A 71018-nucleotide genomic window follows, 5' to 3' on the forward strand; every position below is an offset into this window, starting at 1 on the left:
CATCATAAGTCTAGAATCTGTTTTTTTTTGTAATTTGACACCAAGAAAGTGGCTACCAATGTTTGTGTTTGGGTGGACTGAAAGAACAATTGTAAAACTCAAGGTGGAGTTTCTCTCTAGACGATGGCTATCTTGCTAGAGCAAAGTGGCTCTGAGATGTGCAAACTTGGTCATAATTTGGGCTAGCCCGTGTTCATGCCAGGCCTTAAATAGAATCCAACCTGCTTTTATCTATTTAAATACATCCATTTAATCATTAAAACTGGAATGCATTATTGCTCCTTTTTTTTTAATAAAACACTACATTTTAGGTATCTTGGGCATTTTGGTTGGGCACACGGTGAGAAACTAGAGCCCAAGCTTGGCCCAACTTTCATTTTCTGGGATTGGGTTCCAAGGCCTAGGTTTAGAGACATGTGCTCTGATACGTCTCCAACGTATCTATAATTTTTTATTATTCCATGCTATTAAAGTATTAATCTTGGATGTTTTATACTCATTTGCTAGCAACTTTATATCATTTTTTGGGACTAACATATTGATATAGTGCCCAGTGCCAGTTGCTGTTTTCTGCTTGTTTTTTTACTTTGCAAATATCAATACCAAACGAAGTCCAAATGCCACGAAAGTTTTTGGAGATTTTTTTCTGGATAGAAGACACCCAGGGAGCCAAAGGAGCACACAAGAGGAGGCCCGTGGAGCCCATTAGGCACCTGGGTGCGCCAGAGGCCCCAGGCACGCCCTGGTGGGTAGTGGAGCCCAAGGGAACCTTCTGGAGCCACATCCAACTCTATAAATACTCTAAATCCCCAAAACCCTAGGGGAGTGGATGAAACACTTTTCCAGCCACCGCAAGTTCTAGAACTACGAGATCCATTCTAGAGGCCTTTTCCGGCACTTTGCCGGAGGGGGCAACGATCACGGAGGGGTTCTTCATCATACTTGTTGCCTCTCCAATGATGCGTGAGTAGTTTACCACAGACCTATGGGTCCGTAGGCAGCAGCTAGATGACTAATTCTCTATTTTTGATCTTCAATACAATGTTCTCCTCGATGTTCTTGGAGATCTATTTGATTTGGTTTGGCCAATTGTATTGATTTTTCTTTCTATTGGAAGAGGTGCTTTGTGATGGGTTCGATCTTGCGGTGCTCAATCTCAGAGACAGAAATAGATATGACACACATGCATCGTTGCTATTAAGGATAACAAGATGGTGTTTATTCTTACATGAATTAATTTTGTCTACATCATGTCATCGTTCTTATTGCGTTACTTCATTTTTGCAAGAACTTAATACACTAGATGCATGCGGATAGCGTTTGATGTGTGGAGTAATAGTAGTAGATGCAGACAGGAGTCGGTCACTAATCTACGACGTGATGCCTATATACATGAGCATTGCCTTGGATATCATCATAATTATTTACTTTTCTGTCAAGTGCCCAACAGTAATTTGTTTACCCACCGTATGCTATTTTTTTCAGAGAGGTCTTGTGAAATCTACGGCCCCCGGATCTATTTCCTATCATATTTATTCAAAAATTACATTGCTGCACTTTTTCTTTATTTATTTTATTTTGTGTTTTAGTTAGATCTATTTATCAAATCTCATACAATTTAATCTATCACAATACAGAGGAGGGATTGACAACGCCTCTTACGCGTTGGGTTGCAAGTTTTTGTTGTTTGTGTGCAGGTGCTGTTTAGATAGTGTTTCTTGGTTCTCCTACTGGATTCATAACCTTGGTTTCATAACTGGGGGAAATACTTACCGTTGTCGTGCTGCATCATCCCCTCCTCTTCGGGGAATTACCAATGCAGATACAAGCAATCATACTCGCAGAGCATAGCTGATCCGGGAAGAAAAAAAGTTGTATGTGCTCAATATTCATCCCCAGATATTCACTAACCTAAGCACGATCGAAACATTAAATAATTGTGCATGCCATGGTATCTCACCAGGGAGGGAACTAATAATTATCCATGGTCATGGTTGGGTCTTCCCATCTAAATTCCCCACATGATTTCATCACATATCAGATTAGTTTTCAACATTTCTAAAGATGATAGTATATTTTGGGGCCAGGATATTGGGTTACAACCTAGATTTTCCAGGCTGTAGCTTCTCCCCTAAACCCTACCAATGTATGAACTTATGTTATCATGAAGAGTTGTCTTACGCCACTCACCGCCTTGCCAATCTCGTCTTATTGTACTTTTAAATTTTGGCTTATGAACCTTTCTTTACGTGTATAGGTGGTAATTTGTGCAAAATATAATACAATATAAATATGGTAGAGCTACTGTGTATCGAACATGACTACTCAATTAAAGGAAGGCGGTCCACCATTCATAGGCAATGTCACACTTCCGAGTGTTAGCCATATTTTGTACCATCATATAGTGTTGCACTTTGCGGAAACCCTATCATGTATCCCCCTCTCCGTGCGACCACCCTCATCCCATGCATTGCCTCATGGAAGCCCGCCTATAAAAGGTCACGACAACCACCCCATACCACATATCAAATGCACGGGCTGACAAAATGAAAAAAGTTTATGCTTTATCTGTCACCATTACATACACACATCATTCCTCCTAGCTCAACCATGATTTGCATATGCACTGTGTATCATCCCTGTCATGCCTTCTATGCATTGTCCATCTACCAGCATGTCCTATTGGAGAACGTAGTAATTTCAAAAAAATTCCTACGCACACGCAAGATCATGGTGATGCATACCAACGAGAGGGGAGAGTGTTGCCCACGTACCCTCGTAGACCGAAAGCGCAAGCGTTAGCACAACGCGGTTGATGTAGTCGTACGTCTTCACGATCCGACCGATCCAAGTACCAAACGTACGACACCTCCGAGTTCAGCACATGTTCAGCTCGATGACGTCCCTCGAACTCCGATCCAGCCGACTATTGAGGGAGAGTATCGTCAGCACGACGGCGTGGTGACGATGATGATGTTCTACCGACGCAGGGCTTCGCCTAAGAACCGCTACAATATTATCGAGATGTAATATGGTGGAGGGGGCACCGCACACGGCTAAGAGATCAATAGATCAATTGTTGTGTCTATGGGGTGCCCCCTACCCCGTATATAAAGGAGCAAAGGGGGAGAGGTGCGGCCAGCCTTGGGGCGCGCCAGGAGGAGTCCTACTCCCACCGGGAGTAGGACTCCCCCCTTTTCCTAGTTGGATTAGGACTTGGGAGGGGGGAAAGAGGAGAGGGAGAAGAAGGAAGGGGGGCGCCGCCCCCTTCTCCTTGTCCTATTCGGACTAGGGGGGAGGGTGTTGGGGAACGTAGCAGAAATTCAAAATTTTCTACGCATCACCAAGATCAATCTATGGAGTAATCTAGCAATGAGGGGAAGGGGAGTGCATCTACATACCATTGTAGATCGCGATGCGGAAGCGTTGCAAGAATGCGGATGAAGGAGTCGTACTCGTAGCGATTCAGATCGCGGTTGGTTCCGATCTAAGCGCCGAACCACGGCGCCTCCGCGTTCAACACACGTGCAGCCCGATGACGTCTCCCACGCCTTGATCCAGCAAGGAGAGAGGGAGAGGTTGGGGAAGACTCCGTCCAGCAGCAGCACAACGGCATGGTGGTGATGGAGGAGCGTGGCACTACAGCAGGGCTTCGCCAAGCACTGCGAGAGACGAGGAGGGAGAGGGGTAGGGCTGCGCCAAAGAGAGAGGAAGTCTCATGTGTTTGGCAGCCCCAAAAACCCCCACTATATATAGGGGAGGGGGAGGGGCTGCGCCCCCATCTAGGGTTCCCCCCCCCAAGGGGTGCGGCCAGCCCTAGATGGGACTTGGAGGGGCGGCCAAGGGGGGAGAGAGGGGGGCGCACCACTAGGTGGGCCTTAGGCCCATCTGAGCCTAGGGTTTCCCCCTTCCCCCCTTTCCTGCGCCCTGGGCCCCTTGTGGGAGGCGCACCAGCCCACCTAGCGGCTGGTCCCTTCCCACACTTGGCCCACGCAGCCCTCTGGGGCCGGTGGCCCCACCTGGTGGACCCCCGGGACCCTCCCGGTGGTCCAGGTACGTTACCGATAGCACCCGAAACTTTTCCGGTGACCAAAACAGGACTTCCCATATATAAATCTTTACCTGCGGACCATTCCGGAACTCCTCGTGACGTCCGGAATCTCATCCGGGACTCCAAAAACATTCGGTAACCACGTATATCTATTCCCTATAACCCTAGCGTCATCGAACCTTAAGTGTGTAGACCCTACGGGTTCGGGAACCATGCAGACATGACCGAGACGTTCTCCGGCCAATAACCAACAACGGGATCTGGATACCCATGTTGGCTCCCACATGTTCCACGATGATCTCATCGGATGAACCACGATGTCGGGGATTCAATCAATCCCGTATACAATTCCCTTTGTCAATCGGTATGTTACTTCCGCGAGATTCAATCGTCGGTATCCCGATACCTTGTTCAATCTCGTTACCGGCAAGTCTCTTTACTCGTTCCGTAACACATCATCCCGTGATCATCTCCTTGGTCACATTGTGCACATTATGATGATGTCCTACCGAGTGGGCCCAGAGATACCTCTCCGTTTACACGGAGTGACAAATCCCAGTCTCGATTCGTGCCAACCCAACAGACACTTTCGGAGATACCTGTAGTGCACCTTTATAGCCACCCAGTTACATTGTGACGTTTGGTACACCCAAAGCATTCCTACGGTATCCGGGAGTTGCACAATCTCATGGTCTAAGGAAATGATACTTGACATTAGAAAAGCTCTTAGCAAACGAACTACACGATCTTGTGCTAGGCTTAGGATTGGGTCTTGTCCATCACATCATTCTCCTAATGATGTGATCCCGTTATCAACGACATCCAATGTCTATGGTCAGGAAACCGTAACCATCTATTGATCAATGAGCTAGTCAACTAGAGGCTTACTAGGGACATGGTGTTCTCTATGTATCCACACATGTATCTGAGTTTCCTATCAATACAATTTTAGCATGGATAATAAACGATTATCATGAACAAGGAAATATAATAATAACCAATTTATTATTGCCTCTAGGGCATATTTCCAACAGTCTCCCACTTGCACTAGAGTCAATAATCTAGTTCACATCACCATGTGATTAACAGGTCACATCACCATGTGACCAACATCTAAAGAGTTTACTAGAGTCAACAATCTAGTTCACATCACTATGTGATTAACATTCAATGAGTTCTGGTTTGATCATGTTATGCTTGTGAGAGAGGTTATTAGTCAACGGGTCTGAACCTTTCAGATCCGTGTGTGCTTTACGAATATCTATGTCATCTTGTGGATGCTAGCACGCGCTACTTGGAGCCATTTCAAATAACTGCTCTACTATACGAATCCGGTTTACTACTCAGAGTCATCCAGATTAGTGTCAAAGTTCGCCTCGACGTAACCCTTTACGACGAACTCCTTTTCACCTCCATAATCAAGAAAATTCCTTAGTCCACTAGATACTAAGGGTAAGTTCGACCGCTGTCATGTGATCCACTCCCGGATCACTATTGTACCCCTTGACCAACTCATGGCAAGGCACACTTCATGTGCGGTACACAGCATAGCATACTGTAGAGCCTACGCCTAAAGCATAGGGGACGACCTTCGTCCTTTCTCTCTCTTCTGCTGTGGTCAGGTCTTCAGTCTTACTCAATACTCACACCTTGTAACACAGCCAAGAACTCCTTCTTTTGCTGGTCTATTTTGAACTCCTTCAAAATCTTGTCACGGTATGTATTCTTTGAAAGTATCATCAGGCGTCTTGATCTATCTCTATAGATCTTGATGCCCAATATGTAAGCAGCTTTATCCAGGTCTTCCCTTGAAAAGCTCCTTTCAAACAACCCTTTATGCTTTCCAGAAATTCTACATCATCTCTGATCAACAATATGTCAACAAAATATACTCATCAGAAATTCTATAGTGGTCCCACTCACTTCTTTGGAAATACAAGTTTCTCATAAACTTTGTATAAACCCAAAATCTTTGATCATCTCATCAAAGCGTACATTCCAACTCCGAGATGCTTACTCCAGTCCTTAGAAGGATTGCTGGAGCTCTGCATACTTGTTAGCATCTTTCAGGATTGACAAAAAATCTTCTGGTTGTATCACATACAACCTTTCCTCAAGAAAATCGTCGAGGAAACAATGTTTTGATATCCTATCTGCAAGATTTCATAAATAATGCAGTAACTGCTAATACAATTCCAACAGACTCTTAGCATCGCTATGAGTGAGAAAGTCTCATCGTAGTCAACTCCTTGAACTTGTCGGAAAACATCTTAACGACAAGCCGAGCTTTCTTAATGGTGACACTTACCATCATTGTTTGTCTTCCTTTTAAAATCCATCTGCACCCAACAGCCTTACGACCATCAAGTATTTCTTCCAAAGTCTATACTTTGCTTTTATACATGGATCCTCTCTCGGATTTCATGGCCTCGAGCCATTCGTCGGAATCCGGTCCCACCATCGCTTCTCCATAGCTCGTAGGTTCATTGTTGTCTAGTAACATGACTTCCAAGACAGGATTACGCACCACTCTAGAGTAGTTTGCATCCTTGTCGTCCTACGAGGTTTGGTAGTGACTTGATCCGAAGTTTCATGATCACTATCATAAGCTTCCACTTCAATTGGTGTAGGTGCCACAGGAACAACTTCATGTGCCCTGCTACACACTAGTTGAAGTCATGGTTCAATAACCTCATCAAGTCTCCACCATCCTCCCACTCAATTCCTTCGAGAGAAACTTTTCCTCGAGAAAAGACTCGTTTCTAGAAGCAATTACTTTTGCTTCCAGATCTGAAATAGGAGGTATACCCAACTGTTTTGGGTATTCCATGAAGATGCATTTATCCGCTTTGGGTTTGACTTTATCAGCCTGAAACTTTTTCACATAAGCATCGCAGACCCAAACTTTTAAGAAACGACAACTTAGGTTTCTCTAAACGGTGTCGTCTCAACAGAATTGCGTGGTGCCCCTTTTAAAGTGAATGCGGTTATCTCTAATGCCTAACCCATAAACGATAGTGGTAATTCGATAAGAGACATCATGGTATGCACCATATCCAATAGGGTGCAGTTATGATGTTCGGACACACCATCACACTATGGTGTTCCAGGCGGTATTAATTGTGAAACACTTTCCACAACGTCTTAATTGTGTGCCAAACTCGTAACTCAGATATCTCTATGATCATATCATAGACATTTTATCCTCTTGTCACGACGATCTTCAACTTCACTCTGAAATTACTTGAACCTTTCAATAATTCAGACTTGTGTTTCATCAAGTAAATATTCTCGGCATCTAGTCAAATCATCTGTGAAGTAAGAACATATCGATATCCACTGCGTGCCTCAGCACTCATTGGACTGCACACATCAAATGTATTACTTCCAACAAGTTGCTCTCTTGTTCCATCTTACTGAAACGAGGCCTTTCAGTCATCTTGCCCATGTGGTATGATTTGCATGTCTCAAGTGATTCAAAATCAAGTGAGTCCAAACGATCCATCTACATGGAGTTTCTTCATGCATATATATATATATATATACCAATAGACATGGTTCGCATGTCTCAATCTTTTCAAAAACGAGTGAGTCCAAAGATCCATCTACATGGAGCTTCTTCATGCGTTCTATACCAATATGACTCAAATGGCAGTGCCACAAGTATGTGGTACTATCATTACTATTTTATATCTTTTGGCACGAACATGTGTATCACTGCGATCGAGATTCATTTTAGGTGCAAGACCATTGAAGGTATTATTCAAATAAGCAGAGTAACCATTATTCTCCTTAAATGAATAACCGTATTGCAATAAACATAATCCAATCATGTTTATGCTCAACCAAATAACAATTATTTAGGTTTAACACCAATCTCGATGGTAGAGGGAGCATGCGATGCTTGATCACATCAACCTTGGAAACACTTCCAACACATATCGTCATCTCACCTTTAGCTAGTCTCCGTTTATTCCGTAGCTTTTATTTCGAGTTACTAACACTTAGCAACCGAACCGGTATCTAATACCCTGGTGCTGCTAGGAGTACTAGTAAAGTACACATTCATATACTGTATATCCAATATACTTCTGTCGACCTTGCCTGCCCTCTGAGCTACCAAGTATCTAGGGTAGTTTTGCTTCAGTGACCGTTCCCCTCATTACAGAAGCACTTAGTCTCGGGTTTGGGTTCAACCTTGGGATTCTCCACTAGAGCAGCAAATGATTTGCTGTTTCATGAAGTATCCCTTTTGCCCTTGCCCTTCTGGAAACTAGTGGTTTTACTAACCATCAACAATTGATGCTCCTACTTGATTTCTACTTTTGCGGTGTCAAACATCGCGAGTTGCTCAAGGATCATCATGTTTATCCCTGATATGTTATAGTTCATCACGAAGCTCTAATAGCTTGGTGGCAGTGACTATGGAGAACCATCACTATCTCATCTGGAAGATTAACTCCCACTCGATTCAAGCGATTGTGGTACTCAGACAATCTGAGCACATGCTCAACGATTGAGCTTTTCTCCCTTAGTTTGCAGGCTTAAGAAACTTGTCAGGGGTCTCATACCTCTTGACGTGAGCACTAGTCTGAAATCCCAATTTCAGTCTTCAGAACATCTGATATGTTCTGTGACGTTTCAAAACGTCTTTGGTGCCACAATTCTAAACCGTTAGCATTATGCACTGAACTATCACGTAGTCATCAAAACGTGTATGCCAGATGTTTCGCAACATCTACAGACGACGCTGAGGTTCAGCACACCGAGCGGTGCATTAAGGACATAAGCCTTCTGTGCAGCAATGAGGACAATCCTCAGTTTACGGACCCAGTCCGCATAATTGGTACTATTAACTTTCAACTAAATTTTCTCTAGGAACATATCTTAAACAGTAGAACTAAAGCGTAAGCTATGACATAATTTGCAAAGACCTTTTGACTATGTTCATGATAATTAAGTTCATCTGATTATTTAATGAACTCCCACTCAGATAGACATCCCTCTAGTCATCTAAGTGATACATGATCCGAGTCAAACCAGGCCGCGTCCAATCATCACGTGAGACGGACTAGTCATCATTGGTGAACATCTCCATGTTGATCGTATCTACTATACGACTCATGGTCGACCTTTCGGTCTCTTGTGTTCCGAGGCCATGTCTGTACATGCTAGGCTCGTCAAGTCAACCTAAGTGTTTCGCATGTGTTCCGAGGCCATGTATGTACATGCTAGGCTCGTCAACACCCGTTGTATTCGAACGTTAGAATCTATCACACCCGATCATCACGTGGTGCTTCGAAACAACGAACCTTCGCAACGGTGCACAGTTAGGGGGAACACGTCTCTTGAAATTTTAGTGAGGGATCATCTTATTTATGCTACCGTCGTTCTAAGCAAATAAGATGTAAACATGACAAACATCACATGCAAATCATAAAGTGACGTGATATGGCCAATATCATCTTGCGCCTTTCATCTCCATCTTTGAGGCGCGGCATGATCACCTTCGTCACCGGCATGACACCATGATCTCCATCATCGTGTCTTCATGAAGTTGTCTCGCCAACTATTACTTCTACTACTATGGCTAACGGTTAGCAATAAAGTAAAGTAATTACATGGCGTTTTCATTGACACGCAGGTCATACAATAAATTAAGACAACTCCTATGGCTCCTGCCGGTTGTCATACTCATCGACATGCAAGTCGTGATTCCTATTACAAGAACATGATCAATCTCATACATCACATATATCATTCATCACATCATTTTGACCATATCACATCACATAGCATACCCTGCAAAAACAAGTTAGACGTCCTCTAATTTTTGTTGCATGTTTTACGTGGCTGCTATGGGATTCTAGCAAGAACGTTTCTTACCTACGCAAAAGCCACAATGTGATATGCCAATTTCTATTTACCCTTCATAAGAACCCTTTTCATCGAATCCGATCCGACTAAAGTGGGAGAGACAGACACCCGCTAGCCACCTTATGCAACTAGTGCATGTCAGTCAGTGGAACCTGTCTCACGTAAGTGTACGTGTAAGGTCGGTCCGGGCCGCTTCATCCCACGATGCCGCCGAATCAAGATAAGACTAGTAACGGCAAGTAAATTGACAAAATCGACGCCCACAACTACTTTGTGTTCTACTCGTGCATAGAAACTACGCATAGACCTAGCTCATGATGCCACCGTTGGGGAACGTAGTAGAAATTCAAAATTTTCTACGCATCACCAAGATCAATCTATGGAGTAATCTAGCAACGAGGGGAAGGGGAGTGCATCTACATACCATCGTAGATCGCGATGCGGAAGCGTTGCAAGAACGCGGATGAAGGAGTCGTACTCGTAGTGATTCAGATCGCGGTTGGTTCCGATCTAAGCGCCGAACCACGGCGCCTCCGCGTTCAACACACGTGCAGCCCGGTGACGTCTCCCATGCCTTGATCCAGCAAGGAGAGAGGGAGAGGTTGGGGAAGACTCCGTCCAGCAGCAGCACAACGGCATGGTGGTGATGGAGGAGCGTGGCACTCCAGCAGGGCTTCGCCAAGCACTGCGAGAGACGAGGAGGGAGAGGGGTAGGGCTGTGCCAAAGAGAGAGGAAGTCTCATGTGTCTGGCAGCCCCAAAAACCCCCACTATATATCGGGGAGGGGGAGGGGCTACGCCCCCATCTAGGGTTCCCCCCCAAGGGGTGCGGCCAGCCCTAGATGGGACTTGGAGGGGCGGCCAAGGGGGGAGAGAGGGGGGCGCACCACTAGGTGGGCCTTAGGCCCATCTGAGCCTAGGGTTTCCCCCTTCCCCCCTTTCCTGCGCCCTGGGCCCCTTGTGGGAGGCGCACCAGCCCACCTAGGGGCTGGTACCTTCCCACACTTGGCCCATGCAGCCCTCTGGGGCCGGTGGCCCCACCTGGTGGACCCCCGGGACCCTCCCGGTGGTCCCGGAACGTTACCGATAGCACCCGAAACTTTTCCGGTGACCAAAACAGGACTTCCCATATATAAATCTTTACCTCCGGACCATTCCAGAACTCCTCGTGATGTCCGGGATCTCATCCGGGACTCTGAACAACATTCGGTAACCACGTATATCTATTCCCTATAACCCTAGCGTCATCGAACCTTAAGTGTGTAGACCCTACGGGTTCGGGAACCATGCAGACATGACCGAGACGTTCTCCGGCCAATAACCAACAACGGGATCTGGATACCCATGTTGGCTCCCACATGTTCCACGATGATCTCATCGGATGAACCACGATGTCGGGGATTCAATCAATCCCGTATACAATTCCCTTTGTCAATCAGTATGTTACTTGCCCAAGATTCGATCGTCGGTATCCCGATACCTTGTACAATCTCGTTACCGGCAAGTCTCTTTACTCGTTCCGTAACACATCATCCCGTGATCAACTCCTTGGTCACATTGTGCACATTATGATGATGTCCTACCGAGTGGGCCCAGAGATACCTCTCCGTTTACACGGAGTGACAAATCCCAGTCTCGATTCGTGCCAACCCAATAGACACTTTCGGAGATACCTGTAGTGCACCTTTATAGCCACCCAGTTACGTTGTGACGTTTGGTACACCCAAAGAATTCCTACGGGATCCGGGAGTTACACAATCTCATGGTCTAAGGAAATGATACTTGACATTATAAAAGCTCTTAGCAAACGAACTACACGATCTTGTGCTAGGCTTAGGATTGGGTCTTGTCCATCACATCATTCTCCTAATGATGTGATCCCGTTATCAACGACATCCAATGTCCATGGTCAGGAAACCGTAACCATCTATTGATCAACGAGCTAGTCAACTAGAGGCTTACTAGGGACATGGTGTTGTCTATGTATCCACACATGTATCTGAGTTTCCTATCAATACAATTTTAGCATGGATAATAAACGATTATCATGAACAAGGAAATATAATAATAACCAATTTATTATTGCCTCTAGGGCATATTTCCAACAGAGGGGCACGTGGCCCAGCCCTAGCCGCCTCTCCTCTCTTCCACCTAGGCCCACTAAGGCCCATTATGTTGCCGGGGGGTTCCAGTAACCTCCCGGTACTCCGGTAATATCCCGATTTCACCCGGAACACTTCCGATATCCAAACATAGGCTTCCAATATATCAATCTTTATGTCTCGACCATTTCGAGACTCCTCGTCATGTCCGTGATCACATCCGGGACTCCGAACAACCTTCGGTACATCAAAACATATAAACTCATAATATAACTGTCATCGAAACGTTAAGCGTGCGGACCCTACGGGTTCGAGAACTATCTAGACATGACCGAGACACGTCTCCGGTCAATAACCAATAGCGGAACCTGGATGCTCATATTGGCTCCCACATATTCTACGAAGATCTTTATCGGTCAGACCGCATAACAGTATACGTTGTTCCCTTTGTCATCGGTATGTTACTTGCCCGAGATTCGATCGTCGGTATCTTAATACCTAGTTCAATCTCGTTACCGGCAAGTCTCTTTACTCGTTCCGTAATACATCATCTCACAACAAACTCATTAGTTGCAATGCTTGCAAGGCTTAAGTGATGTGCATCACCGAGAGGGCCCAGAGATACCTCTCCGACAATCGGAGTGACAAATCCTAATCTCGAAATACGCCAACCCAACAACTACCTTCGGAGACACCTGTAGAGCACCTTTATAATCACCCAGTTACGTTGTGACGTTTGGTAGCACACAAAGTGTTCCTCCGGTAAACGGGAGTTGCATAATCTCATAGTCATAGGAACATGTATAAGTCATGAAGAAAGCAATAGCAACATACTAAACGATCGAGTGCTAAGCTAACGGAATGGGTCAAGTCAATCACATCATTCTCCTAATGATGTGATCCCGTTAATCAAATGACAACTCATGTCAATGGCTAGGAAACATAACCATCTTTGATCAACGAGCTAGTCAAGTAGAGGCATACTAGTGACACTTTTTTTTCTATGTATTCACACAAGTATTATGTTTCCAGTTAATACAATTCTAGCATGAATAATAAACATTTATCATGATATAAGGAAATAAATAATAACTTTATTATTGCCTCTAGGGCATATTTCCTTCAGTCTCCCACTTGCACTAGAGTCAATAATCTAGATTACACAGTAATGATTCTTACACCCATGGAGCCTTGGTGCTGATCATGGTTTTGCTCGTGGAAGAGGCTTAGTCAACGGGTCTGCAACATTCAGATCCGTATGTATCTTGCAAATTTCTATGTCTCCCACCTGGACTAAATCCCGGATGGAATTGAAGCGTCTTTTGATGTGCTTGGTTCTCTTGTGAAATCTGGATTCCTTTGCTAAGGCAATTGCACCAGTATTGTCACAAAACATTTTCATTGGACCCGATGCACTAGGTATGACACCTAGATCGGATATGAACTCCTTCATCCAGACTCCTTCATTTGCTGCTTCCGAAGCAGCTATGTACTCCGCTTCACACGTAGATCCCACCACGACGCTTTGTTTAGAACTGCACCAACTGACAGCTCCACCGTTCAATGTAAATACGTATCCGGTTTGCGATTTAGAATCGTCCGAATCAGTGTGAAAGCTTGCATCGATGTAAACATTTACGATGAGCTCTTTGTCACCTCCATAAACAAGAAACATGTCCTTAGTCCTTTTAAGGTTTTTCAGGATGTTCTTGACTGCTGTCCAGTGATCCACTCCTGGATTACTTTGGTACCTTCCTGCTAGACTTATAGCAAGGCATACATCAGGTTTGGTACACAGCATTGCATACATGATAGAGCCTATGCCTGAAGCATAGGGAACATCTTTCATCTTATCTCTATCTTCTGAAGTGGTCAGGCATTGAGTCTTACTCAACTTCACACCTTGTAACACAGGCAAGAACCCTTTCTTTGCTTGATCCATTTTGAACTTCTTCAAAACTTTGTCAAGGTATGTGCTATGTGAAAGTCCAATTAAGCGTCTTGATCTATCTCTATAGATCTTGATGCCCAATATATACGCAGCTTCACCGAGGTCTTTCATTGAAAAACTCTTATTCAAGTATCCCTTTATGCTATCCAGAAATTCTATATCATTTCCAATCAGCAATATGTCATCTACATATAATATCAGAAATGCTACACAGCTCCCACTCACTTTCTTGTAAATACAGGCTTCTCCAAAAGTCTGTACAAAACCAAATGCTTTGATCACACTATCAAAGCGTTTATTCCAACTCCGAGAGGCTTGCACCAGTCCATAAATGGATCGCTGGAGCTTGCACACTTTGTTAGCTCCCTTCGGATCGACAAAACCTTCCGGTTGCATCATATACAATTCTTCTTCCAGAAATCCATTCAGGAATGCAGTTTTGACATCCATTTGCCAAATTTCATAATCATAAAATGCGGCAATTGCTAACATGATTCGGACAGACTTAAGCATCGCTACGGGTGAGAAGGTCTCATCGTAGTGAATCCCTTGAACTTGTCGAAAACCTTTCACAACAAGTCGAGCTTTATAGACAGTAACATTACCATCAGCGTCCGTCTTCTTCTTGAAGATCCATTTATTTTCAATGGCTTGCCGATCATCGGGCAAGTCAACCAAAGTCCATACTTTGTTCTCATACATGGATCCCATCTCGGATTTCATGGCCTCAAGCCATTTTGCGGAATCTGGGCTCACCATCACTTCTTCATAGTTCGTAGGTTCGTCATGATCTAGTAACATAACCTCCAGAACAGGATTACCGTACCACTCGAGTGCGGATCTTACTCTGGTTGACCTACGAGGTTCAGTAATAACTTGATCTGAAGTTTCATGATCATCATCATCAACTTCCTCACTAATTGGTGTAGGTGTCGCAGAAACCGGTTTCTGTGATGAACTACTTTCCAATAAGGGAGCAGGTACAGTTAGCTCATCAAGTTCTACTTTCCTCCTACTCACTTCTTTCGAGAGAAACTCCTTCTCCAGAAAAATTCTGAATTTAGCAACAAAAGTTTTGCCTTCGGATCTGTGATAGAAGGTGTACCCAACAGTCTCCTTTGGGTATCCTATGAAGACACATTTCTCCGATTTGGGTTCGAGCTTATCAGGTTGAAGTTTTTTTACATAAGCATCGCAGCCCCAAACTTTACGAAACGACAACTTTGGTTTCTTGCCAAACCACAGTTCATAAGGCGTCGTCTCAACGGATTTTGATGGTTCCCTATTTAACATGAATGCAGCCGTCTCTAAAGCATAACCCCAAAAACGATAGCGGTAAATCAGTAAGAGACATCATAGATCGCACCATATCTAGTAAAGTACGATTACGACGTTCGGACACACCATTACGCTGTGGTGTTCCGGGTGGCGTGAGTTGCGAAACTATTCCGCATTGTTTTAAATGAAGACCAAACTCATAACTCAAATATTCTCCTCCACGATCAGATCGTAGAAATTTTATTTTCTTGTTATGATGATTTTCAACTTCACTCTGAAATTCTTTGAACTTTTCAAATGTTACAGACTTATGTTTCATTAAGTAGATATACCCATATCTGCTCAAATCATCTGTGAAGGTGAGAAAATAACGATATCCACCACGAGCCTCAATATTCATCGGACCACATACATCTGTATGTATGATTTCCAACAAATCCGTTGCTCTCTCCATAGTTCCGGAGAACTGTGTTTTAGTCATCTTGCCCATGAGGCACGGTTCGCAAGTACCAAGTGATTCATAATCAAGTGGTTCCAAAATTCCATCAGTATGGAGTTTCTTCATGCGCTTTACACCGATATGACCTAAACGGCAGTGCCACAAATAAGTTGCACTATCATTATCAACTCTGCATCTTTTGGCTTCAATATTATGAATATGTGTATCACTACTATCGAGATTCAACAAAAATAGACCACTCTTCAAGGGTGCATGACCATAAAAGATATTACTCATATAAATAGAACAACCATTATTCTCTGATTTAAATGAATAACCATCTCGCATCAAACAAGATCCAGATATAATGTTCATGCTTAACGCTGGCACCAAATAACAATTATTTAGGTCTAAAACTAATCCCGAAGGTAGATGTAGAGGTAGCGTGCCGACCGCGATCACATCGACTTTGGAACCATTTCCCACGCGCATCGTCACCTCGTCCTTAGCCAATCTTCGCTTAATCCATAGCCCCTTTTTCGAGTTGCAAATATTAGCAACAGAACCAGTGTCAAATACCCAGGTGCTACTGCGAGCATTAGTAAGGTACACATCAATAACATGTATATCACATATACCTTTGTTCACGTTGCCATCCTTTTTATCCGCCAAATACTTGGGGCAGTTCCGCTTCCAGTGACCAGTCTGCTTGCAGTAGAAGCACTTAGTCTCAGGCTTAGGTCCAGACTTGGGTTTCTTCCCCTGAACAGCAACTTGCTTGCTGTTTTTCTTGAAGTTCCCCTTCTTCTTCCCTTTGCCCTTTTTCTTGAAACTAGTGGTCTTATTGACCATCAACACTTGATGCTCCTTTTTTGATTTCTACCTCCGCAGCCTTTAGCATTGCGAAGAGCTCGGAAATCGTCTTATTCATCCCTTGCATGTTATAGTTCATCACAAAGCTCTTGTAGCTTGGTGGCAGTGATTGAAGAATTCTGTCAATGACGCTATCATCCGGAAAATTAACTCCCAGTTGAATTAAGTGATTGTTATACCCAGACATTTTGAGTATATGCTCACTGACAGAACTATTCTCTTCCATCTTGCAGCTATAGAACTTATTGGAGACTTCATATCTCTCAATCCGGGCATTTGCTTGAAATATTAACTTCAACTCCTGGAACATCTCATATGCTCCATGACGTTCAAAACGTCGTTGAAGACCCGGTTCTAAGCCGTAAAGCATGGCACACTGAACTATCGAGTAGTCATCAGCTTTGCTCTGCTAGACGTTCATAACATCTGGTGTTGCTCCTGCAGCAGGCCTGGCACCCAGCGGTGCTTCCAGGACGTAAGTCTTCTGTGCAGCAATGAGGATAATCCTCAAGTTACGGACACAGTCCGTGTAATTGCTACCATCATCTTTCAACTTTGCTTTCTCAAGGAACGCATTAAAATTCAACGGAACAATAGCACGGGCCATCTATCTACAATTAACATAGACAAGCAAGATACTATCAGGTACTAAGTTCATGATAAATTCAAGTTCAATTAATCATATTACTTAAGAACTCTCACTTAGATAGACATCCCTTCTAATCCTCTAAGTGATCACGTGATCCATATCAACTAAACCATGTCCGATCATCACGTGAGATGGAGTAGTTTCAACGGTGAACATCACTATGTTGATCATATCTACTATATGATTCACGCTCGACCTTTCGGTCTTCGTGTTCCGAGGCCATATCTGTTATATGCTAGGCTCGTCAAGTTTAACCTGAGTATTCCGCGTGTGCAATTGTTTTGCACCCGTTGTATTTGAACGTAGAGCCTATCACACCCGATCATCACGTGGTGTCTCAACACGAAGAACTTTCGCAACGGTGCATACTCAGGGAGAACACTTATACTTTGATAATTTAGTGAGGGATCATCTAATAATGCTACCGTCAATCAAAGCAAGATAAGATGCATAAAAAGATAAACATCACATGCAATCAATATAAGTGATATGATATGGACATCATCATCTTGTGCTTGTGATCTCCATCTCCGAAGCATAGTCATGATCCCCATCGTCACCGGCGCGACACCTTGATCTCCATCATAGCATCGTTGTCGTCTCGCCAACTATTGCTTCTACGACTATCGCTACCGCTTAGTGATAAAGTAAAACAATTAGAAGGCGATTGCATTACATACAATAAAGCGACAACCATATGGCTCCTGCCAGTTGCCGATAACTCGGTTACAAAACATGATCATCTCATACAATAAAATTTAGCATCATGTCTTGACCATATCACATCACAACATGCCCTGCAAAAACAAGTTAGACGTCCTCTACTTTGTTGTTGCAAGTTTTACGTGGCTGCTACGGGCTTAGCAAGAACCGTTCTTACCTACGCATCAAAACCATAACGATAGTTTGTCAAGTTGGTGTTGTTTTAACCTTCGCAAGGACCGGGCGTAGCCACACTCGGTTCAACTAAAGTTGGAGAAACTGACACCCGCCAGCCACCTCTGTGCAAAGCACGTCGGAAGAACCAGTCTCGCGTAAGCGTACGCGTAATGTCGGTCCGGGCCGCTTCATCCAACAATACCGCCGAACCAAAGTATGACATGCTGGTAAGCAGTATGACTTATATCGCCCACAACTCACTTGTGTTCTACTCGTGCATATGAAATCTACGCATAAAACCAGGCTCTGATACCACTGTTGGAGAACGTAGTAATTTCAAAAAAAATCCTACGCACACGCAAGATCATGGTGATGCATAGCAACGAGAGGGGAGAGTGTTGTCCACGTACCCTCGTAGACCGAAAGCGGAAGCGTTAGCACAACGCGGTTGATATAGTCGTACGTCTTCACGGTCCTACCGATCCAAGTACCGAACGTACGACACCTCCGAGTTCAGCATACGTTCAGCTCGATGACGTCCCTCAAACTCCACTCCAGCTGAGTGTTGAGGGAGAGTTTCGTCAGCACGACGGCGTGGTGACGATGATGATGTTCTACCGACGCAAGGCTTTGCCTAAGCACCGCTACAATATTATCGAGGTGTAATATGGTGGAGGGGGCACCGCACACGGCTAAGAGATCAATAGATCAATTATTGTGTCTATGGGGTGCCCCCCTGCCCCCGTATATAAAGGAGCAAAGGGGGAGAGGTGCGGCCAGCCTTGGGGCGCGCCAGGAGGAGTCATACTCCCACCGGGAGTAGGACTCCCCCCTTTTCCTAGTTGGATTAGGACTTGGGAGGGGGGGAAAGAGGAGAGGGAGAAGAAGGAAGGGGGGCGCCGCCCCCTTCTCCTTATCCTATTCGGACTAGGGGGGAGGGGCGCGCGGCCCAGCCCTAGCCGCCTCTCCTCTCTTCCACCTAGGCCCACTAACGCCCATTATATTGCCGGGGGTTCCGGTAACCTCCCGGTACTCCGGTAAAATCCCGATTTCACCCGGAACACTTCCAATATCCAAACATAGGATTCCAATATATCAATCTTTATGTCTCGACCATTTCGAGACTCCTCGTCATGTCCGTAATCACATCCGGGACTCCGAACAACCTTCGGTACATCAAAATCTATAAACTCATAATATAACTGTCATCAAAATGTTAAGCGTGCGGACCCTACGGGTTCGAGAACTATGTAGACATGACCGAGACACGTCTCCGGTCAATAACCAATAGCGGAACCTGGATGCTCATATTGGCTCCCACATATTCTACGAAGATCTTTATCGGTCAGACCGCATAACAATATACGTTGTTCCCTTTGTCATCGGTATGTTACTTGCCCGAGATTCGATCGTCGGTATCTTAATACCTAGTTCAATCTCGTTACCGGCAAGTCTCTTTACTCGTTCCGTAATACATCATCTCGCAACAAACTCATTAGTTGCAATGCTTGCAAGGCTTAAGTGATGTGCATTACCGAGAGGGCCCAGAGATACCTCTCCGACAATCGGAGTGACAAATCCTAATCTCGAACTACGCCAACCCAACAACTACCTTCGGAGACACCTGTAGAGCACCTTTATAATCACCCAGTTACGTTGTGACGTTTGGTAGCACACAAAGTGTTCCTCCGGTAAACGGGAGTTGTATAATCTCATAGTCATAGGAACATGTATATGTCATGAAGAAAGCAATAGCAACATACTAAACGATTGAGTGCTAAGCTAACGGAATGGGTCAAGTCAATCACATCATTCTTCTAATGATGTGATCCCGTTAATCAAATGACAACTCATGTCAATGGCTAGGAAACATAACCATCTTTGATCAACGAGCTAGTCAAGTAGAGGCATACTAGTGACACTTTGTTTGTCTATGTATTCACACAAGTATTATGTTTCCGGTTAATACAATTTTAGCATGAATAATATACATTTATCATGATATAAGGAAATAAATAATAACTTTATTATTGCCTCTAGGGCATATATCCTTCATGTCCATCACAAGGGGCGCCTCCCTTGCAATCTATGTTGTTATCGCGTCCTTTGGTGTTAGTCATCTTGTATTGAACAAACCTATGGCCGGCAGGGGTGATCTCGTCACCTAAACATATGTCCGCCGCTGCATCTTTCTCATCGAATAATTTCCCTCTTGCATCCACCACTGTGTCATGGCCTCCTTACCACTCTACAAATCTATACTCATGCCTACATGGCCATCACGAACCTCCATGATGATAGAGACACGTCATTTTATTATTCTCGTGTGTTATGGAGTAGAAACTGACGACTGGTGGCAAGAGGCCCCTTGACCCTAGTTATCGACCACTGATACCTAAACGTTTAAACTTTGTAGAAGAACCATTGTCCATTGGTGACCTATGATAACTAACTAACAAGACACACGAGCATATGGTGAGTATTTGGCAATTCGATTTTTGTTGTTATTTTTCCACTAGGAAATTAGATATTTTTTAGAGAGTAAATTTCGGTTTTTACCCCCTATTTTGACATTTTTGACACTAATTACCCAATTTAGCAGGATTTCATCCGTTTTACCCCATTTAGCAAAATTGTTGCCATAGTTTACCCTGTTTAATATTTTGTGAGCATTCTGACCGGCAGGTCCAATTGTGTTGTGCCAATTTAACCTGTTTAATATTTTTGGAGTTGGTGGTGTTCTCCTATCATTTAAAAAACAGATCATTCTCCTATTATTTGCAACAGATCATGGAAATACAATGCGAAAATTTTGTGTTATTACGACTACTTTTGCCTATTTGTTCCTTGGGTCATGATGTCAATTCATCTCCTGATCATGCTCTTTTGTCAAACAGATTGTATTTATGCTTCACACTACTGTCAAAACTGATTAGCATCATCTTGTCCTCAATGGATTCAAGCAGCTATCACAAACCATAAAACTCATCCTCCATCTCTCACCCCGAACGAATTGATTTCAGAGCAATTCTGGCAAAGGTTCAGCAAACTGAAGAAGAAAAAGAATTTCGTCAATATTCAAAATGTTGAAAAAAAACATAAAATCAATGTACCTCAGTTGCAGAAGGGTGCCATGTAGACCCGTGATCTTCTAATAAACATCTTAGTTATAAGCACAGCCTGATGGGGTCCTTACTATGTCGCCAAACTAGGAAGAAGAACTAAGCACAACCTGATGGGGTCACGTACATGATTTGTTTTTGAAGTATATCAAATTCAGAGGACTACGCCAACGTCGGCGAGCTTGACGGAGCCATCGGATTCCACGGGGTCGTTTCTCGCCTTGATGTTCCAGCCATACAACCGTGCTTGAGGATGTACGAAATTGCACGACCGGCCCCTCAGCACCCTCCACCGCCGTCGTCGTCGCCACTACCGCGCAATACCTAACCCTAGGTTTGAGCGAGCCTGACGGGTGCGTGCGGTTGGAAGCCTGGACAATGCAATCGATTGGGTGCGAGCAACGCAAGCAAGAACGGCTGGAGGCGAGCATGACACGTGGCCGACTCGGGCATTGTGCGTTGGACGCAACGTGTGCAAGCTCCATCGGGGCGGTCCCAGTCGAGAGAAGTTGCGAGGACCGGTTCAGCAAGGAGAAAAAATAGGTAGAAAAAAATCGTCGATGTGGCATGCCAGCTGGACCTAACATTTGGGACCTACCAATCAGAATGCTCACAAAATTTTAAACAGGGTAAATTGTGGCAGAACTTTTGCTAAATGGGGTAAAACGGATGAAATCTCACTAAATGGGGTAATTAGTGTCAAAAATGTCAAAATAGGGGGTAAAAACCAGAATTTACTCTTTTTTAGATGATTAATTTTTTGCACTCATGCCCGAATAGCTATGGAAACATAGCAGCAGAACATTTGAAGATTCCTCTTGTGTCTAAGGCTATACATGGAAAGAAACGCATGCAAGCAAGTCTTGTTTCGAACTGGCCTTGTACGCACTGGACACCCTGCATGGGTTTCTTTCCATTTCCATGTCTCTCCTCTCCCTCCCAACAATTATATATAAAGCAAATCTCATCACTTTCATTTCGTAGATCTACAGAAATCAAAATTACTCCGCCGGCCGCTACCTCCACCGGAACGACGCCTCCGTCCGGGAACAACAGTCCATAGATACACATCAATCGCTAGTATTGCCTATGATCCTAGCTAGAACGTAAGCTGTTCTTGGCATTTTCGCGGCATCTAGTGAAGCTCACATATGCATTATGTTTGTCTGCTTTGGTATACAGAAAGACAGCAATGTCGTCATCGTCGGGCATGAAGTTGGGCGGCGCTCCATCGTGGCTGGGGCCGCTGCTCAGCGCGAGGTTCTTCCAGCGCTGTGCCACGCACCCCAGACTAGCCAAGAATGATTGCAACCACTGCTGCCTTAGCTGCGCCGGCGAGGAGAACGCCGTCTGCTGCCCCATGTGCCTCTCCGGCCACCGCGACCACCATGTCCTCCAGGTACTTAACATATACAAGTGCATCACGTGCGTAGCAATGGCAGCGGCGGCATTATAGATTGATGGATATTATTGCAGATACGGCGGTCGTCATACAAGAACAGCGTGGTGATCCGGGTGGCGGAGCTGGAGGAGGTTGCGGACATGTCCCTGGTGCAGCCATACATGGTCAACCACGAGAGAGTGATGTACCTCCACCCGAGGCTGCAGGCGCCGCAGCACGCCATCATGTGCTTCAGCCCCGCCGGCGCATGCCTGATGTGCGGCCGGAAACTCGTCGACGAAATCTTCCGCTTCTGCTCCCTCGGCTGCACGGTACACGCGCGCACCTAACATTTCTCGTGCATGATTACCTAACATTTCTGTGCATTCACTAAGCGGGCGCCATGCCAATGTATAGGATCGATATGGAAAGCTAGCTTAGATTACAACCGGCCATGATGCTAGCAGGGTTGAAATCACCAAAATGCTTGTCAACTAGTACATCGAATATGTTTACATGTTCCGACCGATCGACTTAAGTGGTGCATAATCCTCTGCAGAGGAACTACCTCCTAATATCATATCCCAGTGAGCAAAACATATTTGGATCCGAACACGTGAAATCTAATCTTTGGAGTATAATAGAATGTTCTTTATTTGACATTTTTGTTACTAACATAAGTTCCATCTGCTAGCAAAGTATATAAATGCTGCCAGTCTTAGACATCTGATTGTTCAGACATGCATAGCCTACATACATCTACTAACTAGCTAGTCTATATACTTCACTCATGTAAATTTATGTTTCCCCCTTGATGTCAGCTTGAAGGAATGGTGTCTGATCCCAACTTCACATTCATTCTTGATCCGGAATGCAAGTGGGAATACTCAGACTCAGACTCAACCGAAGAAGAAGATGACGGCGGCCATCTGCCAGGCCCTAGCAACTCTCAGCCAATTGGAGGGACTAGTTACGGCCGCCAGCCAAGGAAGGGCGTCTGTGGCCCACCTCAACGGGCACCCTTCTACTGACCTTCGTTGTTTTTGGTCCGACGTCGACATGGTTTTACATTTCCAGCAATTCAAGAGCAACAACGCTTCATTAGAGACATGTTGAACATCCTCTCTTTCTAGAGATGGGTCAAAACAGTGTTTCGGTTGGTCTGAAAATGGTGTGTCAGCATGCCCGAATATATATTATGCATTGTAATGCCCGTGTTTGGCACTTATTTACAATATTGTGGAAGCAGCTGGTGCTTGCTATTTGTTTTGGATGCTACAATGCAGTGCTTTCCTAGATTAAAAACAAAGTTCTCCTAAACTATTGCTTCGGTTTCCACCTAGTTTTTTAATCTCAGTTTACCCATAAACTAGAATACTTTAGCAGCGGTACCACCTGACCCCCACCCCACGTGATCCATTTTCTACGAGCAAACACATTAAAATTCAACAGTTTTGAGGTAAATACACCAGTGGTGTTTGAACTTGCCATGGATGTGCACTTTAGTGCCTGAACTTGCAAAATACATTGAAATGGTTCCATAACTTGGCATGGACGTGCATATACGGTTCAAATGGTGTTTGTATACGTCCGTGAAGCTAAGGAGGCGGGCCAGCATGCCATGGGGCCCGCTGTCAGTGACAAGGGTGTGTGGCCTGTTTTTTTGGAAAAAACCCTGAAATTATTTTCTTACCATAAGGCCCTCAGGGAGAAATCGATAAATTATAAAATAAAAACTAGAGTATAATTATAAGATAAAAAATAAAACGGGTGTGCTGGATCGAACAAGCGACGTACCAGTCAGAGTGCATGCGGCTAGCCACTCGACAACTTTAATGATTCATAACCTTTATAAACATTTGGCCGAACAAAATAAATAAAGAGAATTTAATAATCCAGCAAAAACACCATCGGATCTGTGACCCAAATATCGGACCAAAGCTTATAGGCACAGATGCCACTCCAACCATTGAGTTGTCATGTATCAAAAGTACAAGTACTCTTTATGACTGTATAACAAACATAATTTCAAAATAATGAAAAAAAAATATTCATGTCACTTTAAAAATAATTCACGTGTTATTTTAAAACATATTCATAAAATTGAAAATATTTATGAATGACTAAAATGTTTATATGATTCAAGTATTATTCATGTGAGGATCCGTAGTCTAATGGCGCACTGGGCTTGTATTTTTTTTAGAAAACACACAAACTTATATACTCACTCCGTCCCAAAATAGGTGTTTGAAGCTTAGCACAACTTTGTACTAGAGTTAGTATAAAGTTGAGACACTTATTTTGGGACGGAGGGTGTACTATATAAACTTATTAAAACAACACAGTTTTTTTTAAAGCATGAACACGTTGATATACTACATAAATAGTTTGTTAAAAATGTGAAATTTTAAAATTATATGAGAATTTGTTTAAATATATGGACATTTATAAAATTACTTTTATTTTTTATTAAAATGTGAACATTTTTTCAAATTATAAATTATATTCTTATTTTTAATTTTATTATGTGTATTTCTGTTAAATTACTGCATAGGTATTTTATGAAATGATATGAACTTTTTAACGTAATTTGTTTTAAATATATGTATATTTTTTGTAACATGATAATAATTTAAGTAATTTTTAGAAAAATGAAATGAAAAAGAACAAACCCGCTGAAAACTGAGCCACACTGTGGTCCATTTTAGCCATACGGGCTCGTTATGTTATAAACCTAAATTTATCATTTTACCATTCGATGTCACCAGTTGGAGTGGAATGTGCGGCCATATAGCCCCTGGTTGCAGGTTCAAACCAATGACAGTGTATTGTTGGAATATTTTTTTAATTTATGTTGTTCAGCTTTATGTTTATAGTGTATGAATCCATTCTTGACACTAAATTTGAATGGGTCGATTGGCTAACCATGCACACCTACGCGTGTGGTTCAAACCCCGGACCAGTTTTAATTATTAATAGATTAATAAATTTTTTAATTTATCAATTTCTCTTTGAGGGCCTTTTGTAAGAAAAAAGTATTCTAGAGGGTTTTCTGCAAAAAGCCAGGCCACATGCCTTGTCTCTTACATCCTGGCGTGCCTCGTCAGCGTCATGGACGTATAAAAACAAGATTTGAACCGTATATGCACGTCCATGCCAAGTTGTGAAACCAGTTCAATGTATTTTGCAAGTTCAGGCACTAAAGTGCACATTCGTGACAAGTTCAAGCACCAGTGTTGTATTTACCTCTTTTGTTAAATTCATGCATATAGGTTGTGGTGCAAAGTCTATGGAACGTATTTTGTTTGCATAAGATATGATCATGTATGCCTGGTGCAAAAAGTAAGTAACTTGTCCACTTTTCTCTCCACATAGATCACAAACTTCCATATTTTTTGTTACCAAGTTTGCAAGCAAATACGCGATGTCATAATTGACATGTAAGATTTGTTCTCATTTTTTTGCAAATCTCCTACAATTATTTTGTCATTGTATAAACCGATGGGGGGCTACAGTAGATAAAATAATCGATGGGGGCAAAATAGTCAAAATGAGCAAAAAAAATATTTTCGGAGGAGATGGTGTTAGTTTTTTCTTTATATTGAAGTGATGACCTAATTCTAATGATCTGCAAACTTATTTCATTATCTGTAGTTTCAGCAATCACCATTTCTAATTATACCAAGGAAGGGCGTTCAAATGGGCCTTTTCTTGTGTACCGTTGGCTCTTGGTTAGTGTTAGTGATGTCAACATGGTTTGTTCTGTAAATTGCATGTTTAAAAGGTCAATACATTCAGACATAGGCCCTGTTTGGTTCAGCTTTTACCGACGGATTCTGCTGCGCGGCAGCAGAATCTGAACCAAAGGGCGAACCCAGCAGAATCCGATTTCAGAAATCCGCTGCCAAAATCTGAATCAAAAGCGGAAGCAGCCCAGGACGTGCTTTCCAAAATCTGATTCCGCTGCGTGCCAAAATCTGAAAAAACTGTATCAGCTAGTTTGCCAAATGACCTACATCTTTTTCACATCAGATTTTCCACATCAGATTTTTCACAGCTGCTTTTAGAAATCCACAGCCGAACCAAACAGGGCCATAGTTTGTCGCTATACTGGATGTAGATCTTTTATTATTATTATTATACACAAGCTACACTCTATGAATTAAGGGCAAATGAGCATCCAAATTTCATGTAAGAGAAACATGTGTGCATCTTGAAGGAAGTTGCCTCCAAATACTCCCTCCATTTTAATTTACTCATATATTAGCTTTGACTGATGTCAAACCTTAAAGTGTCTGACCAAGTTTAGAGAAAAAAATATTTACATTTTACACAGGAAAAAAACTCTATGTCGTGAAAAATATATTGAATGATGATTATAATAATATCGATTTGGTATTATATATGTTAATATATTTTCTATAAACGGTCTCAAAGTTTATAAAGTTTGACTTCATACAAAACTACAATTTAGAGTAAATAAACACGGGGGAGTACTAGTTCCAAGGAAATGGCGAGACTGCCTCCAAGCTACAATCTGCAGGCTCTAAACAATGTGTTTAAAAAAATATTGGTTGTGAATAGAAAATCACAAAAAAAATCAACTATGCACGGCAGATGCTCCCTTGTCAAAGACAAGAAGATTTTGCACACATCCATAAAATAAAATAAAATTAGTCTTTCATCCTAACGAATCAAGTTCATTTTGAAGTTTAGTGGAAATCCAAATACATTTGCTTGGCACACGACACACTGTAATATTTACACACTATATTTTTTGACCTTTTGAAACTCTTCAACTCAGTATGTAAAATTGTAATACTAGGAACATGCGCTCTCTATAGTACAAAATCCACATTCCAATGTTTTATGACAATAATATTATACTATCATAAACTCCATAGAAAACAAATTCAATCTATAGCTCGAGAAAAAAATACAAATGCTCAGCACTATCTCATGCATGTTATCCTGTACTCCCTCCGGTCCTTTTTACTTTGTGTATTAGATTTCTGTCAAGTCAAACTTCACAAAGTTTGACCAAATTTATACTAAAAAATACGAACATCTACAATACCAAATATATACTATGAAACTACGTTTCATAATAAATCTAAAAATGTTGATTTGACAATGTGAATGTTGATATTTTTCTTATAAGTTTGGTCAAAGTATAGATGTTTTGACTTTGGACAAAACTTATATGCAGACTAAAAAGGACCGGAGGGAGTACTATTTCTATGTGTGCTTTCCCTAAATTTTAGAATCATGTTGATATAGAATATGCGAAGCCTAAAATCCGGCTGGTAAAGAATATGTGAAGCCGACACATAAAATTGTCGATATATTCACCGCGCTGGTTGTAAAATTTGGGCAAACATGAAAGAGCTCTCTAAAAGCACCAACGAAAGCCTACCGCTAGAGAACTGAGTACAACCTGATCTCTTGATGGCGGTGGTGCTTTCCAAACTATCAGGTGAGTAACTCCTCCAAAGATCTTCTACACCACCTCCATCGATGGCTTTTGCTAGCACTTCATGCTTCACATCCTTGTACTTATCGCCGCTAAAGTCTGTGAGTCCTTTTCTAATTGTTGTGGCCGCAAGTTGTTTTCGATATTAGTTGCCCAGCTAGAATACCAAAATGTACTTGCCAATCTTTCGAGGATGATGGCACTATCAGATCTCCCTCAAGAAATCTCCTCTGGAGCTTGTTGTCGCTCAACTAGATGTGCAATCGATCTAGCATAGACGGTCATACAGGTTGCTCCATGTTTCTCCCACTAGTGCAGCGATCAAAAAAGCGACTCTGCTCCTCCTGATATCCTCCATCAATCTTGTTGGTTCCGTTTGATTTTTCTTGTCGCTCTGGTGGCGTGAGGGAGGGGGCCCCGATACTCCGCTTTTGTGTCGTAGTTATAGTCAGGGTCAGTGTATCTAGCGGTGATGAACATAGGACAAGTCTCGTGATTACATTTGATCTGGTTTCAAGTGTAGTAGATAGTGCCTTTTTTCGTAGAGACCCTAGGTTTATCGAACCTATAGGAAGTAGTGCTTAGAAAGGATAGTGCCTTTTTTCCTAGAGATCATGCTGAGTTTTGCTCGTGTACTTTGGCGTCGCGGGGATACCTCTGGTATTTTTTCACACAGTTAGTCATACGAACACTAGTAGAAAAAGGGTCATCTGTCCCGGTAGGTAAGGGCCTTTTGTCCCGGTTTTTGAACCGGGACTAAAGGGTCGTTACTAATGCCCTAGCCCTTTAGTCCCGGTTCTTACACGAACCGGGACAGATGGGCCTCCATGTGGCCGGTGCGGCGAGCCCAGGCAGGAGGGCCTTTGGTCTCGGTTGGTGGCACTAACCGGGACCAATAGGCATCCACGCGTCAGCATTTCAGGGGCTGGGGTTTTTGTTTTTTTTTTGAAAGGGGGGGGGGGGGGGTTGGGGGTTTTGGGGGGTCAATTTAGGTGTTTCATATATTGTGTTAGCTAGCTAATTAATAAAGAGAAGTGTCCTCTCTTATCTCCGTGCTTGGTCGACGCTACGTACTATATACGTATAGAGAGGAGTAGACACGCTAGCTAGTATAAAATGAAGGAAACAGAAGATCGTCATGAACATATGCATACAGAGAGAAGTGATATCGACCACCTCTCCTTCTCCGAGAGATTGGTCGAACAACAAGTTCTCGTATATCTATCCGACACTACTGGCTACATATATACAATAATTATCTCTTACAATATAATCTCCTAATTATATACGAAGTCAAGGTCCACATGGTATTCTCCGTCTTCAACGATTACGTGGTCAAGGAAGAATGCCGCCAATTCCTCTTGAATTACTCGCATACGATCTGGTGCTAGGAGTTCATCCCGCATCCGAAAGATCTAATTTGAAGAAGGGGGTCAATATATAGTATAAAATGTAGCCCCGCTCACAGGTCGTGTGGCGGATGGACTCACAAACGTAGTATCCACAGAAATCATTCCCGTGTTCCTGCCACAACCACTTTACAAGAAATAGAGGTCAATCAAACTGATAAGCAAGCATGCTAAATGGTATTGATGAAACTAGTGCTTGAATCACTAGGAGATGCGCGGAACATGCTACTATAGTACTTACTTTCGGGTGTCTAAATTGCAGCTTCTTCGGCAGTCCCGGAGCTTTTTTGGTGAATTTTCTTCAAACCCTGCCAGACAAAGAAAACAATTACTTGATATCAGAAAATGAACAAAGTTGCTGATATGGTGGATAATGATCGATTTAACTTACTTCTCGAGCATTTGAGTCATGTCCGCATAGTCCTGGGGATCTTTTCGTCTCGAGTCTAAGACGGTTACTACTCCCTGCTCAAGCTTAATCTCTAGGAGAATATAGTGGAAGCTGCACACGCATGCATAAGTCATCAATTACATTACTATAACCTGGACTAATAAGGGAAACCGAATATGCACAAGACAGTAACACTCATTTGAAGTTGTAAGGAAAGAGTATTATATCTTTGTTTTCATTTATTACCAACGATCGTAGCAAATTGGCCTCGGTATTTTCGGCATGATATTTAACCTCAGTTGCATCTATGAGATTTGTGTTAATGAATCCAATATCACCGATTTGTCTTTTCTTCAATTCGGCGATCTTCAATCTGCATAATATAGTGAGGATAATTATAAATACATGCATTGAAAGAGCTGACCTATATAGAGAGACTTAATGACAAAAGTAGTACTACTTACAGACAGTAGCAAGTGACCGTTGATTTATCGAGGGCCTTTTGATTGAAAAACTGGAAGAACTCCTCAAATGGAACATTCAACAGTTCAATTCCAACGAGGTCATGCTCCTCTTTAACTCTCAGCATCAAAGTATCCCTCCCCCCAGACTCTCTGCAGGTTTTCATGTACCAATCATGTAATCTTCGCATCATCGTTGTTAGAGATCTTTCATCTCTGACGAGAGGCTTCCCGTAATGGTATTTGTGTTCGTCCACCTCCAAGAAATCATAATGTACATCGTCGGGCAGGTAATCTCCAAGATTGCTATAACCGGCCACCATCCTCGGATCATTAGCGACGATGTCGCTAGACACCTTGAGCGGGGGGCATGATTGGTTCGCTTGTTCGCCGAGCTGGGCAATTGTTTTCCCAGCTCGCCGTTCTTTTAACCTTTGATCACTGACAGTACTTCCCGACCGCTCCGCTTCGGCAAATGTCTTTCCAATAATGCGCTCATAGTTGCCTTTCGGCGGAGACTTTGGTGGTTTTGTCAGGGCAGCCAGAGTGCACTTCGCTTTCACCGGATCTACCTTCTCCTCCGGATGTGGATGTTTCTTTGCTTTCACCCCTTCAAAGAAGTTCGTCACTTCGGCTCGCACGATCTTCGTGGTTTCCTCCTCGGTCCTCTCGTATGGTAAGTTCTCTGGAGTCTTCAGAGAAGGACCGAATCTATATTGCCTCCCACCTCTGGCTGTACTGCTAGACGCCGGCAGAGCAGACGGAGCGGCTGCGGCTGTCTTCTTTCCTTGCTTACGAGGCGGAGGAGAAGGACTACGATGCGCCGGAGCAGCCGAAGCGGCGGCGGGTCTCTTCCGCCCTTGCTGACGACGCGGAGAAGGAGGAGGCTGGCTGCTCCGGCGCGCCGGCGCAGGCGGAGTAGGAGGCGGAGTGCCGCCATGCGCCGGAGAAGGAGGCTGAGTGCCCTGATCACTCGCCGGAGGAGGAGGCGGAGTGCCGCCACGCGTCGGAGAAGGAGGCTGAGTGCCCTGATCACTCGCCGGAGGAGGTGGCAGAGTGCCCTTACTCGCCGGAGGCGTCCAGTTCGGAAGGTTGATGAGCTCCTTCCGCCATAGGCATGGAGTCTTCAGAGTAGAACCCAGCCGAGTCTCCCCTTCACCGGTAGGGTGGTCAAGCTGGAGGTCCTCAAATCCCTCCGTTATTTCGTCCACCGTCACCCTATCATATCCTTCTGGAATCGGACGACAGTGAAAAGTTGCGCCGTGTTCAGGAGGTCGAACAGAGCCGACAGCCGCCTTGACTTTGAAGTTCTCCCATCGCGTCATAAGGTGGCAATGTTGAGACTCCGTGATAGCATCCACGGGGTAGCTAGCAGGAGCCGTCAAGACATGCTCCGGCTGAAGCAGCTCGGTGGAAGCCACGCTGCTTCTCCGCTGAGATGGCGGGGTAGCTTCGGGGGTAGTTTCGGCAGGTCGATTGCTGCGAGCTACGTCTCGTTCCTCTAGCGCTTGAAGCCTTTCGTGCAGCTTCTAAATTTGGGTCTGCTCCACTTTTTTCCTCCTCTCCTGGCATTTGTAACCGCCTGCGTCCGGAAAACCAGCCTTCCATGACACGGAGCCTGGCGTGCCTCGTGTCCGTCCAGGGTGCTCAGGATTCCCGAGGGCCATTGTGAGCTCGTCGTTCTCTCTGTCTGGAACGAACGTCCCTTGGTGCGCTGCAGCGATATAGTGCTGAAGCCTCTTGACTGGTATTCTCATTTGCTCGTCCGTCCAAACGCACTTCCCTGATACAGGGTCCAAGGTTCCGCCAACCCCGAAGAACCACGTCCGGCAACGGTCTGGCCAGTTCATTGTCTCTGGTTCGATCCCTTTATCAAGCAGATCATTCTCAGCCTTGGCCCACTTAGGCCAGGCTTTGAGGTAGCCACCTGACCCCGTGCGATGGTGAAGCTTCTTCTTCGCAGCATTTTTCTTGTTTGTCACTGACAACTTCTTACTCTTTTCCGATGTCTTGTGGGCCACAAATGCGGGCCAGTGATCTCTGATCTTCTCATATTTGCCGATGAATTCTGGTGTCTCTTCTTTGTCGACAAACGTTTTTAGCTCATTCTTCCACATCCTGAATAGGTCTGCCATCTTCTTAAGAGCATGAGACTTGATTAATTTCTCTTTAACTGGCTTCTCCGGATCCTCCTCTGGCGGTAGGGTGAAATTTGCCTTCAGCTCAGTCCAAAGATCATCTTTCTGCATATCATTGACATAAGACACCTCAGGGTCTTCCTTCTTAGGCTTATACCATTGGTGGATGCTAATCGGGATCTTGTCCCTAACAAGAACCCCGCACTGAGCAGCAAATGCTTCCTTTGTCCGGATGGGTTCAATCGGTTGGCCGTCGCGCGCGATTGCCGTGATCTCAAACCTTTCATCCGAGCGCAACTTTCTCTTCGGGCCTCGTCTCTTTACCGAAGTTGTGCTCGATTCGGAGGGCTAGAAAAAAGAAGAAAGACGAGACTTAATTAATATGTGTACATACCAAAACAATGAATGCATCAATTAGCTAGTTAGCACAGGCTTAACTAATATATTTACCTGGCCGGACTCTGTTCGGTCACCGGGGCCGTCACCACGGGCTCCTTCTTGCACCAGCATTGGGTCACCGGAGCCATCATAATCATGTCTTTCCTCCTCCACTCTTCGATCACCGTAGCCTGCTTCTTCACCCTGTTCTTCCAGACCATCATTGTCGTTAAGATACGACAAGACATCACCTCCGGCTAAGATTATGTCCCCCAACACCTCTTCTACTTCCTCGTCTCGTCCGTGCTCCATTGTTTCTGCAAATATTACAACATGGCAATTATTACACAAACATGACAACAGATATATTAGTGCAAACGTAGACCTAGCTTATTCCGGGTTTGGGGTGGCCTCGGCAACGCTTCAAGGGTAGGGGCGCGGCGAGAGGGGGTAGGAGACCGACATCATTTTTTTCTAGGGTTTGGGTGTCCTCGAGAGTTTTGGTCGAGCGAGAGGGCCGGGGGTGCTCCCGTGGTATAAGTTATCACGGTCGAAGTTATCCGGGAGGGGTTATATCGACAACGACGACATACATACATGGGAAAATAATGTTCTCGGGGAGGGGGGTAGGTCGAACCCCCCCCCCCCCCCCCCCCCGTGTTGAAGTTATCGGGACACGGGGTATATCGACAACGACATATCCGATAAAAAATAAGAAGACGAAGAAGAAATAAAAAGAGGAGAAGAAGATATTAATAGAGGAGAAGATTGAAGAAAAAAAAGAAGAAAAAAAGAGGAGAAGAAGAAAGGAATAGAGGAGAAGAAGAGAAAATAGAATATTCTCCTCTTCTTTTTCTTCTTTTTTCTTCTTCTTATTTTCCTTTTCCCTCTCCTTCTTTTTCTTTTTCTTCATTATCTTCCTAGCTATATATATAATACTTTTCTAAAAATGTAACTTTTGCATATATAAAACTTTTTCTTCTTCTTCCTTCTTCCTTCTCTTCCTTCTTTTCCTAAATATATAAAACTTTTCTTAAAATGAAACTAACCTAAAATGTACCCAAATGTACTAAAAATCTAACTTTTATATGCACAAAGAACATACATACATATATACATTTTTATAAAAATGCAAAAAACAAATCATCATATATATGAACAAAAAATCTGAAAAAAATATCATATATATGAAAAAAAACAGAGAGGAAGGCCGGCGGCCGGACCGAACGTGGCGGCGGCGTGTGGTCGGGGCAGGCCGGGGGCGTGGGGCGGCGTCGGGGCAGGGGCTCGGGCCGGGCGGCGCGTCGGGGCAGGGGCGCGCGGGCCGGGGCGGCGCGTCGGGGCAGGGACACGGGCCGGGGCGGCGCGTCGGGGCAGGGCAATGGCGCAGGGCGACGGCGACGAGGAGTGGGCGGTGACGAGGAGCGGGCGGCGAGGCGGCGACGGCGAGCACGGGCAGCCTGGCGGCGTCGGCGAGCACGGGCAGCCTGGCGGCGTCGATGAGTTCGGCGTCGTCGGGGGGCAAATGTTCGATGAAACTGAAAAATTTACAAGTCCTGCTTATATACGGAGAGCATTGGTACCGGTTCATGGCAGCAAGCGAGACCAATGCCCCTTTAGTCCTGGTTGGTGCCACCAACCGGGACCAAAGGCCTTGTGCTGCTGCGCCCGCGTCGAAGGTTTAGTCCCACCTCGCTAGTTGAGAGGGCGCGCAGTGGTTTATAAGCCCCACTGCCGCTCCCCTCTCGAGCTCCTCTCCATTGCAGGCTTACGGGCCTAATTGTCACTGCTATGCCTGATGGGCCTACTGGGCCTTCTGCGGGCCTGAATCCTGGCCCATCGATGGGTTTCTAGTCGTATTCAGGCCGTGGTGGCCCAGTAGGTGGCATATTTTTTATTTTTTGCCTGTTTTTTTGTTTTCTTTTTTGCTTTATTTATTTTGTTTTGTTTCTACTTACAACAAAAAACTTATTTATTTTATTTTACTTTGTTTCTAATTACTTATTTATTTTACTTTATGATAATTTTTTTTGCTATTAAAGTTTCTAACAAAAAAAAGTTCTTTATGAAAATTCTTTTTGCTTTCAATGATTTTGAACAGAAAATACTTCGATAATTTTAGTTGCATCAATTTTATATAATTTTAGTTTCAATAATACTAGAGGTTGCTTATAATGTTTTGAACAGAAAATACTTTGATAATTTTAGTTTCATAAATTTTATTGATGTTATGAAAGTTTATTTTATGTTATTTGTACTTATATATTTTATTAAAGTTTATATTATTTTATTTCTAATTACTTATTTATTTTATTTTTTATTTTTCATGCACCATTTTTCATGCATTTACTGATTATTTTGAGCTATAAGACCCTAAAATTGAAAAGCATTTCAAATGAACTCTGAAAAGGTTGAAAGTTGGCATGGTATCATCATTTCATCCACATAGCATGTGCAAGAAAGTTGAGAGGGTTACGGCAAAAACTGGATGCACTTCGTGTACAAAACGGACAATCTCTTTCGAAGTATCAGGATTTCAGACGGAAACTCGTCTGTTACAAAGGGATTTTATTTTTTAAAACTTATTTGAACTCCTGACTTTTTGTGTGTTCAAAATGCACCATTCAAAGCCACATCATCAATTTTCAACCCTTTCTGACTTCATTTCTTATTTTTCATGCATTTATTGATTATTTTGAGCTATAAGACCCTGAAATTGAAAAGCATTTCAAATGACTCTGAGAAGGTTGAAAGTTGGCATGGTATCATCATTTCCCAATATAGCATGTGCAAGAAAGTTGAGAGGGTTACGGCAAAAACTGGATGCACTTCGTGTACAAAACAGACAATCTCTTTCGAAGTATCAGGATTTCATACGGAAACTCGTCTGTTACAAAGGGATTTTATTTTTTAAAACTTATTTGAACTCCTGACTTTTTGTGTGTTCAAATTGCACCATTCAAAGCCACATCATCAATTTTCAACCCTTTATGACTTTATTTCTTATTTTTATGCATTTATTGATTATTTTGAGCTATAAGACCCTGAAATTGAAAAGCATTTTAAATGAACTCTGAAAAGGTTGAAAGTTGGCATGGTATCATCATTTCATCCACATAGCATGTGCAAGAAAGTTGAGAGGGTTACGGCAAAAACTGGATGCACTTCGTGTACAAAACGGACAATGGTATCATACTCATCTGTTACAAAGTTGGCATGGTATCATCATAATAGTTGCGGGAGAAAGTCTTCACTTTTTCTTCGCTTGTGTCATTTGCTTATTGCGCTGTAACCATGGATAATCTTCATTGTTTATTAGGATGCTTGGGTCAGCCTTGACTTTGAAGGGAGGAATTTCATGAAACTTTTCATAATCTTCATACATGTCTGTCTTGCCCTCCACTCCCACGATGTCCCTTTTTCCTGAAAGAACTATGTGGCGCTTTGGCTCATCGTATGATGTATTCGCTTCCTTATCTTTTCTTTTTCTCGGTTTGGTAGACATGTCCTTCACATAGATAACCTGTGCCACATCATTGGCTAGGACGAACGGTTCGTCAATGTACCCAAGATTTTTCAGATCCACTGTTGTCATTCCGTACTGTGGGTCTACCTGTACCCCGCCTCCTGACAGATTGACCCATTTGCACTTAAACAAAGGGACCTGAAAATCATGTCCGTAGTCAAGTTCCCATATGTCCACTATGTAACCATAATATGTGTCCTTTCCCCTCTCGGTTGCTGCATCAAGGCGGACACCGCTGTTTTGGTTGGTGCTCTTTTGATCTTGGGCGATAGTGTAAAATGTATTCTCATTTATCTCGTATCCTTTGTAAGTCAATACAGTCAAAGATGGTCCCCTGGACAACGAGTACAGCTCATCACAAACAGTGTTGTCACCTCTGGGACGTGTTTCCAACCAACTGCTGAAAGTCCTAATGTGTTCACATGTAATCCAGTCGTCGCACTGCTCCGGGTGTTTGGAGCGCAGACTGTTCTTGTGTTCATCGACATACGGGGTCACCAAGGTAGAGTTCTGTAGAACTATGTAGTGTGCTTGAGACCAAGAATGCCCGTCCCTGCATATTATTGAGTCCGCTCCTAGCGTGCCTTTTCCAGTCAGTCTCCCCTCATACCGCGATTTAGGGAGACCTATCTTCTTAAGGCCAGGAATGAAGTCAACACAAAACCCAATGACATCCTCTGTTTGATGGCCCATGGAGATGCTTCCTTCTGTCCTAGCACGGTTACGGACATATTTCTTTAGGACTCCCATGAACCTCTCAAAGGGAAACATATTGTGTAGAAATACGGGCCCCAGAATGACAATCTCGTCGAGTAGATGAACTAGGACGTGCGTCATGATATTGAAGAAGGATGGTGGGAACACAAGCTCGAAACTGACAAGACATTGCGCCACATCCTCCTTAGCCTTGGTATGATTTCTGGATCGATCACCTTCTGAGAGATTGCATTGAGGAATGCACATAGCTTCACAATGGCTAATCGGACGTTTTCCGGTAGAAGCCCCCTCAATGCAACCGGAAGCAGTTGCGTCATAATCACGTGGTAGGCATGAGACTTTAGGTTCTGGAACTTTTTCTCTCAAATATTTATTATTCCCTTTATATTCGACGAGAAGCCAGTCGGGACCTTCATACTGAGCAGACATTCAAAAAAGATTTCCTTCTCTTCTTTGGTAAGAGCGTAGCTGGCAGGACCTTCATACTGCTTTGGAGGCATGCCGTCTTTTTCGTGCAAACGTTGCAGGTCCTCCCGTGCCTCAGGTGTATCTTTTGTCTTCCCATACACGCCCAAGAAGCCTAGCAGGTTCACGCAAAGGTTCTTCGTCACGTGCATCACGTCGATTGAAGAGCGGACCTCTAGGTCTTTCTAGTAGGGTAGGTCCCAAAATATAGATTTCTTCTTCCACATGGGTGCGTGTCCCTCAGCGTCATTCGGAACAGCTAGTCCGCCAGGACCCTTTCCAAAGATTACGTGTAAATCATTGACCATAGCAAGTACGTGATCACCGGTACGCATGGTGGGCTTCTTCCGGTGATCTGCCTCGCCTTTGAAATGCTTGCCTTTCTTTCGACATTGATGGTTGGTCGGAAGAAATCGACGATGGCCCAGGTACACATTCTTCCTGCATTTGTCCAGGTATATACTTTCAGTGTCATCTAAACAGTGCGTGCATGCGTGGTATCCCTTGTTTCTCTGTCCTGAAAGGTTACTGAGAGCGGGCCGGCCAATCGTTGATGGTTACAAACAGCAACGCTTGCAGGTTAAATTCCTCCTGTTTGTGCTCATCCCACGTACGTACACCGTTTCCATTCCACAGCTGTAAAAGTTCTTCAACTAATGGCCTTAGGTACACATCAATGTCGTTGCCGGGTTGCTTAGGGCCTTGGATGAGAACTGGCATCATAATGAACTTCCGCTTCATGCACATCCAAGGAGGAAGGTTATACATACATAGAGTCACGGGCCAGGTGCTGTGATTGCTGCTCTGCTCCCCGAAAGGATTAATGCCATCCGCGCTTAAACCAAACCATACGTTCCTTTGGTCAGCTGCAAACTCAGCCCAGTACTTTCTCTCGATTTTTCTCCACTGCGACCCGTCAGCGGGTGCTCTCAACTTCCCGTCTTTCTTACGGTCCTCACTGTGCCATCGCATTAACTTGGCATGCTCTTCGTTTCTGAACGGACGTTTCAACCGTGGTATTATAGGAGCATACCACATCACCTTCGCAGGAACCCTCTTCTTGGGGGGCTCGCCGTCAACATCACCAGGGTCATCTCGTCTGATCTTATACCGCAATGCACCGCATACCGGGCATGCGTTCAGATCCTTGTACGCACCGCGGTAGAGGATGCAGTCATTAGGGCATGCATGTATCTTCTGCACCTCCAATCCTAGAGGGCATACGACCTTCTTTGCTGCGTATGTACTGTCGGGCAATTCGTTATCCTTTGGAAGCTTCTTCTTCAATATTTTCAATAGCTTCTCAAATCCTTTGTCAGGCACAGCATTCTCTGCCTTCCACTCCAGCAATTCCAGTACGGTACCGACCTTTGTGTTGCCATCTTCGCAATTGGGGTACAACCCTTTTTTGTGATCCTCTAACATGCGATCGAACTTCAGCTTCTCCTTTTGACTTTCGCATTGCGTCCTTGCATCGACAATGACCCGGCGGAGATCATCATCATCGGGCACTGGTTCCTCTTGATCTTCAGCAGCTTCCCCCATTGCAGCATCATTGGGCACATCGTCTGGTTCCTCTTGATCTTCAGCAGCTTCCCCCATTGCAGCATCACCGTATTCAGGGGGCACATAGTTGTCATCGTCCTCTTCTTCTTCGCCGTCTTCCATCATAACCCCTATTTCTCCGTGCCTCGTCCAAACATTATAGTGTGGCATGAAACCCTTGTAAAGCAGGTGGGTGTGAAGGATTTTCCGGTCAGAGTAAGACTTCGTATTCCCACATTTAGGGCATGGACAACACATAAAACCATTCTGCTTGTTTGCCTCAGGCACTTCGAGAAAATCATGCACGGCCTTAATGTACTCGGAGGTGTGTCTGTCACCGTACATCCATTGCCAGTTCATCTGCGTGCATTATATATAATTAAGTGTGTCAAAAACCATTACAGAACATCATGAATAGATAATTAAGTGACCAAATTAATAGAAGTTCATCATCACATTAAAACCAAAGTACATACATAGTACTCATCTAACAACATATAGCTCTCCAGAGCATCTAATTAATTAAACCATACATTGAAACTATGTAAAACATTTCAATGCGAAAACAAATGCGATCATAATCGCAACCAAGGTAACAATTGATCCAACGGCATAATGATACCAAGCCTCGGTATGAATGGCATATTTTCTAATCTTTCTAATCTTCAAGCGCATTGCATCCATCTTGATCTTGTGATCATCGACGACATCCGCAACATGCAACTCCAATATCATCTTCTCCTCCTCAATTTTTTTAATTTTTTCCTTCAAGAAATTGTTTTCTTCTTCAACTAAATTTAACCTCTCGACAATAGGGTCGGTTGGAATTTCCGGTTCACATACCTCCTAGATAAATAAAATCTATGTCACGTTGGTCGGCATAATTTTCATAAACAATAAATGAACCAATAGTTATAAAGATAATATATACCACATTCTCATAGACAGGACGAGGGCCGACGGGGGCGGATACCAAAACCATCGCACTATATAATAACAAGCAACAAAATAGTAAGAAAATTAGACATGTATCTATCTAAAGTAAGAATTTTTTTCTTTCAGAAAGAAGATAAGAACAAGAGGCTCACCACGGTGGTGCCGGCGATGAGATCGGCATGGGCGATCGACTGCGGTGAAGACGGGAATGGGACGTGACGGGCCGCTAAACCTAGACAAATCTCGAGGAAAATGGAGCTTTGAGGTCGAGCTTCGAGAGGAGAAAGCTTAACTAGTGTGGCTCGGGCATTTCATCGAACACCTCATGTGCATAGGAGGTGAGCTAGAGCACCACAAAGCCCTCCCCTCGCCGGCCAGAGAAAAACAGAGCACTGGAGTGCTCTGCTCGCGGGCGAGGGGTATATATAGGCACCTCATTGGTCCCGGTTCGTGGCATGAACCGGGACTAAAGGGCAGCCTGTGGTCCCGGTTCAAGCCACCAACCAGGACCAATGGTGGTGGGCCAGGAGCGAGGCCCATTGGTCCCGGTTCGTCCCACCAACCGGGACCAAAGGGGCCAGACGAACCAGGACCAATGCCCCCCTGGCCTCACGAACCGGGACCAGTGCCCCCATTGGTCCCGGTTCTGGACTGAACCGGGACTAATGGGCTGACCCGGCCTGAACCAAAGCCTCTTTTCTACTAGAGGAAGAGAATCATGGCGCCAATGGGTACTAGGTTTGAGGTGGAGAAGTTCACGGAACTGAAAACATTGGGTTATGGCAGACATGGGTGAAAGATTTATTGGCACAACAGGGATGCTTGAAGGCGTTATAGGAAGTCATGTCAGCTAAGATGGAATTATATGTGATGGATGATAATTCGCAGGAGATGATTTGGGAGCCTAGGTCGGACTGGACAGTCAGACAGATCGACGCAAGTTGGTTGGTACAGAAAACGGTGGTGGGATTGGCGATGACGACATAAGAGTGTGATGCTGATGGTGACCGACTTCTGGGCGTGGAAACACGTGCCACATGCCCGAGGCTTGTGCGGCTTCGACAAGACTATGGCGCTGGATTGATTCAAGGTGGTGTGTATACACGGAGCTTGAAGTCAATGAGGCGCAGAGGGTGGACTGATCATCTATCATGGAATCATGTTGAAGGTGGACATGGAGTCTGGAAGACCTCACTCTGTGCTGATTGAGGTGCAACGGCGTAAGTCGACAGAGAGTCGAAGCCTGTTCAGTGGGAAAAAAGGAGTGACACATAGTTCGGACTGGAACCAAATGGTCTGATGGAAACATGAAACTCGTCATTGGTCAGTGATGATTGGTGGTACTCTGTAGTGGGGGTTGAGTGGTGTGGGTTCGGACCCTTGAGACTCGCCCGGGACAACGGAGGCTTGACGAGGTAATAGCGGCGAGGCGTGCGGTATGCATGGGACAAGGAGACGGACAGGGCTCTGGTGGTCATACATGTGGTGAGACAACTATGAATTTGACTCGGGATGACTACAAGCAATGGTGAAATTCTTTCAAGTTTCAAACAGATGGTCAAGGAAGAGCGGTGATGTTGAGTTCAGGTAACTCTTATGTGAAACACCCAATATGTGAGTTGTTCACTTTGACTCGGGTCGGCGATCAATGTGTGATGGCGTTGAATAGATACTCTGGTAGTTGGGAGCACAAACTAGACTAAAGAGAAACTCAATTTTGCTCGGGCGTTGACCGTGGTCAAGAAAACGAGGGACTACAAGTTGCATGTGGAGTACATGGAGTCTTTGAAGTAGCAGCGGTACTCATGGGATAAGCTCAAGTCCAATGTACATGGAAATTTGATGCATGGACAAATACAAGGTGGTGGAGAATATTTTTCAAGGTGGAGTTTGTTAGAGTTGTGTCGAATATTGTGTACAAGATAGGTTACAGTTGGACTACTATTGTGTTTACATTGTATGGACTCGTGTCCTAGTAGGACACTTGTATCCTAGGCCTCTCATATATAGTGGCGTAGACACACGATGTAACCTATGCCAACATAAGAGCACAGGCGTGCAAGGTAGAGCCGGCGGCGTGTGTCGGCGCCCGGGTGGCCGGTGTGCGGTATTCTGAAGGTGTCACGGGGAGGAGCGCCCGTAGTCAGGCCCCGGGATGTAGCCATATTGGTGAATCTCGTTAACAAATCTCGGCGTCGTGCTCATGTGATTGCTTGATCCTCGGATCATCAACTAGGCGCCTCGGATTTTTACTGACAGATCTCGTCACTTAAACATAGGTCCATTGCTGCCTTTTTTCATCGAGTTTATTTCCTTCTGCCCCCACGGCCGTGTCATGGCCTCCTTACCCTACAAATCCATCCCCTATATATGCCTACATGGCCATCACCACCTCCATGTCGATAGAGACACATCATTTTGTTTTTCGAAATTGACGACCCGTGGTAAGAGCCCCCTTCACCTAGCTCATCGACCATTGATGTGGTAAGTTGTGCCATAAACCATTAAACTTTGTAGAAGAGCCACTGCCCATTGGCGATCTATGATCACTAACTAATATAACACGCCACGGGAGTCGTCCATGTATTTCGCATTGCATTTGGTGAGTATTTTGCAATTCAATGTTTGTTGTTGTTTTCCAACTAGGATACTAATTAGATGAATAATTTTTGCACTCATGGCCAAATAGCTATGCAAACATAGCAACAGAACATTCCAAGATTCCTCTTGTGTCTAAGGCTATACATGGGAAGAAACGCAAGCAAGTCTTGTTTCGAACTGGCCTTGTACGCAGTGGAAACCCTAAATGGTTTTCTTTCCATTTCCATGTCTCCCCTCTCCCTCCCAACAAATATATATATAAAGCAAATCACATCACTTTTATTTCGTAGATCTACAGGAATCAAAATTACCCTGCCGGCGGCCACCTCCACCCGGAACGACGTCCCCGTCCAGGTATAGGTATACATCATTCGCTAGTATTGCCTATGATCCTAGCTAGAATGTACGCTGTTCTTGGCATTCTCGCGGCATCTTGTGAAGCTCTCATATGCATTATGTTTTTCTGCTTGGTATACAGAAAGAGAGCAATGTCGTCGTCGTCGGGCATGAAGTTGGGCGGCGCTCCGTCGTGGCTGGGGCCGCTGCTCGGCGCGAGATTCTTCCAGCGCTGTGCCGTGCACCCCAGACTGGCCAAGAATGAGTGCAACCACTACTGCCTTAGCTGCGCCGGCGAGGAGAACGCCGTCTGCTGCCCCATGTGCCTCTCCGGCCACCGCGACCACCATGTCCTCCAGGTACATAACATATACAAGCGCATCACGTGCGTAGCAATGGCAGCGGCGGCGTTATAAATTGATGGATATTATTGCAGATACGGCGGTCGTCGTACAAGAACAGCGTGGTGATCCGGGTGGCGGAGCTGGAGGAGGTTGCGGACATGTCCCTGGTGCAGCCATACGTGGTCAACCATGAGAGGGTGATGTACCTCAACCCGAGGCCGCAGGCGCCGCAGCACGCCATCATGTGCTTCAGCCCCGCCGGCGCATACCTGATGTGCGGCCGAAAACTCGTCGACGAAATCTTCCGTTTCTGCTCCCTCGGCTGCAAGGTATACGCGCACAACCTAACATTTCTCGTGCATGATTTCCTAACATTTCTGTGCATTCACTAAGCGGGCGCGATGCCAATGTATAGGATCGATTGGAAAGCTAGCTTAGATTACACCCGGTCATGATGCTAGCGGAGTTGAAATCATCAAAATGCTTTGTCAACCAGTACATCGAATATGTTTACATGTTCCGACCGATCGACTTAAGTGGTGCATAATCCTCAGCCGAGGAACTACCTCCTAATATCATATCCCAGTGAGCAAAACATATTTGGATCCAAACACGTCAAATCTAATCTTTGGAGTATGATATGAATTAATGTTCTTTATTTGTCATTTTTGTTACTGACATGAGTTCCATCTACTAGCAAAGTATACAAATGCTGCCAGTCTTAGGCATCTGATTGTTCAGACATGCAGCCTACATACATCTACTAACTAGCTGGTCTATATACTTGACTCATGTAAATTTATGTTTCCCGTTGATGTCAGCTTGAAGGAATGGTGTCTGATCCCAACTTGACATTCATTCTTGATCCGGAATGCAAGTTGGAATACTCAGACTCAGACTCAACAGGAGAAGAAGATGACGGCGGCCATCTGCCAGGGCCTAGCAACTTTCAGCCAATTGGAGGGACTAGCTACCGCCGCCAGCCAAGGAAGGGCGTCTGTGGCCCACCTCAACAGTCGCCCTTCTACTGATCTTCGTTGTTTCTGGTCCGACATCGACATGGTTTTACATTTCCATCAATTCATGAGCAACAGCGCTTCATTTGAGACATGTTGATCTTCCTTTCTTTCTAGAGATAGGTCAAGATACAGTGTTTCGGTTGGTCTGAAAATGGTGTGTCAGCATGCCTCGAATATATATTATGCATTATAATGCCCGTGTTTGGCACTTATTTACAATATTGTGGATGCTAGCAGGTGCTTGCTATTTATTTTTTATGCTACAATGTAGTGATTTCCTAGATTAAAAACAATGTTCTCCTAAACTATTGCTTCGGTTTCCACCTAGTTTTTTAGTCTCGCTTTACCCATAAACTAGAATACTTTAGCAGCGGTACCACCCCACCCCCACCCACGCGATCCATTTTCTATGAGCAAACGCATTAAAAATTCAACAGTTTTGTTAAATTCATGCATATAGGTTGTGGTGCAAAGTCTATGAATGTATTTTATTTGCGTAAGATATCATCATGTATGGCTGGTGCAAAAAATAATTAACTTGTTCACTTTTCTCTTTACATAAATCACAAACTTCCATATTTTTTGTTACCAAGTTTGCAAGGAAATACTCGATGTCATAATTGACATGTAAGATTTGTTCGTTTTTTTTTTGTAAATCTCCTACAATTATTTTGTCATTATATAAACCGATGGGGGCTACAATAGATAAAATAATTGATCGGGGCAAAATAAGCAAAATGAGCAAAAAATAATAATATTTTTGAAGGAGAGGGTATTTTTTCTTTATACTGAAGTGATGACCTAATTCTAATGATCTGTAAACTTATTTCATTATCTGTAGTTTCAGCAATCACCATTTCTAATTAGGCCGAGGAAGGGCGTTCAAATGGGCCTTTTCTCGTCCAGTACCGTTTGCTTTTGGTTAGTGTCAGTGATGTCAACATGGTTTGTTCTGTAAATTGCATCTTTAAAAGGTCCGTACATTCAGACATATTTTGTCGCTATACTGGATGTAGATCTTTTATTATTATTATACAACAACCTACACTCTATGAATTAAGGGCAAATGAGCATCCAAATTTCATGTAAGAGAAACTTGTGTGCATCTTGAAGGAAGTTGCCTCCAAATACTCCCTCCATTTTTATTTACTCATATATTAGCTTTGACTGAGGTCAAACCTTAAAATGTCTGACCAAGTTTAGAGAAAACAATATGTACATTTTAGACTGTAAAAAAACTATATGTCGTGAAAAATATATTGAATGATGATTATAATAATATTGATTTAGTATTATATATGTTAATATATTTTCTATAAACTGCCTCAAGTTTATAAAGTTTGACTCCAGACAAAACTACTATTCAGAGTAAATAAACGACCGCGGGGGGGGGGGGGGGGGGGGGGGGGGGGGGGGGGGGGGTACTAGTTCCAAGGAAATGGCGAGACCGCCTCCAAGCTGTAGACAATGTGTTCAAAAAATATCGGTTGTGCATAGAAAATCACAAAAAAATCAACTATGCACGGCAGATGCTCCCTTGTCAAAGACAAGAAGATTGTGCACGCATCCATAAAATAAAATAAATTTAGTCTTTCATCCTAACGAATCAAGTTCATTTTGAAGTTTAGTGGAAATCCAAATGCATTTGCTTGGCACACGACTCACTCTAATACTTACACACTATATTTTTTAACTTTTTGAAACTCTTCAACTCAGTATTGAAAATTGTAATACTAGGAACAGGCGCTCTCTATAGTACAAAATCCACGTACCGATGTTTTACGACAATAATATTATACTATCATAAACTCCATAGAAAAACAAATTCAATCTATAGCTCGAGAAAAAAATACAAATGCTCAGCACTATCTCATGCATGTTATCCTGTACTCCCTTCGGTCCTTTATTTTTACTTCGTGTATTAGATTTCTGTCAAGTCAAAGTTCGCAAAGTTTGAACAAATTTATATTAAAAAAATATCAACATCTACAATACCAAATATATACTATGAAGCTACATTCATAACAAATATAAAAATGTTGATTTGGCATTGTGAATGTTGATATTTTTCTTATAAGTTTGGTCAAAGTAGAGATGTTTTGACTTTGGACAAAACTTATATGCAGACTAAAAAGGACCGGAGGAAGTACTATTTCTATGTGTGCTTTCCCTAAATTTTAGAATCATGTTGATATAGACTATGTGAAGCCTAACATCCTGCTGGTAAAGAATATGTGAAGCCGACACATAAAAATGTTTATATATTCACCGCGCCCCGTGTAAAATTTGTGCAAACATGAAAGAGCTCTCTAAAAGCACCAACGAAAGCCTACCGCTAGAGAACTGAATACAGCCAGATCTCTTGATGGCGGTGGCGCTTTCCAATGAGTAACTCCTCCAAAGATCTTCTACACCACCTCCATCGATGGCTTTTCCTGGCACTTTATGCTTCACATACTTCTACTTCTCCCCGCTGAAGTATGTGGGTTCTTTTCTCATTGTTGTGGTGGCAAGTTGTTTTCGATATTAGTTGCCCAGCTAGAAGACCAAAATGTACTTGCCAATCTTTCGAGGATGATGGCACTATCAGATCTGCCTCAAGAAAGCTCCACTGGAGCTTGTTGTCGCTCAACTAGATGTGCAATCGATCTAGCATCAAGGTCAAACAGGTTGCTCCATGTTTCTCCCACTGGTGCAGCGATCAAAAAGCGACTCTGCTCCTCCTGATATCCTCCATCGATCTTGTTGGTTTCGTTCGATTTTTTCTTGTCGCTCTGGTGGCGTGAGGGAGGGGGCCCCGATACTCCGCTATTGTGTCATAGTTATAGTCAGGGTCAGTGTATCTAGCGGTGATGAACATAGGATAAGTATCGTGATTACATTTGATCTGGTTTCAAATGTAGTAGATAGTGACTTTTTTCCTAGAGAGTTGAAGCCTATTCAGTGGGAAAAAAGGAGTGACACATAGTTCAGACTGGAACCCAATGGTCTGATGGAAACGTGAAACTCGTCATCTGTTGGTGATGATCGGTGGTACTCTGCAGTGGGGGTTGAGTGGTGTGGGTTCGCAAACCTTGAGACTCGACCGGGACAATAGAGGCTCGACGAGGTAATAGCAGAGAGGCGTGCGGTATGCACGGGACATGGAGACGAACCAGGGCTCTGGTGGTCATACATGTGGTGAGACAACTGCGAATGCGGGATGACTACATGCAATGGTGAAATTCTTTCAAATTTCAAACAGATGGTCAAGGAAGATCGGTGATGTTGAGTTCAGGTAACTCTTATGTGAAACACCCAATATGTGAGTTGTTCACTTTCACGCTGGTCGGTGATCAGTGTGTGATGGCGTTGAACAGATACTCTGGTAGTTGGGAGCACAAACTAGACTAAAGAGAAACTCAATTTTGCTCGGGCGTTGACCGTGGTCAAGAAAAGGAGGGACTACAAGTTGCAGGTGGGGTCACATGGAGTCTTTGGAGTAGCAGCGGTACTCATGGGATAAGCTCAAGTCCAATGTACATGGAAATTTGACGCATGGACAAATTCAAGGTGGTGGAAAATATTCGCCAAGGTGAAGTTTGTTAGAGTTGTGTCGAATATTGTGTACAAGATAGGTTACAGTTGGACTCTGAGTAGTATTGTGTTTACATGGTATGGAGTCGTGTCCTAGTAGGACACTTGTATCCTAGGCTTCTCATATATAGTGGGGTAGACAAACGGTATAACCTATGCCAACATAAGAGCACAGACGCGCAAGGGGGAGCCGGCGGCGTGTGCCGGCGCCCGAGTGGCCGGTGTGCGGTATTGTGAAGGTGTCACAGGGAGGAGCGCCCGTAGTCAGGTCCCGGGATGTAGCCATATTGGTGAATCTCATTAACAAATCTCGCTGTCGTGCTCATGTGATTGCTTGGCCCTCGAATGATCGACTAGGCGCCTCGGATTTATACTGACAGATCTCGTCACTTAAACATAGGTCCATTGCTGCCTTTTCTCATCGAGTTTTTTAGCTTCTGCCCCCACCGCCGTGTCACGGCCTCATTACCACCCTACAAATCTATCCCCTATATATGCCTACATGGCCATCACCACCTCCATGTCGATAGAGACACATCATTCTGTTTTTTGAAATTAACGACCCGTGGCAAGAGGCCCCTTCACCTAGGTCATCGACCATTGATGTGGTAAGTTGTGACCTAAATCATTAAACTTTGTAAAAGAGCCACTGCTCATTGGCGATCTATGATCAGTAACTAATATAACACGCCACGGGAGTCGTCCATGTATTTCGCGTTGCATTTGGTGAGTATTTTGCAATTTAATTTTTGTTGTTGTTTTTCAACTAAGATATTAATTAGATGAATAATTTTTGCACTCATGGCCAAATAGCTATGCAAACATAGCAACAGAACATTTGAAGATTCCTCTTGTGTCTAAGGCTATACATGGAAAGAAACGCAAGCAAGTCTTGTTTCGAACTGGCCTTGTACGCAGTGGAAACCCTAAATGGTTTTCTTTCCATTTCCATGTCTCCCCTCTCTCTCCCAGCAAATATATATAAAGCAAATCACATCACTTTTATTTCGTAGATCTACAGGAATCAAAATTACCCTGCCGGCGGCCACCTCCACCCGGAACGACGTCCCCGTCCAGGTATGATCCTAGCTAGAACGTACGCTGTTCTTGGCATTCTTGCGGCATCTTGTGAAGCTCACATGTGCATTATGTTTGTCTGCTTGGTATACAGAAAGAGAGCAATGTCGTCGTCGTCGGGCATGAAGTTGGACGGCGCTCCGTCGTGGCTGGGGCCGCTGCTCGGCGCGAGGTTCTTCGAGCGCTGTGCCGCGCACCCCAGACTGGCCAAGAATGAGTGCAACCACTACTGCCTTAGCTGCGCCGGCGAGGAGAACGCCGTCTGCTGCCCCATGTGCCTCTCCGGCCACCGCGACCACCATGTCCTCCAGGTATTTAACATATACAAGCGCATCACGTGCGTAGCAATGGCAGCGGTGGCGTTGTAGATTGATGGATATTATTGCAGATACGGCGGTCCTCGAGGTACGGCGAGGTGATCCGGGTGGCGGAGCTGGACGAGGTTGCAGATATGTCCCTGGTGCAGCCATATGTGGTCAACCATGAGAGGGTGGTGTACCTCAACCCGAGGTCGCAGGCGCCACAGCACGCCGTCAAGTGCTTCAGGCCCGCCGGCGAATGCCTGGTGTGCGACCGGAAACTCGTTGAGCCAATCTTCCGTTTCTGCTCCATCTCCTGCAAGGTATACGCGCCTACCACCGCCTCTCTCATGCATGCTTTCCTAGCATCTATGTACATTCCCTGAGCGGGCGACATGTCGATAGATAGGATCGATTGGAAAGCTGGGTTAGATTACACCCTACCGTGATGCTAGAAATTACACCCTACCGTGATGCTATATATATATATATATAGACATCTTATTGTCCAGACATGCATCCTATATACATCTACTAGCTAGCAATTCTATATAATGTACTCATGTAAATTTATGTTTCCTCGTTGATGTCAGCTCCATGCAATGGTGTCTGATCCCAACTTGACATTCATTCTTGATCCCGAATGCAAGTGGGAATACACAAACTCAGACGAAGAAGAAGAAGGCGGCGGCGATGTGCCTGGGCCTAGCAACTTTCAGCTGGTTGGAGGGACAAGCTACCGCCGCCAGCCTCGGAAGGGCGTCTGTGGCCCCCCTCAACGGGCGCCCTTCTATTGATCATGGTTGTTTTTGTAGGTGCTCGGTTACAACCGACGTCAACATGGTTTTACATTCCAATCATTTCAACGACAACCGCTTCTTTCATTAGATACATGTTGATCATCTTCCTCTCGTGGTCTAGTGATGCGTGAAGACTGGAATTTTGGTTGGTTTGAAGATGGTGTGTTAGCTGCCTCGAATATACATTATGCATGTTGTAATGCCGGTGTTTGGCACCTATTTAAAATATTGTGGATGCTCTATTTCAAGTGTCTTTCTTTTTTTGGATGCTATAATATAGTGCCTTGTATTTTATTTTAAACATAGTTTTTCTCCAAAACTATTGCTTCAGTTTCCCCCTAAATTTCTAGTCTCACCTTACCCGTAAAGTAGAATTCTTTGGAAGCAGTACCACCCACACCCTGGCCAACCAGATCCATTTTCTACGAGTAAACACATTAAAATTTCAACAATTGTGTTAAATTCATGTACATATGTTGCCGTGTAAAGTCTATGAATGATTTTGTTTGCATAAAGTATGATCATGTATGACTGGTGCAAAAAAATTAATAACATGTTCACCTTTTCTCTTCACATAGATCACCAACTGTCACTTTACAAGGAAATACACGATGTTATAATACATGTATGATTTGTTTTTTATTTTTGTAAAACTTCTACAATATTTTTGTTATTAGAAACTGGTGGGGGCTACAGTGCTTTGGGATATGATAATTGAAGGGGCAAAGTAAACAAAATGATCACTAGGAGAGGGTGATTTTTTATTTATATTGAAGTGACGATCTATTTCTAGTGATTGGTAAACTTATTTCATTATCTGTAGTTTCAGAAAATCACAATTTCTTATTAGGCCAAGGAAGGGCATCCAAATGGATCCCTTTTCTTCCAGTACCGGTTGCTTTTAGTTGGTACTAGTGATGTCAATATGGCTTGTTCTATAAGTTGCATGACTAAAAGCTCGCACGTTCGAACATAGTTTTGTCACTATACTAGATGTAGGAAAAAAATATTACACAGCATGCTACACTCTATGAATTAAGGGCAAATGAGCAATCAAATATCATGTATGAGAAACACGTACATCTTGAAGGAAGTTGCCTCCAAATACCACATTTGTTTTTATTTACTCCTTGTATTAGCTTTGACTGAAGTCAAACTTTACAATGTTTCACCAACTTCATAGAATACAATATGTACATTATTTTAAAATATATTCAATGATGAATCTAATGGGATCGATTTGGTATTGTATTAAGTTATTTCCAATAAACTTGGTCAAAATTTACAAATTTGGATTTCCGACAAAGCTACTATACAAAGTAAATAAAAATGAAGGGATTACTAGTTCCGAGAAAATGACGAGACCTCCTCCAAGCTACAATATTCGATGCTCAAGACAATGTGTTTTCAAAACTATCAACTGTGCATGGAAACTCGCAAAAAAGAATCAACTGTGGACGAGACATGCTCCGTTGTGAAAAAGAAGAAGATTTTGAGCTCATTCATAAAATAAAATAAAATCTATTTTTCATGCTAATGAATCAAGTTCCTTTTGAAGTTTGGTGGAAACCAGATTCATTTGCCAGCACATGACTCACTCTAATATGTACTCCCCCTGTAAACTACTATAAGACGTTTTAGAGCACTACTTGAAACTGAAGTCTTATATTAGTTTATAGAGGGAGTACAAACTATAGTTTTTGACTTTATTGAAACTCTTCAACTCAGTATTGAAATTTGTAATAAAGGGAACATGCAATCCCAAGAGCACAAAATCCATAATCCAAAGTTTTGATGAAAAAAATTGTCTACTATCATAATCTCCATAGAAAAACAAATTCAATCTACTGCCCGAGAAAAAAAGACACAAATGCTCGAGACTATCCCACATATGTTATCCAATACTATCTTTACGTGTGCTTTCCCTAAATTTTAGAGTCTTGTTGATACGGAGTGTGTGAAGCACAAGTATTATATATATGTTACCAAAATAATAAGATGTGCCATGTCATGAGAAATAAAAAATAAATATTGTTGGAGTCAATGGTTTAGTTTATGAATAAAACTATGACAAATTTGATGAACCAGACTATGAAAGACATGATGATGTACCCACTAAAGTAGCAAATCTATTGAGGATGTGTGTCCTTACATAAGTTTTGCCATGACAAAGAACTCTCATATATAGCAACAAGAACATCAAAATTACTATTCCATACTCCATCCATTCCAATGATTAAGGTGCACACGCATTCCAAAATTCAACCTAGACCATGAATTGGACCAATCAAAAGCGGGGTATATGTGACATAAATTCTACCCTTGAATTCATATTCGAAAGAAGTTTCTCAATGGTATATTTTTGGAGTCATATAAATAAATATTCTTAATATAATTTATGGTAAAAGATAGATTTAGGTATCACTAGTAGAAAACGGCCCATTTGTCCTGGTTCCAGAGGCCCGTTAGCCCCGGTTCTGGAACCGGGACTAAAGGGTCGGGACTAAAGCCCAAAACTTTGTCCCGGTTCGCTTACGTTGGTCGGCATAATTGTCATAAACACTAAATGAACCAAATAGTTATAAAAGATAATATATACCACATCCGAATCATAGACAGGACGAGGGCCGACGGAGGCGGATACCAAAACCATCGCACTATATAATAACAAACAATAATAAAAGTAAGAAAATTACACAAGTATCTACCTAAATCATACAAGTAAGAACGTTTTTCTTTCAGAAAGAAGATAAGAAGAAGAGGCTAACCATGGTGGTGCCGGCGACGAGATCGGCACGGACGATCGACGGCGGTGAGGACGGGGATGGGACAGGACAGACCGCCAAACCTAGACAAATCTTGAGGAAAATGGAGCTTGGACAAGGAGCTTCGAGAGGAGAAAGCTTAAGTGTGGCTCGGGTATTTCATCGAACACCTCATGTGCATAGGAGGTGAGCTAGAGCACCACAAAGCTCTCCCACAGCCGGCCATAAAAACAGAGCAGTGCACTGCTTTGCTCGCGGCAGGGGGTATATATAGGCTTCCCTTTGGTCTCGGTTTGTGGCTGGAACCGGGACTAAAGGACCCAATTTGGTCCCGGTTCCAGCCACAAACCGGGACCAATGGTTGTGGGCCAGGAGCGAGGCCCATTGGTCCCGGTTCGTGTCTGGAACCGGGACCAAAGGGGTGAGACGAGCCGGGATCAATGGCCCACGAGGCCCGGCCGGCGCCCTGGCCTCACGAACCGGGACAGATGCCGTTCGTGAGTGAACTGGGATTAATGGGCTTTTCAGGCCTGGACCAAAGCCCTGTTTTCTACTAGTGTATGTGAGCACGTCTTATTCATTGGAACGGAGGTAGTACATGCCGAAAATATAGCGCACAATATATTTGTCCTAAGTAAAGCTTTGTGAACTTTGAACAACTATATAGGAAAATATATAAACATTTACAATAGAAAATAAATATGATATGAAAATAAATTTCATGATCAATCGAATGGTATTGATTTGGTATTGTAATATTAGTATTATTTTATAAACTTGGTCAAAGATTATAAATTTGATTTAATACAAAACTAGTACACAATATATTTGGAAACAGAGGGAATATTGATAATTTTGTCGAGGACGATGAAACCTAGCTACACTAGATATAAAGTTACATTTTACTAATTGGCAGAAAACTAAACCTCATTATGTGTAAAAATGTCATGATTATGTGTGTAATATTAATCTATTTGCTTGTCCTAAGTTTACAATATTTCAAAGCATGAATAAACCTTAAATTTTAATGCGATCTCTTACAAGAGACACCACCAGAGGGTCACTGGAAGGTACTAATAGGCTGGGCCTCCAATGACGTGTGCTGCTTAACTATGTCACTTATACTTACGTTGTTTGCAAGCTGCTCATCATCCGTAGTCATATAGTAACTCACCACCAATATAGCACATGACAAGTTAACCAACACTAGCTAAGGGTAAATAACTCATCATCATTCTAGCGCATGACAAATACTACCTAGGACCTACTCCTCTCTCTTAGGTAAAATAGCATAAAACAGGTAAACCCCTCCATCTCCATTATGGAGAATATAGATCCACCTGTCTCCAATTTGTGGCATGCGCGCACCATGCTGTCTCCAAGTGGTTGCCTGCGCGCATTCATTACTTTGCTCCATCCTCAGATTTTGAGGTCTTCAACTCTTCGGGAAATCGAGTATGCACTGTGGAAAGCCACCGGCAAACTTGGTTGTAAGCTAACAATATCCATCTCAACTTCGTCATACATCAGCGTGAGGGTGAAGCACCTATTGTTATCCAGGTGAGGTCTGTCGCACATACCCCCGTCGTTGGTGCAGTAATCGTACTCTGGGATCCTATCGTCGTCAGACATTTCCTGTTTTCATAATTCAAAGATTAAAAATCGACGGCGATTACCAGGAACTCAACACACAGATCATTATTCAGCACGGGTTGACTTTCGGTGTCGAGTCTTCCTTGAAAATTCTCATCTTCCGTGGTGTATATGGTGGGCACTCCCACACTGATATTGCGACCATCGGTGATGGTCGCTCCTTCCTTCTTTCCCGAGTGCATTAAACCAAAATGTCTAGCACACGCGAAAGAAGGAAAAGCGACCCCCATGACAACAGTAGGGATTCTTCCTCTCTAATATATCAACCGTCGGTGATGGTCGCATCCCCCGCTTCCCTCGTGCATTACCAAGTTAGTCGGGACTAGCTATATAGATATAGAAGATTTCATGGTCTTACTTGCTAGTTGGATTCTCTAGTATTCTAGTAAAAAATGTTAGAAGGAAACACACCATAAGTCTAGAATTTTAAAATCTTTGTAATTTGACATCAAAAAAGTGGCTACCAATGTTTTTTGTGTGTGAACCAACAAAACAATTGCAATACTTAAGGTGGATTTGTGCTAAGACAACGGATCTCTAGTTAGAGCAAAGTGGGTTTTTTTTTTTTTGAACATCAGTACAGACACAAGCGCATACCTTGTGCGGGGCTGTGTTTATGCTGGGCCTTAAATAGCCCAACATGAAAATGTCAAGTGAGAGTCTAGCCCGGTTTGAAACAGGCAAACAATAGATTTTATCAATTTAAAGTTTGCTTCTTCTAAGAAAAAATCTATTTAAAGTTTGCTAAAAGAAATATATTTAAATATGTTACCCCTAAAAAATCTATTTAAACATATTAGTTTAATCATTGAAAAGTACGGAAATGTATTATTATGTTTAATAAAATCATGCATTTTAGATATTTGGGGCTTTCATGCTGGGCATTCAGTCAGAAACTAGAGTCCAAGCTTGGGCCGACTTCTATTTTCTGGGATTGGGTTCCAAGGCCTAGGTTTAGAGACATCTGCTGGCATAACATAGTGACACATACAATTGATCCGGGATGGCGAAAATTGTATGTGCTCACAATTTATCCTGAGATATTCACTAACCTCTGCACGATCAAAACTTTAATGATTTGTGCATGTCACATGATCTCACAAGGGATGGAACTAAATTATTCATGGCCAAGGTTGGATCTTCACATCTGACTTTTTCGACACAAGTTCTTTACATATCAGGTTTGTTTTCAACATTTCTAAAGATGAGTATATTTTGGGGTCTAGAGCTCAGTTTACAGCCAAGATTGCTCAGGATGTAGGTTCTCCCTTGAACCGCACCAATGTAAGAACTTCTATTATCATGGTGTGTTGTCTTACGTCACTTGTCCCATTGCCAACCTCGTAATATTGTAGTTCTAAAATTTGGATTATGCTTCTGTTTTTACATTAAAATACAATATAAATCTGGTTGAGAACACACCAGCGGACGAAATGAAAGAATGGGTTACGCTTTGTCCATCGCCATTACATACACTCATCGTTCCTCCTACCCCACCCATGATTTGCATGCATATGCACTGTGCCTCGTCCCTAGGCCTCCTCCCTGCCATGCCTCCTATGCATTACCCATCTACCAGTACGTCCGTCACAAGGGGCGCCTCCCTTGCAAACTGTGCTGTTATCACGTCCTTTGGTGTCAGCCATCTTATTTTGAAGAAATCTATGACCGGGGGTGGTGATCTCGTCGCCTAAACGTAGGTCCGTCGCTGCCTTTCTCTCATCGAATTTTTTCCGTCTGCATCCACCACCGTGTCATTGCCTCCTTACCATCATACAAATCTATCCCCTATGACCACATGGCCATCACCGCCTTCCTTGATGATAGAGACACATCATTTTGTTTTTCTCACATGTTATGTGCAGTAGAAATTGACAACCGGTGGCAAGAGGCCCCTTCACCCTGTTCAGCGACCATTGATGTGGTAAGTGATGACCTAAACATTTAAACTTTGTAGAAGAACCATTGCCCATTGGCGAACTACAATCACTAACTAACACGTCACGCGAGTTGTCCAAGAATATTTCATTGCATATGGGTGAGTACTAGTATTTGGCAATTCGATTTCTATTGTTATTTTTCAACTAGGATGTTGATTAGATATTTTATAGATGATTATGTTTTTGCAGTCATGGTCGAATAGCTATGCAAACATAGAAACAGAACATTTGAAGATTCCTCTTGGGTCTATATATATATGGCTATACATGGAAAGGAACGCAAGCAAGTCTTGTTTCGAGCTGACCTTGTAGGCACTGGAAACCCTACATGGTTTTCTTTCCATTTCCATGTCTCCCCTCTCCCTCCCAACAAATATATATAAAGAAAATCTCATCACTTTCATTTCGTAGATCTATAGAAATCGAAATTACCCCGCCGGCGGCCACCTCCACCCGGAACGACGCCTCCGTCCAGCCGTCCAGGTACAACAGCGCATAGATACATATCAATCGTAGTATTGCCTATGATCCTAGCAAGAACGTACGCTGCATCTTCTGAAGCTTACATCACATATGCATTCTGTTTGTCTGCTTGGTATACAGAAAGAGTGAAATGTCGTCGTCGACGGGCATGAAGTTGGGCGGAGCTCCGTCGTGGCTGCGGTCGCTGCTTGGCGCGAGGTTCTTCCAGCCGTGCGCCGCGCACCCCCAACTGGTCAAGAACGAGTGTAACCACTACTGCCTTAACTGCGCAGGTGAGGAAGACGCCGTCTGCTGCCCCATGTGCCTCTCCGGTCACCGCGACCACCACGTCCTGCAGGTATGTAACATATACAAGCGCATCACGTGCCTAGCAATGGCAGCGGCGGCGTTGTAGCTTGATCTTGCCTCCGTACACTAGTAGAAAAAGAGGCTTCCATACGCCCCCATTAGTCCCCAAAATAATCAAACCGCGATAAAAGGGGTCTTTAGTCGCGGTTCGGGAGGAGACCCGCGACCAACTATCTGGGCCCAGCGCGCTCGGTCGACAGTTGGCGGACGGGAGGGGCTTTAGTCCCGGTTGGCCTGGCCAACCGGGACTAAAGGTCCCGAAGGCCTTTAGTCGCGGTTGGCCAGGCCAACCGGGACTAAAGGCCCATCCAGCTGGCGGACGGGAGGGGCTTTAGTCCCGGTTGGCCTGGCCAATCGGGACTAAAGGTCCCGAAGGCCTTTAGTCGCGGTTGGCCAGGCCAACCGGGACTAAAGGCCCATCCCTATATATAGGACTCAGCTCACTTCACTTCACTCAGCTCACTTCACAATATTCAGAAGGGGGTGGTGGGTTTGCTTTTGGTTCCTCCTATGCACACAAGGTGTTCGATGAAATGCCCGAGAGCCTGAAACAAACATGATATGAAGTGTCCGAGCCACACTTGAGCTTTCTCATTTATTTTTCCTCCGCGATCGCGGTTAGCAACTTGAACCTTTCATGTGTCATTGATAAAATATGCATGTGTGTAGTTCATTGTTTAATTTGTATTATTTCTAGCTAGTTAGTTTAACAAATGCATGATGGTTAATTATATACTTTATATAATAATAATGCAGATAAATCGGCAATGGATGTACGGTCCCCGACTCTCCGGCGAGTTCACTACGGGTTTGAAAGATTTCCTCGTAGTGGCAAATGCGAACAAGCAGCAAGGTTTTATTATCTGTCCATGTGTTGTCTGTAAGAATCAGAAGGGTTACTCCTCCTCAAGAGACGTTCACATGCACCTGCTTCGGCACGGTTTCATGCGAAGCTATAATTGTTGGACCAAGCATGGAGAAAGAGGGGTTAGAATGGAAGAAGATGAAGAAGGGGATGATATCGATGACAACTATCATGATCATTTCGGTGATACTTTCATGGAGGATGATGCTGAAGGTGGGGAAGGGTTAGGTGAAGGTGAAGAAGAGGCACATGATGAGCCCGCTGATGATCTTGGTCGGACCATTGCTGATGCACGGAGACGCTGCGAAACTGACAAGGATAGGGAGAATTTGGATCGCATGTTAGAGGATCACAAAAAGTCGTTGTATCCAGGATGCGATAATAGTCTGAAAAAGCTGGGCTGCACACTGGATTTGCTAAAATGGAAGGCACAGGAAGGTGTAGGTGACTCATCATTTGAAAATTTGCTGAAAATGTTGAAGAATATGTTTCCGAAGAATAACGAGTTGCCCGCCAGTACGTACGAAGCAAAGAAGGTCGTCTGCCCTCTAGGTTTAGAGGTTCTGAAGATACATGCATGCATTAACGACTGCATCCTCTACCGCGGTGAATACGAGAATTTGAATGAATGCCCTGTATGCACTGCATTGCGTTATAAGATCAGAGGCGATGACCCTGGTGACGATGTTGAGGGCGAGAAACCCAGGAAGAGGGTTCCCGCCAAGGTGATGTGGTATGCTCCTATAATACCACGGTTGAAACGTCTGTTCATGAACAAAAAGCATGCCAAGTCGTTGCGATGGCACAAAGAGGACCGTAAGTCCGACGGGGAGTTGAGACACACCGCTGATGGAACGCAATGGAGAAAGATCGACAGAGTGTTCAAAGATTTTGCAGCTGACGCAAGGAACATAAGATTTGGTCTAAGTACTGATGGCATGAATCCTTTTGGCGAGCAGAGCTCCAGCCATAGCACCTGGCCCGTGACTCTATGCATCTACAACCTTCCTCCTTGGTTGTGCATGAAGCGGAAGTTCATTATGATGCCAGTGCTCATCCAAGGTCCAAAGCAACCCGGGAACGACATCGATGTGTACCTAAGGCCATTAGTTGATGAACTTTTACAGTTGTGAGCCAGACCTGGTGTACGTGTCTGGGATGAGCACAAAGGAGAGGAATTTGACCTACGAGCGTTGCTTTTTGTAACCATCAACGATTGGCCTGCTCTCAGTAACTTTTCGGGACAGACAAATAAGGGATACAATGCATGCACGCACTGCTTACATGAGACTGAAAGTGTACGTTTGGTTAATTGTAAGAAGAACGTGTACCTGGGTCATCGTCGATTTCTTCCCCGAAATCATAACGTAAGAAAGAAAGGCAAGCATTTCAACGGCAAGGCAGATCACCGGCCGAAGCCTGCGGAACGTACTGGTGCTGAGATATTTGATATGGTCAAGGATTTGAAAGTCATCTTTGGAAAGGGTCCTGGCGGACAATCAGTTCCGCGGGGAGTTGACGGGCACGCACCCATGTGGAAAAAGAAATCTATATTTTGGGAGCTAGAATATTGGGAAGAAGAAAAGGAAGAAGAAAAGGAAGAAGAAAAGGAAGAAGAAAAGAAAAAAGAAAAGGAAGAAGAAAAGGAAAAAACAAAATATGAAAAGGAAGAAGAAAAGGAAGAAGAAAAGGAGTGCTCAATAATCTTATTTTTTAATTCCTCCTCCTCTATGTCCCCTTAATCTTATTTTTTAATTCCTTTATACTTAAAGAATTTTTACTACATGCAGGAGTGACATATGGCGGACGATAGAGCCGAGCCGCTTAGGGATCCGGAGGCTGAACGTTATTTAATGGGCATCATCAACAACGAGATTCCTTATGTGTCGGGCTTAGAATATGAGCAAGAAGAGGATGTAGTCTCTTCTTTTCTGAACCTTGACGGTGGAACAGACATTGTCGATGATCAAGAAGGTGAAGGAACGGACATTGTCGACGGAGGTCAACCGTCAACAAACGACGATCTCGAATTGCAAGTAGCAACCACCTCCGGCGAGGTATATATATACATTGAGCCTCTCGTGATACAAACTTACTGAAATATGAATACATATGTATTAACACGCGCGACTCTCTTTCTTTTTTTAGCCCTCGGCCGGATCGAGTACGACAAAGCGTGGCAAATCCAAGGCGATGAAAACAGGAGAAATATATGCCATTGAGTTTGTCAGTGAAACCGGCAAGCCCCTACAGTACACCTCAAAGTTTATCAACCAATGCGGAGTCGTTGTTAGAGACAACGTCCCGATCACCGTCCAGGAATGGAAGGATCCAAAGAAGGCACGTCTTGGTTTCAGTTTTGTCGACAAGAGAACGAAAAAGGATTGCTGGAGAAAGCTTATGGAACATTTCATTCTACCTCCGGAATACAACAAAGTCGATGAATTCGGTAACGAGGTTCCGGGTGGACGTGAGAGGAGGAGGCTAGTTAAAGAGTTCGCTCTTCAGAAGATGGGCGAAGCATTCCGGAACTTCAAGAAAAATTTAACCCGTGACTATGTCAACAAGGGCAAGACTCCGAATTTCAATGGACAACATGAGAAACTGAAAGATGATTGGCCAGAATTTGTGAGGCAAAAGCAATCGGAGCATTTCAAGGAAATATCGAAAAAAAATAAGGATAATGCGAGTAAGAAAAAGTTCCATCATATTATGGGGCCAGGAGGATACCGCCTTTCGGAGCCTAGGTGGCAGAAGATGGAGGAGGACCTGAGGGTGCGAGGAATCCCTCTAGGTACAGAGGGATGGGACCCAAGGGCCAAAAGCTGGTGGTACGGGCATGGGGGATCGCTAGACCCGGAGACAGGGGTGTGTGTTCACCGGCAGAAAAAGTTTGCTCCCACCCAAGCCCTTATTGACGCAATGACCCAAGCTCAAGAGGGCTTGATCAAGTTCAATAGAGAGAAAGACGCACTGACAACAGCCCTCGGGAATGATGAACACGGAGGACGTGTACGAGGCAAAGGCAAAGTTCCGTGGAAAGTAGGGTTTTCCCAGGACAATGACCCGTACTGTTACAGAAGCCGTAAGAAAAAGACGGACCGGGATGCAGATCTTATGGCGAAGTTTGCATCGGAACTCCATGAGTTGAAGCAGACCGTGCATGAACTAGTAAAAGAAAAATCGGCTGCAGGGCCGCATGAAGATCATGAAGCGGATCGCGGAAGCCAGCAGCGGAGAAGCAGCGTGGCTTCCACGGATGCCCCGCCTGGTGCTAGTGCACCGATGATCGAGATTCGTGCACCGGAGCCTCACTACCCCGTGGATGATTTAAAGGAGATGAAAGAATGTGATCTGCATTATCCCGTGGGGAACGTTTCCACGAAGGTAGCTAGCGGCAGTGCTTTACCCTGTACACCTGGAGCACTCCACCACAACAACCCCATTGCATATGGCTATGCTCGTGTCACGGTGGAAGACATAGTCCAAGGGTTTGAGGACCTGGAGATTGACAAAGCTACACCCGAAGGGGAGAGAAGACTTGGAGATGTCAAGCGCCAGATCATTCTATGGAAAAAGAAGTACATAGTGTTTCCAGGCGAGGCGCCAAGGCTAGCAAGTCCACCCCCCTCCGATGGTGGTGGTGGTGGCGGTGGTGGTGGTCGTGGTGGTTCACCTACACCTCCTTCACGCCATTCGACGCCGTCCCCCGATCCACAACCTCCGGTGGGTACGACGCCCCCCAATCCTCCTCCGGCGGGTACGACGCCCCCCAATCCACCTCCGGCGAAGAAGCAGAAGCAGGCGGACAGCAAGGAAACCCGCTCCTGGACTATTAACCCGGACCCTTATGTACCTAAGACCACAAGGGTACCGGAGCCATCACTGAAGCCTCTCCTCCCAAGGCCTTGGGAACTTAGTGAAGCTGAAACCAAATTGGCCGCGTCTGCTGATTATGAGAAATGGAAGGCGGATATGAAGGCGATAAAAGAGCCTGAGCCCAAGCAAGTATTCACTGAGAAGCAAAAGAAGTGGGCTAAGGATTTTTTGACGACACCGTCCCAAGCCGAGCTGAATATGCCTGACGACTATGGACATGAACTTCGTAGGCAAGCAAAAATATTGAAGGAGGATAAAGAAGAAAGTAAAAAAAGCGGGAAACAAGTTGACCAGCTCGGGATGCAGAAGAAACAATCGATCCCCCCGCTCATAGTGAAAGCCGGTCCGGAAGAGGACCCCGAGATCATAGCAGCTGCGGCAGCACTTGGATTGACTGTAGCGAGTGCCATGAAACAAGCGTCCGAGATGGGTTTGACTCTTCGTGCCTTCTTAGGCCTTGAGGATGCGCCAGTATGTGAGATAGCATTACAATATGTGCGGAATGGGCCTCTCGTCGAGCCTGCGCGGGAAAAGAGTCTACCACCACAAATGCGAAATCTGCTACGTTGGTACAAGCAATTCATAACATGGGCCGACAAAGAATATGTTTATGCGGATGTTACAGAGGAGCATCACACCAAACGGTACTCTGTACAAGTTCATATGAGTGAATTGTTCCAGCTGTTCAATCTGCGCGACCTCGACAAATCTATGCTAAGTTGCTACGTTCTGTAAGTGATTTATTTCTACCTCATCTCGTTCTTCATTGCCTGCACTCTATATATATATATATATATATATATATATATATATATATATATATATATATATATATATATATATATAGATATATATATTGTCCTAATTATATTGTTGCGTACGCTATTATGCAGATTGAAGATTTGGGAATGCAAAATAAGAAACATCCATGAGGTTGGGTTCATTGACCCACATATCGTTAATGGACATGTGTTACAACATCACCCCGAAGACGTGGAGAAAGACTTGTACAAGTTTCTTAGAAAGCATCAACTCAAAAGTCATATTCTATTTCCTTACCATTTTGGGTGAGTGTTTCTCTCTTGTGCCCATTCTCTTTTGTTTACTCCATGCATGGTATGTCTAATCGATGAGTTATGCATGACTGTGCATGTAACGTGTCCGCAGGTTCCACTGGATTCTGCTAAATATTGAATTTCACACCTCCAGAGTTCTAATCATGGACTCTATGGATTCGGATCCAAAGCGTTGGGCCGACATGAGAAAAATGTTGTAAAAGTAATTATTTTCAATCATTTGAGCTCTATATCGATCGGTCTTTTTCGTTCATTTCCTAATATCAAGTAACTAATAACTCCCTTGTTCATTTAATTTTCTTTGCCCTGTAGGGTTTGGAGACGGTTCTCAGAAGAAATTGTCGGTGAATTCAAACATGAGCTAGATTTTAGAAGGTTAGTTAATGTGGATAAGCAGCCACCGGGGACCAATCTATGTGGATACTATGTTTGTGAGAACATCCGGAGACACACCTCTGAGCGGAAGGCATCGGATAGCGTGCGCAACGCGATGGATAACTTGCGGAGGAGGCTTAGTCCAGAAGCTCGCTTCCGACCAATTCAAGATGAATTAGCGGGATTTTTCATGAGGGAAGTCATCAATCCTAAAGGAGAACACTATACCGAGGACGAAGAAATTTATATGCATACCCGAGATTGAAACTTGTTCGAAGTTGTATATGGTCATCCATCCTAATTGTGTATGGAAACTTGTTCGAAGTTGTATATGGTCACCCGAGATTGAATATATATTATATATTCCTCTTGAATTCTTCTTGTTTGAAATTTCATATGCATGTATATAGTAGCGTAGAATATGTGTACTGAAACTTCATCAAAATTAAAATAAAACACAAAATAAAATATAAAAGAAATAAAACACTACAAATTAAAAAGAAACCAGGTTTAGGGGGGCTAAAACCCTAAACCTGTGGAGGGGGCCTTTAGTCCCGGTTAGCCACGAGAACCGGGACTAAAGGTCCTCCGCCCCGACGGACCCCTGGCGCCCACGTGGACGGGCCTTTAGTCCCGGTTAGCCACGAGAACCGGGACTAAAGCCTTTAGTCGCGGTTCGTAAGAGGCGCGACTAAAGGGGGGGTCTTTAGTCGCGCATATTTAGTCCCGGTTGCACAGTCGAGACTAAAGGCCTTTGCAAACCGGGACTAAAGGCCTTTTTTCTACCAGTGGTATTATTGCAGATACGGCGGTCCTCCAGGTACATCGAGGTGATCCGGGTGGCGGAGCTGGAGGAGGTTGCTGACATGTCCCTGGTGCAGCCATACGTGGTCCACCAAGACAAGGTGGTGTACCTCAACCCGAGGCCACAGGCGCCGCAGCACGCCGTCAAGTGCTCTGGCTCCGGCGGTGCATGCCTGGTGTGCGGCCGGAAACTCGTTGACGCAATCTTCAGTTTCTGCTCCCTCGGCTGCAAGGTGGTATACACGCGTACCTAGCCTCTCTCGTGCATGCTTTCCTAATATTTTTGTACATTCACTAAGCGGGTGGCCGGCATGTCGATAGATAGGACCTCTGTAATGCTAGCTTAGAACGTCATGCTCGAAATAGATAGATAGCTGTAAAACGTAGGTTTTGGGGAAACTGGCTCAACCCTCAAAGGGGTGGCCTATCACATATATATAATGATGACATACAAGTCCAATACCAATAAGGTATGGTTTACCCAGTAGGGCTACAATACGAAGTCTAACACCCTCCCTCTATCTCAACTCACTCCTGAAGTATCTAGGAGGTTGAGATTGCGCCTACAGACCTCAAACATGGGAGAAGGTAGAGGCTTGGTGAAGATGTCCGCAAGTTGATCTTTTGAAGAGATAAACCTGACTTGTAGTAGCTTCTGTGCAACACGTTCCCTCACAAAATGATGGTCAATCTCAATGTGTTTAGTCCGTGCATGGAACACCGGGTTTGACGACAGAAATGTAGCATCGATGTTGTCACACCAAAGGACCGAAGGATGTGGCTGAGCAACTCCTAGCTCTCGAAGTAGGGACTCAAGCCATATAAGTTCAGCAGTCGCATTGGCAACCGACTTGTACTCAGCTTCTGTGCTGCTGCGGGAAACAGTGGCTTGCTTGCGTGCACTCCAGACGATCAGATTAGGACCCAAGAACACAGCATGTCCCCCCATGGATCGCCTGTCATCTGGACACCCAGCCCAATCAGCATCAGAGAATGCAGAAAGAACTCCGGAGGAACTGGGGCGCAGGTGAAGACCAAAGGAGACAGTGAGACGCACATAACGCAGTATGCGCTTCACAGCGGACCAGTGTACATCAGTGGGAGCATGAAGATACTGGCACACCCTGTTAACCACAAAGGAGAGATCAGGACGCGTGATCGTTAGATACTGCAGGCCACCAACAATACTCCTGTACTCAGTAGGATCCTCAGGAGAGAGAAGAGCACCATCAGCAGCAGAAAGGGTGCCAGTGGAGGACATGGGCGTAGGCGATGGCTTGCACTTGAGCATACCAGCACGGCGCAAGAGATCAAGAGAGTACTTCTTCTGGGTGAGAGCCAAACTGCCACGAGACTGATGAGCGACCTCAATACCCAGGAAGAAATGAAGCTGTCCCAAATCCTTAACTGCAAAATCACGACCAAGTGCAGTCACAAGAGCATCAGCAGCCGTCGGAGATGAGCTCACCAGGACAATATCATCCACATACACAAGGAGGTACATGGTCACACTCGGTCGCTGAAACAAGAACAGTGAAGTATCAACCGTCGAAGGAATGAACCCATGAGTGCGTAGAGCTGAAGCCAGGCGAGCATGCCAGGCACGGGGAGCCTGCTTCAGTCCATATATGGCCTTCGTCAGATGACAGAGATGATGAGGCTGAGTGTGATCAACAAATCCAGGTGGCTGCCACATGTAAACCTCTTCTTCAAGCAATCCATGAAGAAAAGCGTTCTGCACATCAAGCTGGTGGAGAGACCATCCGCGAGAAACTGCCAGAGACAGAAGAAGTCGAATAGTGGTAGGCTTGACAACTGGGCTGAATGTATCCTCATAGTCCAGACCCTGACGCTGTTTAAAGCCCTTAGCCATGAGGCGCGCTTTGTAGCGCTCAATGGAACCATCTGCATGTTTCTTCACCTTGAACACCCACTTTAAATCAATGATGTTGACGCGAGACGGAGGGGGAACAAGGGAACAAGAATCCAGGTCTTATTCTTCATAAGAGCATGATATTCTTGTTCCATAGCAGCCCTCCAGTGTGGAATACTCATAGCGGCTTGATAACTGCGTGGTTCGGCAGTTGGATCATCCACAGCATGAGCCAGGCAAGCAGCAAGATAGGTGACCGTGCCATCGGTGCGCTCCTTGGGACAAACAATGCAACTGCGGCTGCGAGTGTGTGGACGCCGTGGGGGAGCAAACACCGGGGCCGGCGGGATGTCCGGAGCAGGTGAGGCTGGTCCAGGGGACTCCGGCGAAGAAGGACCGGGTGACGTCGGGCCGGGCGACGGCGGACCAGGCGACAGCAGGCCAGGCGACGTAGGCCCCGGCGGCGTGTGAGCCGCTGCAGACCTGGGCGAAGTAGGCACCAAGGACGCCAGCGCGGATGGCGAGGGCGGCGATGGAGGGGAGTCCGGGCGAGGAGGTGGCGACGGAGACTGCTCAGAGGAGGCCGTCGCAGGCTCTGGCCCGGTCACAGTAGCCAGCATGGGCTCCGGCCCAGGCGTGGTTGGAGACGGGGCGCCCGATGCGGGGTCGAGGGCGGGAGGCGGTGCATGCACCGGCCGATCGACATGCACCACAGGCGACGTAGCGGGTCCGTCGGGGAGGAGTTCCAGGCGAGCTCCACGTCCAATTCCTGCACCATGATTAGGTAACAACACAGGCGAATATGCAACATCTTCAAATTGGCCAGGCATAAGAGGAGATGAGTGCATAGAAGGTGCTGTGGTGGATGACTGAGGCATGGCAGAAAAGGGGAAGACGGTCTCATCAAAAACAACATCCCGAGATATGTAGACTTGATTGGTTGGGACATGGAGACACTTGTAGCCTTTATGGAGAGAACTATACCCTAAGAACACACACTTTTTGGAGCGAAACTCAAGTTTGCGATCATTATAAGGACGAAGATGAGGCCAGCAGCACACCCGAACACCTTAAAAAAGGTATAGTCAGGAGTTTCACCTAAGAGAAGCTCAATCAGAGTTTTCATATTAAGAACACGCGTAGGTAATCTGTTAATGAGAAAACACGCGATACCAAAAGCATCACTCCAAAAACGAAAGGGTACACAAGCATGAGCAAGAAGTGTGAGGCCGGTCTCAACTATATGGCGATGTTTGCGCTCAACAGCGCCATTCTGCTGATGTGTATGCGGGCATGATAAACGATGAGAGATCCCAAGCTTATTAAAGAAGGTGTTGAGGTTGCGATATTCTCCCCCCCCCCCCCCCAATCTGATTGAACATGGATAATTTTATGCTTGAGTAGACGTTCAACATGCAATTGAAACTGTATGAATATATCAAACACATCAGATTTGCGCTTAAGAAGATAAAGCCAAGTGAAGCGACTATAGGCATCAACAAAACTGACATAATAGTTGTGACCACTAACAGATGTTTGTGCCGGACCCCACACATCAAAAACGCAATTTCAAGAGGGTTCTTTACTTCTCTAGTAGATGAAACAAAAGGTAGCTGATGACTCTTGCCTTGCTGACAGGCATCACACACGGACATCTCTTTATTGCTAGACACTAATGGCAGCTCATGACGGTGGATTATGTGGCAAACGATGGGTGTGGCGGGGTGACCAAAGCGAGAGTGCCACTGGGAAGGCGACACACGAACACCGCTGAAGACGCACGGGGCGGATGGATCCTCCAAACGGTACAAGCCTTGGCTCAACCGGCCACTAAGCAGAACGTCCCGGGTTGATCGATCCTTAACAAAAAGATTAAAAGGGTGAAATTCACATAGGACATGATTATCAAGGGTGAGCTTAGGGACAGATAAAAGATTACGAGTTACCGAGGGTACCCGTAAAACATTACGAAGATGGAGCTGCCTAGAGGGATGACTAGTTAAAAGAGATGCTTGGCCAATATGAGAGATGTGCATACCTAGACCATTGGCGGTGTGAACCTGATCATGCCCGTAGTAGGGCTGGTAGGTGGAGAGTTTGTTGAGCTCGTTCGTCATGTGATCGGTGGCGCCGGTGTCCATGTACCAGGCTGGATCAACAGGGTAGGATGGTGTGTATCCCTGCTCGACGCGTGGGTCCTTGCCCTTGGCGGCGATGTGGGCAGACGGGGCGGCGGCGATGTGGGCAGACGGGGCGGCAGCGATGTGGGCAGCCGGGGCGGCGGCGGGAGGACCAAAGTTTGCCATGGCAAACTGGCGCTCGTTGCCCTTGCCGTCGTTGCCAATGCCAAGGAAGCTCCTCTGAAAGCGGCGGTGACACTTGGAGGCGACATGGCGTTCACGACCACATAGCTGGCACACCACCCTAGTGTTAGGGCCCCCACCCAGGGTCGATGCAGGGGGCGGGGCTGCCTTGCCAGGTGTCGGGGCAGGTGGGCGCTGGCCACAAGAGGCCCAGAAGGCCGCCGGCTGGGCGGTGATGGTGGCGGAGGAGCAACGAGCCTCGACGCGTTGCTCGGTGAAGAGGAGGCGTGAGTAGAGCTCGTGGGGAGGCATCGCTGGCTTGGCGTTGTGGACAGCCTCGGCAAGATTGTCGTAGTCGGCGTCGAGGCCTTTGATGACGAAGCCGGCGAACTCCTCGTCGCTAAGTGGCCGACCAATAGAGGTGAGCGTGTCCGCCAGCACCTTCATCTTGTTGAAGTAGGTCGTAGCGGAGGAGTCCAGCTTCTTGATGTCGGCGAGTTCGCTGCGAAGGGCCATCGAGCGGGAGGTAGAGACCTGGGCAAAGCCGTGCTCCAGGGTCGTCCAGGCGTCCATGGAGGTGGCGGCGAAGAGACAAAGGCCAGCAACCCCGTCGTCGAGGGAACCCTGGATGGTAGAGAGGATCGCCTGGTCCTGCTGCACCCACATACGGTGTTCCGAGTTGATGGCCGGGCCGTGGACGGTAGGGATGACCTGCGGAGGACACGGTAGCGAACCATCAACAAACCCGAGGAGAGACCGGCTGCGTAGCAGCGGTAGGACCTTGGCGCGCCAGAACAAGTAGTTGTCCGGCGTGAGTCGGATGGCGATCAAGTTGTCGAAGTGGAACGGCCCAGTGGGCGTGATTGCGCCAGCAGCAGGGACGATTGGCAGTGGAGCCGCGACAGGATCCACGACCGCGACCGATGCCGCGGGTGGCGGCGCGGGGACGATCGGGATCACGGCCGAGGGTGGTGCCGTGAGCGAGGCCGCGGGTGGCTCCGCGGGCAGCGTCTCCCCCGAGGTCGCCGGGATGACGGCGAGTGTCGAGGAGGATCCAGAGGAGGTCATCGCGGGCGGCGGCGGCGCGACTGGTGCTGAGGCCGTCGCGGGCGGTGACGGTGGGATCGGCGCTGAAAACAGGGAGCCGACGGCGGTGGTGCCGAAGAACTGAGGCACTGACGGAGCCAGGGGCGAGGTGGAAGGTTGAGGAGGGCGGCAAGCGACGCGGGGATAGACCCGGAGCTGGCGGCGCCCGAAGCGGAAGCGGTCATGGCGCCGGCGGCGCCAGCCCTAGGGTTTAGGGTTTTGGTGCGGCGGCGGCGGCGGGTGGGATGGATATGGAGGACCTAGGTTAGACTCGATACCATGTAAAACATAGGTTTTGGGGGAACTGGCTCAACCCTCAAAGGGATGACCTATCACATATATATAACGATGACATACAAATCTAATACCAATAAGGTATGGTTTACACAATATGGCTACAATACGAAGTCTAACAATAGCTGAGTAGAAATCGCCAAAATGCTTGTCAACCTGTAGGTCAAATATGTTTACATGTTCCGATCGATCGACTTAAGTGGTGCATAATCTTCTGCCAAGGAACTGCCCGCTAATATCTTATCCCAGCGAGCAAAACATGTATGGATCCAAACATGTGAAATCTAGATGTATGGGTGTTGTTTATTTGACATTTTTGTTACTAGTATGAGCTCGATCTACTAGTAAAGTATGCAAATTGCTGCCAGTCTTAGCCATCTGATTGTTTCAGACATGCATGCATCCGGTATACATCTACTACTATAAACTAATATACTAATATAAGAGCATTTAGATCACTAAATGCTCTTATATTTTTTTATGGAGGGAGTACTAGCAAGCTAGTCTATATACTTTACTCGTGTAAATTTATGTTTCCCCGTGGATGCCAGCTTGACGGATTGTGTCTAACTCTAGTCCCAATTTGACATTCATTCTTATCCGGAATGCCAGTGGGAGAACTCGGACTCGAACCCAAACAAAGAAGAAGATCTGCCAGGGCCTAGTAACTTTGGGCCGATTGGAGGGACCAGCTACCGCCGCCAGCCTCGGAAGGGCGCCTGTCGCCCCCCTGAACGGGCGCCCTTCTACTGATCTTGGCTATTTTTCCGAGTTACCACTGAGGTCGACATGGCCTTACCTTTCCATTATTACAAGAAACAACAACGCTTTTTATTGGAGACATGTTGATCTCTCCCTCTGTTGGTCCAGAGATGGGCCAAGACTGGTATTTTGGATGGTTCAAAAATGGTGTGTCTGCCTTGTAGATACATTATACATGTTGTAATGCCAGTGTGTGGCACTTATTTACAATGCTGCGGATTCTTGCCATTGTCTTGGTAATCTTATTTTTTTGGATGATACAGTGTAGTGCTTGGTATTTTAATTTAGATAAAAAACTTTTGATTTCTTCTAAGCTATTGCTTCAATTTCCCCCTATTTTTTCAAGGCTCGCTTTACCCATAAACTAGAATAGTTTAGCAGCGCGCCCCCCTTCCATTTTCTACGAGTTAACACTTCAAA

The 71018-nt window shown here is 44.8% G+C and overlaps 3 protein-coding genes across 3 annotated transcripts; 2 read left to right on the top strand and 1 right to left on the bottom strand.

Moving 5' to 3' along the window:
• Window positions 1-22412: 22412 nt before the first annotated feature.
• Window positions 22413-23632, top strand: LOC109752208 (protein RGF1 INDUCIBLE TRANSCRIPTION FACTOR 1-like). Its single transcript, XM_020311111.2, has 3 exons — window positions 22413-22619; window positions 22697-22933; window positions 23423-23632. Exons 1-3 carry the CDS (start codon window positions 22413-22415, stop codon window positions 23630-23632), a joined length of 654 nt encoding a protein of 217 aa, XP_020166700.2.
• A 19497-nt stretch (window positions 23633-43129) lies between these two features.
• Window positions 43130-44352, top strand: LOC109752207 (protein RGF1 INDUCIBLE TRANSCRIPTION FACTOR 1-like). The gene is made up of 3 exons (XM_020311110.1): window positions 43130-43336; window positions 43414-43650; window positions 44143-44352. The coding sequence occupies exons 1-3, from the start codon at window positions 43130-43132 to the stop codon at window positions 44350-44352; spliced, it is 654 nt and encodes a 217-aa protein (XP_020166699.1).
• A 20451-nt stretch (window positions 44353-64803) lies between these two features.
• Window positions 64804-69122, bottom strand: LOC141041312 (uncharacterized). Its single transcript, XM_073507451.1, has 3 exons — window positions 68192-69122; window positions 66441-66722; window positions 64804-66053 (listed from the first exon to the last, which is right to left on the bottom strand). Exons 1-3 carry the CDS (start codon window positions 69120-69122, stop codon window positions 64804-64806), a joined length of 2463 nt encoding a protein of 820 aa, XP_073363552.1.
• Window positions 69123-71018: the final 1896 nt, after the last annotated feature.

Source organism: Aegilops tauschii, chromosome 2 (genome assembly GCF_002575655.3).
Source record: "Aegilops tauschii subsp. strangulata cultivar AL8/78 chromosome 2, Aet v6.0, whole genome shotgun sequence".
Classification (NCBI taxonomy): Eukaryota; Viridiplantae; Streptophyta; class Magnoliopsida; order Poales; family Poaceae; genus Aegilops; species Aegilops tauschii.

Excerpts from the sequence above, each read along its gene's own strand:
- LOC109752208 (XM_020311111.2), top strand. The coding sequence starts at position 22,413 with ATGTCGTCATCGTCGGGCATGAAGTTGGGCGGCGCTCCATCGTGGCTG. Across the intron at positions 22,620-22,696 it reads GCGACCACCATGTCCTCCAG|ATACGGCGGTCGTCATACAA; the intron begins GTACTTAACATA and ends ATATTATTGCAG. Across the intron at positions 22,934-23,422 it reads TCTGCTCCCTCGGCTGCACG|CTTGAAGGAATGGTGTCTGA; the intron begins GTACACGCGCGC and ends CCTTGATGTCAG.
- LOC109752207 (XM_020311110.1), top strand. The coding sequence starts at position 43,130 with ATGTCGTCGTCGTCGGGCATGAAGTTGGGCGGCGCTCCGTCGTGGCTG. Across the intron at positions 43,337-43,413 it reads GCGACCACCATGTCCTCCAG|ATACGGCGGTCGTCGTACAA; the intron begins GTACATAACATA and ends ATATTATTGCAG. Across the intron at positions 43,651-44,142 it reads TCTGCTCCCTCGGCTGCAAG|CTTGAAGGAATGGTGTCTGA; the intron begins GTATACGCGCAC and ends CGTTGATGTCAG.
- LOC141041312 (XM_073507451.1), bottom strand. The coding sequence starts at position 69,122 with ATGTGGGTGCAGCAGGACCAGGCGATCCTCTCTACCATCCAGGGTTCC. Across the intron at positions 66,723-68,191 it reads TCACACCGCCAATGGTCTAG|TCTCCGTCGCCACCTCCTCG; the intron begins GTATGCACATCT and ends TCCTCTGAGCAG. Across the intron at positions 66,054-66,440 it reads CTCGCAGCCGCAGTTGCATT|TTTCTCGCGGATGGTCTCTC; the intron begins GTTTGTCCCAAG and ends TGTCTCTGGCAG.